This window comes from Furipterus horrens, unplaced genomic scaffold, assembly GCF_987537825.1.
Source record: "Furipterus horrens unplaced genomic scaffold, mFurHor1.1.pri manual_scaffold_1, whole genome shotgun sequence".
NCBI lineage: Eukaryota > Metazoa > Chordata > Mammalia > Chiroptera > Furipteridae > Furipterus > Furipterus horrens.
Genome location: NW_028327171.1, coordinates 178,487,599 through 178,559,687, shown reverse-complemented (window position 1 = coordinate 178,559,687; position 72,089 = coordinate 178,487,599).

The following is a 72,089-nucleotide window of genomic DNA, read 5'->3' as shown; positions in this document are numbered from 1 at the left end:
TACCACAAAATCACGCGATATAGCAAAAAATCCGCGATAAATAATTAAATATAATATTTTTTAAAATCCCGCGATTTTTTAGTAGTCCCTCTCTATATCGCAGCTCACTTATCACAGCCTCACTGTATTGCAGGATTTTTAAAAATATTATATTTAATTATTTATCGCGGATTTTTTGCTATATCGCGTGAGTTTGTGGTACTGTATACATATGTTGTTAAAGTTACATAGGTTTAAGAGTGTAGAATAAATGTAAGGTTTCTACTTCACTGGGGGGGTCTAGAATGTAATACCTACAATAAGTGAGGGAATACTCTACAAGAATAAACTCTGTTTCCTGTACTCACAACTGTATAGCTGCGTCGATTAAGACTACATTTCCCTGTCTCTTGATTAAAATTTTGTTTAATATAAGCAGAAATTTTGTATTTATCATTTTAAATATTTATTTAAAATAAGGGTGCATCTTTCTTCATCCATTTCTCTTTTTTGCTGGCAAAAATGTCTATATGTTTTTTGAGCTCTAACATCTGTTTTGGACCATGAGTGAGAAGCACATACTGAGTGTAGCCAAGCAGCAAGATATCCCTGCTTCAGATATGATGAAGCTCCCATGTAAGTTTCTATCTGCCTCCAAATTCCTTTTATGTGTAAGGAAAATTAGCTTTTATATTAAAGCCACTCTTGTTTTGGTGTTATAATTCACAGCCAAACCTAAACTGATACTCTATCCTGTACGTAATGATTAAAAACAAAGTACAAACTTTTTATTTTACTAAATTTCGTAACATATATGCGATAGTTCCTAAACTTTCTATACTGTTAATTCATAACTTTGTAAATGTCTTTACAAATCTGATACTGCTTAAGGTCATGTATATTTACAGCATATCTTTTATATCTGGTGGGATAAAATTTGCATAATATTCTTTCTAAGTATTTCTTCAGCTAGATTGTGAATCTTCCTTTTACAAATTTTAGAACCTACTTTACTAATTTTCAGAATAATAGATGGCTATATATTTTATATCAGGTGATCATGCTTTCACCTTAGAGGGAGATGACATTTTGATTAGGCTATACTGAATTTATACATTTAGTTAGAGTTAATTGACAGCTTCACAATTAAACATGTTCTCATTCAATAAATATGCTGCTTTATTTATTGTGATATCCTTTTTTTGCCCTTTAGTAAAGGGTTTTTTATGTAGATTTTACACAATTTTAATCAGGTTTCTTAGGTGTTCTTTAGGGTTAATTATTGTTGGCTGTGGGATACTTTTTCCATGATCCTTTTTAATTGTATTTGTATGGAGCATAAGCTAGCTCTCAGTTTTCGTGTGTTGAAAATATTCAGGACTCTTACTCTGTTTTCTTAGTTACTCTAGTAGTTTTTATTTATGTTCCAAATACAAATAATGCCTATCTTATTTCTTTCAATTTTTTATATTAAAATTCTTTTCTGGAGTTAAAACATTGATTATGATTTCCTATTGATACTTGCAATATGTTCTTTAGTAAGTATTTAATACAATGATCTCAATCTTAATACGTGCACCTGAAGTAGAAACCGTGATTTTTTTCTGTTTTACTGAGGAGGCAATAGAGGAGACTTCCAGGAGGAGGCATATAGTATATGGCACAGCAGGCCTGTGAAAGTAGAATTTTTACTACTGCACTTGAAGTTAGCATGAAAGTGGAAGTCAGTGTTCACCTTGTCACTTTAATGGTTTTGTGTGAAGGTTTCTTTGTACATCTGGGAATTATAGTAAAAACAAATGCCTAACTTTAATAAACTCCAATACATTTCTCTAAAAAAATATCTAAATAAGCATAAGAGCCCACAGATTTTTGCACATTTGATGAGTATAATGTATTATCTTTTGTCACATTATATTTTTTGATTCCCAGTGAATAGCTTTTTATATTCTGCTTAACTTTTTGAATTCTTCTTTCTGTGAATTTCCAGTTTATATTGTTGACTCTAAGTTGGAAGGAAATAGAAATGAACCAAGGCCAGTGAACAGCAAATAATATCACATAAGATAAGTCTTTGAAATTAGATACAGTTGAACTTTTCCTCAAAATATCTTTCATGGTGTTTTCAGGAAGAAATCATATTTTATTACAAGAGAAGACCAAAGTGCATAGCAATAAATCTAGGTTTCTTTCTAGATTTTAGATTAGCTTCCTAAAAACCTTGTGATTTCTCACAGGCAGAGAAGTATAACAATGAATAAATCACAGGAACAAATAAATAAAATATATGTTTTATTGCTTAGTACACAGAGTAAAGTAAATTTATAAAAGTTTCACTTTGTCAGTATAGAGTAGAAGATGCAAGAAAATGGTTCTTTCAGTTTAATCCTATTGAAGGATGCATAAATTGACATTTTGAGGCCTGAATCGACTGTCAGGTTATGCTTTGTTTGCTGACACAATGTTTAATGCCCAGTTTGCAATGAAGGCATTCTGTGCATGAAGCGTCCAGTTCAACCACAGATCACATCACTTCTCATATGTTAACACCTAGACTTTTCCATGCATTTATATTACGTGCCAAGTTTTTATGGACATTTGGTTTTGGAGACTGGAAATTGACTGAACAACTGGTTCTCTGCTGTGTAAACAAAATTCTCAATTGGCTTGAGGTATATTGAACTGCAAGATAGTGGTAAGAATTTGTGTTTTATGGGTTGTTTTATACCAGAGGCCTAGGGTTTGTGCCTGGCTTTTCCAGATCCAAAATGAATGATTTCACTCTATGACTCAGTTATTACATCTTTAAAGTGATCATTATAATTCTTCACAGATAATTATGAGAAAAGTTACATAAAAACTCTATTATAAACTATAAGATATTTTAAAATTGACAACTGTTGCTCATTCTAAAATAATTCCTGGAACCAAGTGCTAAATAATGGTGAAACTAAATTACACATAAATGAAAATACCTTTTCATTCCATAATATAAATTCTCTGACCAAAGTTCTATCATTTATAAAGAGTAATTCAGTCTTCATTCTGTGGATTACTGCATTAGTTTACTAGGGCTGCCATAAAAAAAAAATACCACAAATTGGGTGAGTTATACAACAGAAATGTATTTTCTCACAATTCTGGAGCTAGAAGTCCAAGACTAAAGCGATGGTATGTTTGCTTTCTCCTGAAATCATTCTCTTCTTGGTTTGTGGGTGGCTGTCTTCTCACTGTGTTCCCACATTGCCTTCTTTCCTTGTACGCACACCCTGGGTGTCTCTTCCTCTTCTAATAAGAACTCTAGTCCTGTAGAATTAGGGCCACATCTCTACAACCTCATTTAACTTTCATAACTTTTTTAAGGCCCTATGGCCAAATATAACCACAATTTGATTTAGGTCTTTAGCATATGGATTTCGGGAGAGGGGTACGATTCAGTTCATAATAGTAACTATAGTTTAATGTGTGTATAAGGAGTGCTAAGGAATCGAAAGAAAATGTAAACTCTGCCAAATTTCTGAGACTAAGGAGAAAGTTTGATGTATAAACACCAAAATATGCAACAATTTTGTTCTTCTAGGATTTTTTAAGCAACATTCCCAAACTAAATCAATGATTTTTCTTCCCAAATAATGGTTTTCTGAGGGAGAGAAATAATTTAATTCATCATCTGCAAAATAAGAAAGGTGCAATCATAAGCTCTAGCTTCACAACCAAAACCCCCTCTAATTCAGTCACACCATTTGCCAAACTCTTCACTCCCTTTCATAAATAACTCTTTGCTATTGTCTCTGCTGGGATGTTTCTCTCTCTGTTCCTGCTAGGCCAGCTCTGCTTTAACCGCAATACTTAACTCATATTGAACCTAAACTACTCTTTCTGGGACACTGTCTTGTTCATAACTCTATCAATATGTGTACCATAGTAATTTTTCTTTTTGACTATCTCTTCGTCCTGAGGCTACGATTGTCTTCCATTTGTTACTTTCTAATGGTCTGATATATTATACCTTACTCATGAAAGTGATCAATTAATGCTGTCAAACAAATGGATGACCTGTAATGAGTTGGAAATCCCTTTCATAAACATTAGATAGCTTGTCTCTTTAGGGCAGTTTTCTGTGAGGTTGGCCCAAAGTCATAATTTTGTACTAGGGAATTCTCGTTGGGCATCAGGAAGACCAGTGAAGAGTGATGAAAACTAAGCCCGACACAATGAGAAGGGAAAATGCTAGCCTGTGAGCATGATGAGTGTGTGTGGACTTCCCACACTGGTGGCCTACATCTCATGGGGTGTGCAGCTGCTTGCTGGTTTGGTGATGATGAACTTTAGCTTTACCTTGTCTAAGAAGCACTTTATCCACCCTTCCATTATAAATGATAGCTTTGCTGGATAGAGTAATCTTGGTTGTAGATCCTCGCATTTTATCACTTTGAATATTTCTTGCCACTCCCTCTGGCCTGATTTTAAGATTCTCTTTTTGTCTTTAACCTTTTGCATTTTAATTATGATGTATCTTGGTGTGGGCCTCTTTGGTTCATCTTGTTTGGGATTCTGCACTTCTTGGATTTGTATGTGTATTTCCTTCATCAGGTTAGGGAAGATTTCTGTCATTACTTTGTCTTTTTCTTTCTTTTAATTAAATTTATTGGGATTATAGTGGTTAATAAAATTATATAGGTTTTAAGCATACATGATTTGTACATTGACAGTGCGCCCCCTACCAAAGTCAAATAATCTTCTGTCATCATATATTTGGCTCCATTTACCCTTTATTAATCCCCCACCCCATTCCTTCTAGTAAACAGCATACTGTTGTCTGTGTCTATAAGTTTTAATTTTATGTTCCACAAATGAGTGAAATCATATGGTTCTTAACTTTTTCTAACTGACTTATTTTACTTAGCATAATATTCTTATGGTCCAGTATTTCATTTTTTTCTTATGGCTGTGTAGCATTCCACAGTATATATGTACCACATCTTCTTTATCCAATAACTTATCAAAGGACACTGGTTTTTGTCATGTCTTGGCCACTGTGAATAATGCTGCAACGAACAGAACTTTCATTCACTACTTGTGGGAATGTAACCTGGTATAGACACTATGGAAAACAGTATGGCTGTTCCTCAAAAATTTAAAAAAAGAGTCACCACAGAGCCCAGAAAACCTTGTTCTGGGTATTTACCTTAAAACATGAAAAACATTTGCAAAGATATATGCACCCCTATGTTAATTATTTTTTCAAATAGGTTTTCAATTTCTTGTTCTCTCTCTTCTTCTTCTGGCAAGGCATGCTAAGGCCAAATGTCGATTATTTGAGAAATTTTAGGAACATGTGAGCATGAGGTAAGAGAGGCTATTTGTATGGAAAAGCCACTTAAAACAGCTTGGGTTGGGTAGAGTCTCAGGGAATCGCCAGGGCAGGGCAAACAGTGCAAACCAGGTTGATGGAGTCTCAGATGTAGTACCTGCCTGCAGGTTTTGCGGAAGAAGGCTCAGAAAACGAACACTGGTCTCTGCTGGCCCTTCTCTCTGTGACAAAGCTGCCACTCCAGCTTTTGCCCTGATGCTAAACGATTCAATTCCTCTCTGTATGTCCCTGGTGCCTTTCAAGCTGCTGCCCCAGCTCTGGAGCTCAGAGAGAGTAAGTTTGAGTAAGCACGAGCCTTTTAAGAGGAGTAGCCCGGGACTCTAGAGCCCTGTATTTCACTTAGCCACAATTCTTGCTTGTTTTTACTGCCAGAAGTTATGGGGGATTCTCTTCCTGGCTCTGGAACCCTGAGCTAGGGGCCTGGTGTGGGGCTGGGAGCCCTCACTATTCAGGGGGAACCTCTGCAGCTGAGATAGCCATCCCAATTTTTATCTGCCACATGTGGGTGTGAGACTTGCCCATTTTGCATCTCTGCCCCACCTAGCAGTCTTGATGTGGCTTCTTTATATCCTTAAAGGACTTCCATCAACTAGATTTGAGGCACTTCTGAATAATGGTTGTTCTGTAGTTTAGTTGTGATTTTGATGTGGTTGTGGGAGAATGCCAGTACTGCATTTATCTCTGTTGCCATCTTGACTGGAAACCCAGGGCGTTAACTCTTAAAGGGGCAGGTACCCCCCTTTTTTTTAATGCACTCTATCTTTCTCTATTTAACTATATGTGATACATGACACTTTAAAATCCTTATTTAGCAAGGTAATATAAAGCACTTACTTGTTAAAATAGCTTCTCCTTAAATGAGATTGGTTACTGGATAAGAAAAATAAACATGCTATCGTTTCTGCCCCATGCTCTTGTAAAGAACATATTTCTTTTGTGATAAAAATTATAACTTAGTTTTCATGCAGCTTTTTATACCACCAAACTTTTTTCTTGGCTCCACTAATATGAAGATATTTTTCTTTTGGCAGTTTACAGAAATGGTGCTTCTGAGCATACATTTTTCCTTTCACTATTGAAAGGAAACCATGGGAACGCAGCTTCCAATTTCGTTTGACAGGATCCTGGTTAGCAGACCACATGTGGTGTGTTTTGTTTTGTTCTACAGTTGTTTCCACTGTGTCATGTAATTCATCACAAGGATTTTGAGAATGGAAAATGTCACAAACCAAATATACAGAATTAATGAGTAGTTTACTCCATTGCAAAGGGCAGATCATGAACAATCAGGCAGAACAAAAGCAACAAGAATCCCTTGGCATATGCTATTTCATGTAATGAAGCCCAGGTTTCTGTGTGTAATACGAAGTTGTCAGGGCACTGATAATCATTTTGCTTAATTCTTAAATCTGTGAAAGTCATAAATGTTTACCTCTGTATCTACTTTACATAACTTAAGAATCAAGAATAATCACATGTTTAAAGCAAGTAGGAAAACAATAGCAAATACATGATTAGTATTTTGAGATCAATTTTAAAATGAACTTGTTACTAGTACCCAGATATTTTCATTGACTACTCTGTGCCTGTGACAAACATATAAAATTGGAGTTCAGATTTGTTCCCATATACTTTTGGAAGCAATGACATTATGATTATGTTTGAAAAAAGTGAGGGGTTAAGTTATAGATATCTCTCACCTAGCTCATTTTGCTCAAAACATATAAACAAACAGAAGAAATAATAACTAAAGACCCTTGAATTCCAAAATCCTGTCTTTTCACTAATTGCATCATTTCATAATTCTTTTCCAGTTTCAGCACTCCTCTGTTACCAAGACAACAACGGGTTTGTCTAAGGTAAAGTCAGTTTACCCCTAATCTGTGTACTTTGAATTCAGAAATGTTTGCACTCCGAGGTCTCTTTCTATGCTCTTCAGAGCTTTTTGGTTTTCTTTTGGCATGAAGCTATGATGCCTAAACAATGAAAGATTTGAGCTTTAGCTATTTATTTTGTCATTAAAGATATCTTTTGAGCCTTTCTTCATGTCCAAAATCAACAAATTACATTAAAATCTAATTACTAAAGTCCTGCAGAAAATTATAAAATGATGAAATATTTTAAGACAAGAGGAGAACTGGACATCTATCTGTTGCAAAGATTAGGAAATTCAGGATGACATACAGGCCAAATATCTTCATTTTCCTCCCAGGTCCAACCCTAGTTTCCTGAGGAGACTGACTCCTCTGTCACTCAGATTTCCCTGTCCTCCAGCTTCCAGCTGGCTTTGGCCATGGTAACTGCAAGCAGGAAATAGGTAAGGATAAAGAGTGAGGTCCAGGCATTCATTCCCCTGACTCTCTCCTTAGGGTTGGGTACATTCCTTAGACAAAGATTACTGCTCCTTTCCAGGTCTCATGTTCTGCATGAATTTCTCTTCTTTCAGATTTTGATAACTTATCTTCTTAGGACAACCTCTGTCACTGCTAGACTCTGGTCCTTGCTGCCCCGTGTATTTCATCACACTTTGTTATCAGTTTCTTTTTAGTAAACCCTTCTTGAGTTATCTCATTTTGAGTATGCGATCTTTTTATAATTAAGACACTGACTGAAACATGAAAAATGGTCATAATGCCTAATTCTGAAGAGCAAAGTAAAAGAAAGAATGACAAGAACAGTCCAAAATTCAAACTCTTGTTCTCTTAAGAGGGAATCCAAAATACCTAGACCTACCTTCAACTGAACAAGTAAAAAAGGTGAACACTAAAAATGTGAAGGCCAACAAAAAAATTTATAAATGTGCAGAGTTCCTATTTTTCAGAACTTTCAGTTCCAGAGCTGTGTATTCTTCTGTTTCTGTTCAGAGGTGGATCCCATGCCTCTCAGCCCCCTGCACAGGTGCTATTCCAGGGCTTGCCCTTCGGTGCTTTTCTTTCTTTTTTTTTTTGTCTTTTTTATTTTTATTTTTTATTTTGGTTTTTCAATTACAGTTGTCCCCTTTTCCCCTAATTTCTCTCCCCCACCCAACCCACCCCCTCTCCCGCAATCATATCCCTCCCCGTTGTCCATGTCCATGAGTCTTTTATATGGGTTCTTTGACTAATCCCTTCCCTTACTTATCCCCCTTCTCTCCCTCTCCCCTCCCCCCTATTGACTGCTATTCTGCTCTTTGTTCTATTTAGTTCCTTTGTTTGTGTTGTTCTTTAGTTTCCTGTATTAGGTGATATCATATGGTATTTTTCTTTCTTTGCCTGGCTTATTTCACTAAGCATAATTCTCTCTAGTTCCATCCATGTTGTTGCAAATGGCAGGAGTTCCTTCTTTCTTTCTGCTGCATAGTATTCCATTGTGTAAATGTACCACAGTTTTTTGATCCACTCATCTACAGATGGGCACTTAGGTTGTTTCCAGCACTTAGCTATTGTAAACAGTGCTGCAATGAACATAGGGGTGCATAAGTTCTTTTGAACTGGTGTTTCAAGATTCTTCGGGTATAATCCTAGTAGTGGAGTCGCTGGTTCAAAAGGCAGTTCCATTTTTAATCTTTTGAGGTAATTCCATACTGTTTTCCATAGTGGCTGCACCAGTCTGCATTCCCACCAACAGTGCAGTAGGGTTCCCATTTCTCCACATCCTCGCCAGCACTTGTTGCTTGTTGATTTGTTGATGATGGCCATTCTGACAGGTGTAAGGTGGTATCTCATTGTGGTTTTTATTTGCATCTCCCTGATGGCTAATGATGTTGAGCATTTTTTCATGTGTCTATGGACCTTCTGTATGTCCTCTTCGGAGAAGTGTTTGTTCAGCTCCCTTGCCCATTTTTTAATTGGGTTGTTTGTTTTCTTGATGTTTAGTCGTATCAGCTCTTTATATATTTTGGAAATCAGTCCCCTGTCTGTGATGTCATTGGCAAATATGTTTTCCCATATGGTTGGTTTCCTTTTCATCTTGCTGATGTTTTCTTTTGCTGAGCAGAAACTCTTCAGTTTGATGTAATCCCATTTATTTATTTTTTCCTTTATTTCTGTTGCTTTAGGAGATGTATCCGTGAAGAAATTGTTACGTGAGATATCTGATATTTTCTTGCCTATGTTTTCCTCTAGGACTTTTATGGTGTCACGGCTTACATTTAAGTCTTTGATCCATCTTGAGTTTATTCTCGTGTGTGGTGTAAGTTGGTGGTCTAGTTTAATTTTTTTGCAGGTCCCTATCCAGTTCTCCCAGCACCATTTGTTAAAAAGGCTCTTCTCACTCCATTTTATGTTCCTTCCTCCTTTATCAAAGATTAGTTGACCATAGAGGCCTGGGTTTATTTCTGGACTCTCTATTCTGTTCCACTGATCTATATGTCTGTTCTTATGCCAGTACCATACTGTTTTGATTACAGTGGCTTTGTAGTAGTGTTTGATATCTGGTGTTGTGATTCCTCCTGCTGTGTTCTTCTGTCTCAAGATTGCTTTTGCTATTCGGGGTCTTTTTTGGTTCCATATGAATTTATGGAGTATTTGTTCTAGGTCTGTGAAATATGTCATTGGTATTTTAATAGGGATTGCATTGAATCTGTAAATTGCTTTGGGTAGTATGGCCATTTTGATGATGTTGATTCTTCCCATCCAAGAACATGGTATTTGCTTCCATTTATTTGTTTCTTCCTTAATTTCTTCCTTCAATGTTATGTAATTTTCAGAATACAGGTCTTTTATCTCTTTGGTTAAGTTTACTCCTAGGTACTTTATTTTTCTTGTTGCTATAGTAAATGGTATTTTCTTTTTTGTCTCTGTCTCTGCTATTTTATTGTTGGTGTACAGAAATGCCTTAGATTTCTGTATATTTATTTTGTACCCTGCGATTTTGCCAAATTCACTGATTATATCGAGTAGTCTTTTAGTGGAGTTTATAGGATTTTCTAGGTATACTATCATGTCATCTGCATATAATGAAAGTTTTACTTCCTCTTTCCCAATTTGGATGCCTTTTATTTCTTTTTCTTGTCTGATTGCTGTGGCTAGGACTTCCAACACAATGTTGAAAAGGAGTGGAGAGAGTGGACAACCTTGTCTAGTTCCTGAGTTCAGGGGGAATGCTTTCAGTTTTTGTCCATTGAGTATGATGTTGGCCTCAGGCTTCTCATATATAGCCTTAATTATGTTAAGATATGCTCCCTTTATTCCCATTTTGTTGAGTGTTTTCATCATAAATGGGTGTTGTACTTTATCAAATGCTTTTTCTGCATCTATTGAAATGATCATGTGATTTTTGTCTTTCATTCTGTTTAGGTGATGTATTATATTTATTGATTTGCGAATATTAAACCATCCTTGCATCCCTGGAATGAAGCCCACTTGATCATGATGTATGATCTTTTTGATGTATTGCTGGATCCTGTTTGCCAATATTTTATTGAGGATTTTAGCATCGATGTTCATCAGTGATATTGGCCTATAGTTTTCTTTCTTTGTTGTGTCTTGACCTGGTTTGGGGATTAGGATAATACTGGCTTCATAGAAAGAGTTTGGGATTTTCCCCTCTTCTTGGATTTTTTGGAACAGTTTGAGGAGGATAGGAGTTAGTTCTTCCCTGAATGTTTTGTAGAATTCGCCTGTGAAGCCATCCGGTCCAGGGCTTTTGTGTGCCGGGAGATTTTGGATTACTGTTTCAATTTCCTTCTTTGTTATTGGTCTGTTGAGACTTTCCACTTCTTCTTGATTCAGTTTTGGAAGGTTGTATGTTTCTAGAAATTTGTCCATTTCTTCTAGATTGTCAAATTTCTTGTCATACAGTTGTCTGAAGTAATTTCTAACTATCATTTGTATTTCTGAGGTATCAGTCGTGATTTCTCCTCTTTCATTTCTGATTTTGTTTATTTGTGTCTTCTCTATTTTTTTCTTGATTAGACTGGCTAGAGGCTTGTCGATTTTGTTGATTTTTTCGAAGAACCAGCTCCTAGTTTTGTTGATCTTTTGGATTGTTTGTTTAGTCTCTATGTCATTTAGTTCTGCTCTGATCTTGATGATTTCATTCCTTCTTCTTGCCCTAGGCTTTGGTTGTTGTTGAAGTTCTAGTTCTTGTAGCATTGTGGTTAGGTTTTTTATTTGAGATTCTTCTAGCCTTTTCAGATATGCCTGTATTGCTATAAACTTCCCTCTCAGGACTGCTTTTGCTGTGTCCCACAGGTTTTGGGTTGTTGTGTGCTCATTATCATTAATTTCTAGAAATTTCTTGATTTCTTCTTTGATGTCATTGTTAACCCATTCATTATTTAATAGCATGTTATTCAATCTCCATGAGTTTGGGTGTCTTTGATTTTTTTTTCTGAGGTTGATTTCTAGTTTCAAGGCATTGTGATCTGAAAAGATGCTTGATATGATTTCAATTTTCTTGAATTTGTTGAGGCTTGTTTTGTGACCTATCATGTGGTTTATCTTTGAAAATGTCCCATGTGCACTTGAAAAGAATGTATATTTTGCTTCTTTGGGGTGAAAAGTTCTATATATGTCAGTTAGATCCATGTGGTTTAGTGTGTTGTTCAATGCCTGTATATCCTTGGTGTTTCTTTGCTTTGATGATCTGTCTATTGTTGATAATGGAGTGTTGAAGTCCCCTACTATGAGTGTGTTGTTGTTGATATCCTTTTTGTGGTCTTCTAGTATTTGCTTTATGTATTTGGGTGCTCCTATGTTGGGTGCATATATGTTTATCAAAGTCATATCTTCTTGATGGATTGTTCCTTTAAGTATTATGAAGTGTCCTTCTTTGTCTCTTTTTATTGTCCTTGCTTTGAAATCCATTTTGTCTGATATGAGAACTGCTACCCCGGCTTTTTTTTCCGGTCCGTTTGCTTGGAATATTTTTTTATATCCCTTTACTTTCAGTCTGTGTAAATCTTTTGTTTTGAGGTGTGTTTCTTGTAGACAGCAAATATGTGGATCCTGTTTTCTTATCCATTCTGTTACCCTATGTCTTTTAATTGGAGCATTTAATCCATTTACATTTAAGGTTATTATTGACGTGTATTTATTCATTTCCCTTTGTACCTCTGTTCCTCTCCTCTCTTATTTTTTTCTTCTTTTTTTCTTAGAACAGTCCCTTTAGCATCTCTTGCAATGCTGGTTTGGTGGAGATGTATTCTTTCAGTCTTCCTTTGTCTGAGAAACTCCTTATTTCACCTTCTATTTTGAATGAGAGCCTTGCTGGGTAGAGTATTCTTGGTTGTAGGCCTTTGTTTTTCATTGCTTGAAATATTTTTGACCATTCCCTTCTGGCTTGTAATGTTTCTGTTGAGAAATAAGTTGATAGCCTTATCGGAGCTCCCTTGTATGTTATTTGCTGTTTTTCTCTTGCTGCTTTTAGGATTCTCTCTTTGTCTTGGAATGTTGCCATTTTAACTATGATGTGCCTTGGAGTGGGTTTTTGGGGGTTCCTCTTGATTGGAACTCTCATTGCTTCTTGGACTTGCATAGCTTTTTCTCTCATCAGGTTCGGAAAATTTTCTGTCACTATTTCTCCTATCAGATTTTCAATTCCATGTTCCTTTTCTTCTTCTTCTCGTATTCTGATGGTCCTTAAATTATTTTTCCTAATGCTATCCTGTAATTCCCTTACATCTTGTTCATATTTTTTAAATCGTTTTTCATTTTGCTGTATTGTCTGGGAGTTTTTCTCTACATTATCTTCTAACTCACTAATCCGATCCTCTGCTTCATTTAGTCTGCTTTTGACTGATTCTACTGTGTTTTTCAGTTCAGAGATTGTATTCTTAAGTTCTTCCTGGTTCTTGTTAACAATTTCTATGTCTTTTTTTATGCTGGTGTAGTTCTCTGCAAGTTCCCTGTAATTTTCTTGGAGCTGTTGGTAACTTCCTTGAAGGTTGTCATAGTTGATTTTAAGGATGTCGAGTATATTGAGCTTCTTTACCACCATTGTTTTGATTTCCATGTCTGACATTTGGGCTATGTCTATTTCATCTATCTCTCTTTCTGAGGATTCCTCTTTTCTTTTCATTGAGGGGTTATTTTTGCGTCTTACCATGTTGGATTCTTTTTGTTTTTATTTATTTATTTATTTATTTTGGGGGGTGTAGTCTGCTTTGACTTCCCTCCTTTGTGGTGTAATATTCTTTATCGAAGGTCTGGGAGTTTCAGTGGTGCTGTCTCTTTGATATCCTGAGCCTGATGTTCTTGAGTTACCCTTTATGTCGTTTGTTTATGCTGTTTGGTTATATTTCAGATGTTCTTTTATAGGATCTTCCTTCTGGCTAGTTGGTTGAGAATCACTCTATCCGCTTTGTCTTGAGTTCTTTTGTGGATATGCTGTTAAAGACATAAACACACAGCCCAGGCAGGAGACCCACACCCTCAAAAAGTATCCCCCACTCTATCCTGCTATCGTTAGCCAACTAACCCGTATTAATATAAATGTAAAGAGATTTGAGCTTTTATACTATAAGAAGAATAGATAAGAGTTGTTTTTGGGGAGGAAAAATATAATTTTTGATAGAGGGGGTGATAGATTAGTAATATTTGAGACTGTGCAAGCCAGTTAGTAATATTTACATTGTATGTTAATAAAAATAGAAGAAAAGGATAGAAAAATACATAATATAGTAAGAAAGTGGGATTGTATTGTTTTGCGGTTTGTATAGTAATTATATTATTTAGAGTGATAGGGGGGCTAAGCTAGACACACAAACGAATAAACAACGATTAAAGAGAAAGGCTGAGAAGGAGAGGTTATATGCAACACGTTAGAGATAAAGTTTGTTATTATTGGAAGAGGTGAAGGAAAAACACCCCCCAAAAAAATCCCCAAGAAAATAAAAGAAGAGAGAAAGAGAAGAAAATAAAAAATTTACCACAACCCCCCCAAAAAAACCCCAAAAGGTAAGAAAGAAAGGAACAAAGGAAGATAGAAAAGAAAGAATAAAGAAGAAAGAAAGAAAAAAGAGAGAGAAAAAAAATATTGAAAAAAATATATATATACACCCCCCAAACCCCCCCCCCAAAAAACCCCAGGAAAAGAATAAAGAAAGAAGGAAAGAAAAGAAATGATTAAGAACAATGAAAGAACAAGGGAGAAAAAATTTGGGAGAAAAAATTTGGAAAAAAAAATTTAAAAAAAGCGATGTTTTTACTCCGCTGCTTTTCTTGAGTGGATGCACTGCTTCTCATATTTTATGTCTCTGGTCTTTTACTGTTTTTGCTTTTGTTTTGTTGTGATATAGTGAGAAGGTAGGTTTTCTGAGACTCTGGAGATTAGTAGACAGCAATATTTTTCAGAGACACATGGGTAGTTACCCTGCTTGCCTCTGAGAGGAAAAAATACGTTTGTAATATTTAGTTTGGTTTAAAATCTAGGAAAGGTTAGTTTTTCTAAAGACTACCTTGAACAGAAATACATGTGTGGTTAGGTTAAGGTCTGGAATGGAAATAAAATCATAGTGTAAAAGAACAGTGGCTTAGCAGGAATTTTGAGTTGTACCACTAGATGTGTGCCTCACTGGGATACAGGGTGCAGAGAAAAGTCACATAAAAATATGCTTGCATCTTCTCTGTATGAACACTTTGGTTAAATTCTGTTTCCTTTGCCACAGAAATGAAAAACTTAAAGCTGGTCTGAGTTTTTGCTTTATTTAAGTCGATCCTTAACCCAGCCTTCAGTGCTGTTAAAATAGCCGCGCATCCTAAGGAACTTTTAAGAAAATCTATATGAAAAGTTATTGAGCCTTTGCACACCTGAAATGCCTTCACTCTTGATGGATATATTAACTGAACATTGTACTTTAAGTTTCTCTGTATTTGGAAGCCTATGTCTCCATTTTTTTTCTTAATGTGTAGTATTTTTGATGGGATACTGGTTTCTAGTCTGGTTCTCATTCTTTTGTAGAAATTAAAATATATATTTTTTGTTTTTAGTATGATCTAAAATTTTATGGGAAAGTATCAATATTTGTTCTTTTTACAATAACCCAGTTTAGTCCGAAGACTTGTCTTTCTTTAGTGCCGTGAAATAATCTCCTAGAATTTCTTTATTTTCTTCTATCCATTCTTTTTCTTTCTGGAAGTCCTGGAAGCTTAATTTTGAACTTTCTGGATTAATCTTCTATAAAAATTTCCTCATATTTTCTATCTCTTTGTCTTTTTGGTCTATGTTCTGAGAGATTTCTTTAACTTTTCTTTTAGCTGCCTGCTGACCTTTTAAATTTTAGATACCATACTTCTACTCTCCTCAGATTCTTTTTAAAAAATTAATTAATTAGTTAATTAATTTTTATTGTTTAAATTTTTTTGATTTATTTATTGTTATTCTATTACAGTTGTCCCACTTCCCCCCCATCTCTCCTCCCAACCCAGACCACCCCTTTTTCCACAGTCAATCCCCAACTCTTTGTACATGTCCATGGGTTATTTATACTAGTTCCTTTACTAAACCCTTCCCCTACTTAACCCCCTTCTCCCCCTTGCCCCCTCCCTTCTGGTAACTATTAGCCTGTTTCTTGTTTACTTGCCTCTGGTTCAATTTTGTTCATTTGTTTGTGCTGTTCATTAGTTTCCTGTATTAGGTGATATCATATGGTATTTGTCTTGCGTTGCTTGGCTTATTTTGCTAAGCGTTATTCTCTCTAGTTCCATCCATGTAATCGTGAATGGTAGGAGTTCCTTCTTTCTTTCTGTTGCATAGCATTCCATTGTGTAAATATACCACAGTTTTTTAATCCACTCATCCACTGATGGGCACTTAGGCTGTTTCCAGCACTTGGCTATTGTAAATAGTGTTGTGATGAACATAAGGGTGCATAGGTTCTTTTGAATTATTGTTTCAAAGATTCTTTCTGATTATATAATAGCTTCCTCTTCTTAGTATCTCATTCTTGATTTCTGGAAAAATTTTCTCTATCTTCCCTTAGAATATTAGTTATACTATATTCCCTTTCTTTCTCTCCCCTTTTATCTCCCTCCCTCTTTTATCGTCTTTCAGAATTAGTTTTTCATTTTACTTTTATTGGTTTTTATCTTGCCTGCTCTTGGTCCTTCTCATACACTAATGACTCCTTTTTGTCCACTCATATTTAAAGAAAAAAAAAAGGTAGGATTTACTCTCTGTATGTATGTTTCACATTCACTTTATTCCCTGATTTGAGATTCTGACTGTGAACTCCATGTACGTGACTTGAGTGAGGCATGAGAACAATTAGGCTTTGCTTTCAGATGTGGCTCCCAAATGCTTGAATAAGCAGAGCTTTACTTTGGGGTGCCAATAGTTGCATTATAATCATTAGAATTCCTCATGTGATTCTCTGCATTTCCTTAAAATTGAGCCCTTCATTATTTGCCTGGTGGTGGTGGCTGATGGGGAAATGCTAAGAAGTGGGAGAGCTTTCTTTTTCAGTGTCTTTCCTGATGTCTCTACACTGCCCCTACCCTGAGTCTCAGCTAGATGATTCCTCAGCATTCATATTTGCAGTTGCAGTTATTGCATTTGCAGTTATTGCATTATATTATTATTAATCTACTAATGCATTTCTCTCTTGCACTTGCATGTCAGCTCGTGAAGGGCAAGTGCCATAAGAAATTCATCTCTCTATCACCTATTTTTTCTGTCCCTGTAGTGTTAGAAAGAAGGAAGTTCAATGACATTAAAACCACTTTTCATGTTGTTCAAATAGAAATTTTACCATACCAATTAATATTTAGTAAGACTATAATTACATTTTGTTGCCTTATTTTTCTTGTACTACATATTCAATTTTCAGGATTTGGCATCTTAGATAAAACAAGTATTCCTTAATTATATATATCTTTACTGTATATGGTTTTCTTTGTCAAGTGAGTCAAATTTAAATGCCTCAATCAATGCATTCACTTGTGATCACCTTTTGAAGGAATCATATAAAATATCATCCTTCTCACTTTTCTTCTTCTTTTCCACAATGGAGGAAAATAAGTATAAACTATCTTTATAATGTAGAGACCTAGACATTGGAGCCTAATGAATCCTCAAGGGAACTGATTTCTTGCTGTGCTGTGGTACACAAAGGGGTGCACTGACCAGATTCCCTTTCAAAATAAGACTTACTGGGGGGTAGTGAGGAGGCTGCCTCTGATGCTCACTTTTTCAGGACCTGCCTGGGCTGCAGAGAGCTGCCTTGTTCTACCTGACTTCAAGTACTTCCTGGACAGCCCACATCCCTTGATCGAGCAAGACAGAGGTAGAAAGGCCCCCTTCATGACAGCCTGTCATGGGAATCTTATGGCAGTACTTGCTCCATACTGGAACTGGGTTAGCCAAGGTCTTGTAGCATCTGCATTGTAGTTTAGCTTTTTCCTCTGCCCAGTGCTGCTCTTTCCCCCCTTACTTTTGTAGATGTTAATCTCCAATAAACCATCTTTACTCCAAACTTTATTTCAGCACATACTTCTGGAGAACCCAAGCTGTGATATTTATGCTATGTAGACTATAATTTCTTTCTATTGTAAAATAATGAGGTTAGAGTTTACTTTTATTTTATAAATTTATTATCATAATCACAATCAAATTTTCATGTATTTTAGGTTTTAAAAAAATCAAGACATAGTTTTGTGTTTGTAGACATGATGAGCTCCTTGGCTTCTTGTCCCATTAACATTCTAACTAATCCCCATGTTTGGACTCTACCTATGTTTAGACCTCATTGCCCAATCCTACTCATGATCATCAGGACTATAAAGGATCACAGAAAGTTGGCTCTTTTGTTGCTTTCCTACCAAATAGTGAATTCATTCCACGTTTCTGTCAGCTTCCCCTTCACCAGCTGCTATTGTGATCTTTCCAGAACACCTGCTCTATTGGTCTGCCTTGTCTCTAAACTGAGGTCTCATTAAATGAAGCTAATAGGCTGACTGAATTAGTTGATTCTTTTCCATGATGCTGATTCATACTAAAATTTTTCATGTCCTAATGATACAAACTTTTTTGCTTCTTAGAATTCTCAAAACTTATACGCACACACAGAGAAATGTTTGCCAAAATTTAATGCAGAAGGAAGAGCTTGTAAAAGTCTGACAGAAAGCCTATATATCTCAAAAGAACTAATGAATTGCAAAGTGCCTGCAAAGAACCACTTCCCCTCCCCCCTCAGTTCCCTGAGCATGACTGTGATGGGGATTCTGTTTCTCTGTAATCCATCCCTGTCCTCATGCTTGAATTCCTGGCACTGATTTAGAATTCAAGAGATAAAGTAAAATCTTCCTTGTGTTATTTTTCTTTCTTTTGTACGTTTGTTTATGTCTCTTGATTTATTTTGTGGTGCGTGTGTTTTTAAACAGAAACAGAACAAAATACTCCAAGTTTTTAGCATAAGCCAGGTCTCATGAAAGGTAATTTGTTGTCAAATTCAACATTGTCTTTTATAAAAATAGTTTATATAACTGTAAGATTAAGAATTACAATGCAGCTGTAAATAGGTAAAATTATTTTTCTCTTTAATATATATTAAAAGAAAAGCAATGCAAATAAATTTTTCAATTTTGCAGCTAACTAATGTCTAGACATTTCTAATAAGAAGATAATGGGAGTATAAATATCCCATCATTGTAATACAGAAGCATTTTAAAGGAGATACTTCATTTACTAAATAAAATTTAGACCTAAACATTCTAATGGATCATAAAGTATGTATATAAAATGAGTGTATGCACTTGTATAAAAGTTGTATATAAAATGAATGTTCTACCTGCTGAACTAGAATATTTTGATTCTGAACCACTTCCCTTTCAATTTTTTTCTGTTCTACTAACATTAAAGTTTACCTTTCCTTCCATGAAATTTATTATTCCTCAATGACAGGGAAAATGCTAACCTGTTAGTTCCAGTAAAAGTGTACTCAACAGTACCTGCTGTTTCTTTTCAATAGCATGTCTACCTTTTTTATGTCATCCACAAAGAATCATCATTGGGAATCTGAGACTACTGATAAAAATAAAAATAAAAACAAAAACAAATAGAGTACTCCATCTAAAATTACAGCAAAGATAGAAACCTGGGGGGATCTTGGTTACATAAGTAGGTAAATTCCTGCAGATATTTACTTTTGAAGTTTTAGTTTAAGAAAGTTGGAGTTCTGGGATACTTTAAGTTTTTGTGTATTTCTATGAACAAAATGTAACACTTCCATAAGGTAGCAAATACTTATGTCAAATCATAAATGTTAATATGCTAGCTTTTGTCTTCATTGGCACTTTTAGAAACGGGTCAGTTATCCACTGCCCGGAGAAGGCTATGGTGAAGGTGTATGAGGGGGTATTTTAAAACATCCTCAAATGTATGAACGCTGGACACTTGGAAAAATGGTGGGCTAAGGGCTTCACAGGGCTGTAATCAAGGAAAGGGAGTTTAATTGGTTAGACATGTACTTTAGGAGGCTGGTTCATTTATGTTTCATTATATCCTCAACAATTCAGACAACTACTACTCATGAAAGTGGTGATACGAAGTTTTTGAACCAAGAAGAAATGATTATGTTTTTTACTTTTACTTCCATCATATAAATACAAATAAAACACAATTTATTTACATGTACATAAAGTTAGAAATATAGATATAATTTATTGAGTCATAAAGTCTTAAATTCAACATGGGAAATTCTTCTTCCTTTCTGACAGATGTTCAGTAGATATTTATTGAGCATTGACTTAGTGAAACATAAATAAGTCACATTCTTCTCCCTTTTAGAACAAAAAATCCAGTTGGGCTTGAAGCAGGATACGAAAGATTATCATTATTATTATTATTTTTGCTATATGGCTTTTGCTTTTAGACATTGTTGTTTAACTTGATTCATTCTGAATTTCCTGAGTTCCAGATGTGGGTTACTTAAGAAACTGACTGCATTAGTGTGAAAACATATCAGTCTGCTCTAGTCTAATGTTTTCACAAAAAGGTATTCACAGGACATCACCTCTGCGAAGAGGGACTTTTTGTGCCTTTCAAATTTTAATGTGCCAACAAGTCACTGAGGATCTTTGTAAAATGTTTATGCTAGTTTAGTTATTTAGAGTGGGGCTTCAGACACCCCATTTCTCATGTGCCCCTTGGATGCCAATGCTGTGCCTCAGGGGGCTTTTTGAATTGCAGGGCTCTTGAGGTTTTCCCTCTCTTGTCATTATAGTGAATCAATATTTTCAAATAAAAGTGTAAAGATAAAATTTTAATTCCATCACTGATTTCTCCAATCAGGCCAAATCAAACCCGACTCTAATATTCTAGTTGCATTATTGCTTACAAAGTTCTATGATTGATTTACAATTTGTGTGAACACCTTAAATTCACTTCCAAATGTTCTGGCTTTTTAAATATCTGAAGCACTAACAGTTTCCAATTCAGTTTTCTGCAAAAGGCGAATAGAATAGTTTCCTGTATCCATATTTTAAAAGAATACTTTTGTGGAATTTAAGAGCTTAGACACTTAATAAGGAGGTCTTTAATACATGGTTATTGATCGAGAAAAATGATTTTCAATATGAGAAATATTATGGATTAAAAATAAATTAATTCTTTTTTCTTCTCCAGACTTTTTCATTGGTGCCTAACTGGTCTTTAATAGGGTATTAATGTTACAGAACCCCTGGGCTGCTCCAATTGAAACCTAGCACCCACGGGCTGTTTAGTTAGGGGCCCAATTGCCCGCCATCAGAATGATAGCTCTCAATACCAGGGTTTAGTGAAAAGGAAAAGAATTATTTAACAGTTATATAAATTCAGATTATTTGTGGATTTCTGCCGTTAGGTCTTATTTTCCTTCAAACACCCACAAACACATATTTCTGCCTCCCCCTACCAAACCAGGCTAGTTTTAGAAAAGTTAGAGACACCATTTGCCTACCTCCTAAACACAGTTCAGCTTTACCGGTAGCTGCCAATCATTCAATTCTTATTGGGAAGGTCTTTCTGTGTTGTGGTGCCCACCAACTTCCCATCCAGAACCGCGTGAATTCGTGAATTCCCAGCCTCCTTGTAAGCTGCATAGAGTTTTCCCTTCTTAAAGCAGCATGGTGTACCCTCTTAAAACCGCATGGCATACCCTCCTTTGTAATCCACATGGAGAACTTCTCAAAACCGCATGGTCAGTCTCATTAAAATGTCTGCACTTATTTTGAAATTCCTGACCACGTCATGTGACACAGCCAGCACGGTCCCCAGTTCTGACCATTCACAGAACCTCACGCAGGCTCTGTGTGCTCTCCCCCCCACCCTCTGTCTAAGATCCCTCCCTTCTTCCTGGGCCTTGGATGCATTGAGTTCATTTGCATAACAAAGACACCAGCCACCAGCCTCAGGCATGTGAAAGCTGCTTCCTTCTCCCCATCCCCCAGCTGCAGCTCTGGGGGTTTTTGGACACCCCCCTTCTGTAACATTAATAATTTTATATTTACTCATGCTTTTGAATTGTTATACACATTGAAGTTAAATAACGCCTGCTTTTTAACTGGAGAATGAAATTTTTTTACTACTGCTGTTTCCATATAAACAGAGTTCCACTCGAATAACCCTTGTGCTTTCTCTCTGCACCATCACTCATTTCTCTTCAAGGGAAAATGATGATTTAGGATAAAAAACTAGTTGCAAGCCAAACCATTTCTTCTTGTTAGCTGGCTTTCAGCAGAGAGCACATAATCTGCTTTGTCCCTTTATGCCATGAAATTTGGAAAACCATGACCCCCTTTCTACCATAGAGTTGTGAGTGGATGGAAACTTGTCTACTTTTGGAGATCAGTATCAGACAGGTCACTCAGCCACAGATATTAGTTATGTCCTCCAACCTTGGCTGATTGGCAATAAAGTTAATAGCTTAATTTCTATATTTTTATTACTTTGACCCAATTGGTTCAGACTTGGATGAAAAGAGAAGAAAAATGATTTTTATCTTGTCATATGTAATATTTTACTATGTGCCTTTTATTTGTGTAAGGCAGATATAGATAAAAAACTTAATACAAGGCAAAATATATTACCATATGACAGTCAGAAATAAGAGATAACTTCTGGATAGGGAAAGAATTAATGAAAAGTTGAATTGACCCTTAAAACAGTTTTTAATAGTTTTAAAAGTTCATAATAAAATGTTATAATGTTCAAAGGAGGTTATTACATGAGCAAGTATAGGAATATAAAATTAAGCTCCAATTTAGGAAGTGATAGCCTGGTTCAGCTAGAAAGTAAATTATTCATGCAATGTGTGTGTGTGTGTGTGTGTGTGTGTGTGTGTGTGCGTGTGTGTGTTAATGGCAAATTCTTAGGAAAGAACAATTGTACTTAAATTCTGAGGTTCCTTGAAAGTCTGCTAAATTTTATTTTGAAAAATTGTTGAAGATCTGCGTAAAAAGATGACTTGATCTGAGCAGTATTTGGGTAAGCAGAACTTTGGGTAGGTATAAGTAAGGTGAGGGATAAAAAAGACCAATTAAATAAGAATTAGAACAGATGAAGAGTAATTGGAATCTGAGCCAGGGCTATGGAAGTGGGAATATAAAGGATGGAATAGTCGTAGGAGACATTGAAAGAAGCACAATCTTTATTGCTTAGCAATTGAATGAATGTGGAGAAATGGGGAAAATGATGACCATAAATAAATTTTTTGCCTAGTAATAGGTGGGATTGTAATGAAATTAAATACAAATGAGATTTTAGAAAGACTGTCAAATTTAATGGAAAAGATAAGTTTAGTTTTAGATATGCTGATTTTTTATTGCTTTTGAGGCATTTAGGGTAATCTGCAGAACAAAAACTGAATTTGAGGTGGTAATCAATTCACATTTTAGACCTTTGGATTTTGAGAATTATTGGTAGTGATGGGTGAAACTGTGGAGGTCATTACTCGTAAATGGAGAATATATTAACAAAATGTTATAAAGAATAGCTGTGGAAAAAGGTTTAGGAAATATATTTGAGTGATTGGAGTAAGAAGAGATACATTAGTATAGACTATAGAAATGAGCTTTGTATACTAATTAATGAAATTTGAAGATGGTGTTCACATTAACAGCCTTCTAAGTGTTACTCAAACTATGATTTACTATATATTAAGGGTTGGTGGAAAATACCACTTCTTAATATCTCAAACAAAAATGCTGAATTCATTGCTTAACATGCAGTGGGACACTATACTTGGAAGTTTAGTTTGTCCCATCAAAGCAACAGCTGATCTTATATGGGACTGTGGGGAGTGTGGCTTTAAGAGACAGGAAAACATTAAAAGAATAAGCATTTATTGATTGATTTTTAAAATTTTCAGTTTTGGAATTATAATGATTTGAGTGAAAATATTGCTGACTGATTTTTTAAAACATGTAATCACCATAGGTTACACAAGTAGTTTGCTTTTACAGGTATTGGAACTGATGTAAAAATGTAACTGATTGATTGAAGATAGTCTGAAATTGAATCTAGGTCAGATAGAGTTATTGTGAAATCATCAATATATTCTTCTGGAATTTTGAGAATAAGAAACTTAGTTCTGAAATTTAAAAACATCAAAATTTACTTTAGTTGCTCTGTATAAAATTTTGTTTCAAGGTTAATCTTTTTTGAGGAATTGAAGTTATTATGTTTGACTAAATTAAAATCTCTCCAGACTTCTTTCAAAAACTTTAGAGAGCAACAGAAAGAACAAAGAAACCACTCAAATATTTCTAGAAATTTCAAATCCTCATAAGTATAAAAACAAACCACAATCCCCATCAGAACTACTTTTAAGATCATTGAAGAGAGGTAGGGAGTACAGAAAACTTAAGTGGAAGAGAGAATAGGAAATTGAACTAAAATAACCCTTGAAAATGAAAATCAACTCAGAGTGCAAAATACTAAAAAGAGTTCAGAAAGATTAAAGTGATAAGTACAAGAAAGGAATTTAAAAGAGCATGTAGATAGAGAGACAGCAGCAGCATGGCCAAATAAGATGTCTCTTGTTAATGTTGCCTCTTGAACAACAGCAATTTGGCTTCCATCTACAGTAGCCCCTCTCTATATAGCGGTTCACTTACCAGAGCCTCACCATATCGCGGGATTTTTAAAAATATTATATTTAATTATTTATCGCAGATTTTTTGCTATATCGTGGGATTTTGCGGTACTGTATACATATGTTGTTAAAGTTACATAGGTTTAAGTGTGTAGAATACGTTTAAGAACATAAGTAGTGTCTATAGAAGTGTGGAAAAGATTAATAAGGGAGTGGGAAAGGTTAATAAGGGACTGGGAATGGTTTATAAGTGTGTGGGAAGGGTTTATAAAGCCTTAAAATATATATAAATACTAAAATAAATATAAGGGTCCTGCTTCGTGGATTTTCACCTATGGCGGCGGGGGGGAGTGTATTTCACCTATGTAATACCTGTGATAAGTGAGGGAATACTGTATAGACAAAAAAATTTTGTGGAAGCTGTGTTTCCAACACCATATGCCAAGGGACCAAGAGTGTCACCCATTCTTGTGTTGGGTAATTGGTATCAGTTCTGGCTGTGGACTCTGCAGTGGCCTATGAATTACCTCCAGTATCTCTGAGCCATGTCTAGGAATCCCTGGAAAACAGTTTAAATGATCACCCATGGTAGAATGAGTCTTTGTGGAAGTCTGAGTCTCCAGAAGAAAAGTTTCAGCACACTGTTGGAGCAAAACATATGAGTTTGAATTCATTTGAGAGGTAAAGAGGAACAGTCTGTCTTAAACACCAATAGTTCTTCTTCAAAGTAGCACAGCTTAGAGCCAAGAAAAATCTTCCTGGACCATGCTTTCTCCCGTTGGAGAAAGTGAGAGTATGTGAATGAATTCCCAGCTTCTCAAGCTGTGAAGAATATTGCCAAAGATACTCAATTCTCTCTTTCCCTATTCAAAGTACTGAATTGTTATCTGCATTAGTGGGGTGTGAGGGGTGTAGTTGAGAGAGTGGCAGATATGACTCTGAAAAGCCATTAAGAGGGTACATACCCTACTAACTGCATCAAGGATGTCATCAAGAAGTCCATCAAGGAGCCTGGGATGTCTCACTTACAGATCTCACCAACTGGCCCACCAAGTTTTCTGCATGCCTCACCCAAACACAGCCCCATCCTGTGGTCAGCTTCTGGTGGTGATGTTGAGAGTGAGCTTTGGCATACTGCAGGGGAGCATGCACAGAATCTAAGCCCAAATCTTCAGGCCAGGGGGAGACCATAAACATCAGCTTTAGCACCACCTTTGGAAAAACAAAAGGGAGGCTGTCAGCACTTAGCTTGATGCCTTGCAGTGAGTAGAACCGGCTCCATAAAAGAAGCCTTTGGCATGAGTTTGCAGGAACTGAACAGGGCTTCTAAGGACAGAAAATCATGGACATTACTTATTAATAGGGATGCCAAGAGTTGGAGCCAACTCAATGGCACATAACACACATATACAATCTTAAGAATTCCACCACAAAACATGGTGAGAATTGTGGGACAGATGTATCCAGAGGTCTGAGAAAGCATCAGAATGCCTACAAGGGTTGATGAAAGATATTTCTCTCCTCAGGCAGTTAGTAAAGATTGAAGGATGTGACCGCTATTTCGTATGTGAAAAGAGCAATAAAAAACCCCAAGGAACATGAAAAATCAAGGAAACAAGACGGTACCAAAGAATCACAACAACCTTCCAGTACCAATCCTAAAGACATGGAGACCTACAGTTTTCCAGTAAAGAATTCAAAATAGCTGTTTTAAGGAAACTCAATGAGCTCCAAGAAAATACAGAAAGATAATTCAGTGAAATCAAGAAAACAATAAACTAACAAAATGAAAAGTTTAACAAAAAAATAGAAATTATAAAAGAAGAAACAAATTCTGGAGTGGAATAAGACGATAAATCAAATGACAAATGCAATAGAAAGGATCAATAGCAGAATGAGTCAAACATTGGGAAAAAATCTCATTTGGAAGAAAGGAACTGAAACTATCTAGTCAGGAGAGCAAAGAAAAAAATGAAAGAGTAAGAAAGGCCTGTGTGATCATAGGAATAATGTCAAAGGAAGAAACAATAGAAATTATATTTTAAGCTAAATGTAGAAAAAATTGTGGAACACAGCTAAAGAGTGCTTATATAGGAATTTATAATACTGACTGCTTAGAATAAAAGATAGATCTCAAGGCAATAATATAAACTCCCATCTTAAATTACAGGAAGGAAAACAAATTAGACCCCAAAGTTAGCAAAAACAAGAAACAATAAAGATTAGAGTAGGTATCAATGAAATAGGAAACAAAATCAACAAGTTGAGGAAACATGTTTAAGAGGGTCATCAATTTGATAAACATTTGTTATAACTGATGAGAAAATAAATAAGATAAAATTACCCATATCATGAATGAGAGAGAGACCATCACTATGGAGTCTATGGTTTTCAAAAGGGAAATGAGATGCTACTATGAATCATTTTATACAAATAAATTTGACAATTTGTATAAAATAGACAAGTTTTTGAAGGATAGAAATTTCACTCAAGAAGAAACAAGTAGCCTGAAAAGTCTTATATCAATTAAAGATAATATGTAGTTTAAAAGCTTCATGCAAAAGAAACTCCAGGCCTAGATGTTCTCAATGGTAAATTGTACTAAGGATTTATGGAAGTGGAACTCCAATACTATACACACGTACCTCCAGAGAACAGAAGTGGAGGGAACATCTTCCAGCTCAGTTTTGAGGCCAACATTATCCCAATACAAAAACTCTACAAAAATTTTACCAGACAAAAAATGATGGATCATGCCCCTGGGTGCTGTGGCTCAGTGGATTGAGCATCGGCCTGCGAGCCAAGTGTCGCTGGTTCGATTCCCAGTCAGGGCACATGACTAGGTTGTATGTCAGGTCCCCAGTTGGGGGCGCCAGTGAGAGGCAACCACACAGTGATGTTAAAAAAAAAAAAATGATGAGTCACTATTTTTATTATAACAGATGTAAAAACTTTTAACAGAATTTTATCAAATTAAATTCAGTAATTTAGAAAAAATAGAATAACATCATGATCCAGTGGATTTTATGGTAAGAATGAAAAGTTGATTTAATATCAGGACATCATTCATATAATTCATCATACTAACAGACTAGAAAATATATAGTGGTTGAACAAAATCCAACCTATATTTGTGAATAAAACTCTAACTCATTTAGGAATAGTAAATAAACTTGCACAGTAGGATAAAACATTTTAATGAGAAGCAACAACTAACACCATAAAGGGGAAAATTGATTTTTAAAAAATCTCTAATGTGGAGACAATAGCAAATGTATCTTTCTCCTCACTTCCTTTCACTCTTTTACTGGAATTACTAATCAGTGCAATAAGGCGAGGAAATAAATACAAGGCATATAGCTTAAAAATAAGTAAAACTTAAAAAAATTTACAGAATACATAATTATGTAGAAAATACCAAGAAATGTATGAAAAATATATTAGAACTAATTTGTGAGTGTAGTGCATTTCCAAGACAGATAAATGTATGAAAATCACTCCCATGTTCATTGCAGCTTTGCTCAGAATAGTCAAGATATAGAAACAACCCAAATGTCTATGAATACAGGAATGGAAAAAGAAACTGTAGTATATACATACAATAGAATATTATTCATCCTAAAAAAAGAAATCTTACCATTTGCAATAACATGGATAGGTGGATAGACTTGGAAGGTATTATAAATCAGTCACAGAAGGACAAATAACTGCATAATTCTGTTTATATGAGGTATTAAAATAGTCAAATTATAGCAGCAAAAAATAGAATGGTGATTGTTAAGGAATGGGGAGAGAGGTAAATGGGAACTTGTTCAAGGGATGTAAAGTTATAGTTATAAAGACAAATAAGCTCTAGAGATCTTCTGTACAACATAGAGTATATAGTTATCAATATGGGATTGTATACTTCATTTTGTTAAGAGAGTAGATACTCACAAAACAAAGAACCCCACCCAAAACCCAAAACTAAATGGACACAGGGAAACTTTTGGAGGTGAGAGATATGTTAACTACTATGAATGTGGGGTTGGTATCACAGTTGCATGCATATGCCTAAACTCATCCAATTATATACATTAAGTAGGTGCAGTATTTTTTTTTTGTATATTATACCTCAGTGAAAACAAAAAAAATCAGTTTTTTTTATATACTAGCATTGAAAAATTGGAATTAAAATAAGTACTATTTCCAAAGAATCAAATAGAGATTAATTTGAAAATTATATGGAACATATCTACACTGAAAATTAAAGGACACTGCTGAGAGGTATTAGAGAAATTCTAAGTAAATACATAAATATAGTAGGGATATTAGGAAATTCAATATTATGAAAATATCAGTTTTACCCAAACTGATCTAAATTTTTCAGCAATTCCCTTTTAAAATTCCAGCAGTCTTCAATGCAGAAATTCACAGGCAGATTCTAAAATTCATATGAAATTCAAAGAGAATATAGTAGCTAAAATAATTTTGAAAAAGATCAAAGTTACCTGTTACATGCTATGATTTCAATACTTACTAAAAAGCTACATTAGTCATGATAAGCTTGTATTGACATAAAACTAGACATATTGGTCACACATATATGATTACAATGGCACCTCAGTACTTGTCATTCATTCGTTCTGGAAATTCTAACATGTGCTAAAACTGAGGTGTACCCAAATGAAGCATTTTCTCTTGCAGGAAGGTAACATGACTCATAAAAATTCTAGCACTTGCGAGGAGTTCATGCACTGAACATTTGATGAGTTCTGAAGCTGATGTGTACCATGGGATGACTGTAGTTGATTTTGACAAAGGTATCAAGGCAATTAACTGGGATTAAAAACAAACTTCCAACAAATGATGTTGGGTAGTCATAGCAATACAAACAGACAAAAGCCCAACTCTTACTACACTATATACAAAAATTAACTCAACACGAACAACAGATCTAAATTAAGAGATAAATCATTTAGAATAAACAGGAGAAAATTTTAGTGACACTGTATTTGACAAAGATCTCTTAAATAAGACACAAAAGTATAAAATACAAAAGGAAAATTACAGCGTTGTTTAGAATAGCCAAGATATAGGAACAACCCAAATGTCTATGAACACATGAATAGATAAAAAAATAAGTTGTATATAAAAAGTTGATTTTATAAAAATAAAAAAGGTATTCTTCGATAATCAATGTTACAAAAATGAATAAACAAGTCATTGAAAGAAAATGTTTGCAAACATTTATCTGACAAAGTACTTCTTTCTAGAATATATAAGGAACTCTTACAACTGAATAAAAGTAATGCATGCAACTCATTTCATAACAGGCAACATTTTGAACAGACACTATAGTAAAGAGGATGTATGGAATGAAAAAAACCCACCTAAAAAGATGCTTAAGATCATTAGTCATTACAGAAATGCAAATTAACACCATAATGAAATACTGCTATACTTTTAAGACAGTTGCCAAAATGAAAAGTTTGTACCATACTAAGTGTTGGTGAAGATGCAGAGCAACTGGAACTTACATACCCTGCTGGAAGAAATATGAAATATTTTAATCTTTATGGAAAAAGTTTACAGTTTTTTAAACATTTAAACATATGCTTTATGTGTGGCCCAGACCTTCTCTCCCAATTGTCTACCCAAGATAAATGAAACGTATGTCTACACAAAGACTGGGACACAGTTATTCATGGATGCTTTATTTTTAGTAGTCCAAACTGGAAGCAACCAAAATATATGTTAACAGATGAATGGATAAAAAAAATTGTGGTATATCCATTTGATGAATAACTCTTAACAATAAACAGAAGTATTGATTTATGCAAGAAAGATAAATCTCAAAATATTTTAATTATGATGTTTGAAACAAGCCAGAGAAAAAAAGTACATAATATATATTTTCATCTATATAAAATCCCAGAAAATGCGATTTATCTACAGTGACAGCAGATGAATGGTTACCTGGGGAAGGAAGTGGAGAGGGTTTACAGTTTTGGGTTTGATTGATATGTTTATTATCTTGATTTTGCACTGATGGTTTCACAAGTATTGATATGCCAAAACTTTTCAAATTGAATACATTTAATATACCTAGTTTATTTTGTTTCCATTATATTTTAAGAGTCGTACAATATGTATAATTTTTCCCATGAAAGAATTTTATTATTAAAAGATTTCTCCATGTTTTATTTATATTATATTGTGGAACTTTTTTAAAATTTAAATCTCACTTTATTTCTAGTCAAGTAAGAGGTATAAAGAATTTCACAAACTCATGTTAAACTGATTCAATTTTAATTTGTTGTTTTATTCATCCATAAACTATAGGTAAATTTAATTATAATTTCTATATAGTCATATAATTTCAATATATTTAGAGCATATTATTTTATGAAAAACTATTTTAGTTTATCAAGAAGTAGTTCTTTAAAATAAATGAACAACTAGGTTATAGCTTTCCTAAAAGAAATTTAGAAAGATTCCTGCCACCTTATTTATTTTTTCTCCAAAGAGACAGCAGCCAGTTTTAATTCATCAGAAAAAGATCCCTCACAATTGAGGAGCCTCAAAGCTCTGGGAACAGAAAAGAGAACTTTCAAAAGAAAACTATTTTTTAATCCTATCAACTAAATTAATTAAGCACTTAAGTTACAAACCTCCTTGACAGCTGATCAATCAACAAGATAAAAGGAAACTATTTTTAACACTTGAAGGCATTTTTTTCAGTTCTGTTGTCTCATAGATAATTTTATTTTGTACATAATGTGCACCAATATATATTTCAGTAAATACATCTTTGTTCATGAACAAGAAAACTGTTTTTCCCCTTTTAAAGGGTTTTAGAGAAAATTATATTTATATATATCTTTTAAGAGATATTGTTTACCTTCTTCCCATTCCCTCCTTCTCTCCCATCCTTCCTCTCTCCTCCCTTGCCTCTTTCCTTCTTTTTATTTTTCTCCTCTACTTTCTGTCCCTTCTCCTCCCTTTCCTTCCCTTATTTTCTTTTCATTTAATATAAGACCACAAAGTAGTCCTTATGTGTATGGAAAGGGGAAGCTACACAAAGACTACAATATTGCATATTTTGTGATTTTAAAAAAGAAAAGCTGCATTACATTGATGCTGGTAAACAACACTAAAACAAATGCTGCGGCCACATATTGCTGATAAGCTTTTTCCCCCTCTTTTTTGTCTGTTGAAATACCTTTTTTGATCTGCTTTTTCTGATGAGCATAAAGGTCTTTTTAAAGTAGCTTGCAGGCATAAAAACTCACACACACAAAATGATCATACTAGCACCTAGCTGAGTTCTACATAATGAGTGATAACTTTAGAAAAGAATCCAGTTCCCCCTTATCTGTGCATGGCATGTTCTATGACGCTTAGTGGATGCCTGAAACTGCATACAGTACCGAACCCTTTATATACTTTTTTTTTCTATACATAAATACCTTTTCACTGAAAAGAAAGCACTTTACTGCTTTTCTTTTACACATCTGAATTGCCAGCATCACAGCTCTTGGATTTTGGGGCCATTATTAGGTAAATAAAGGTTACTGGAACACAGACTGCCATACTTCTATAGTAGATCTGATAACCAAGGCAGCTACCAGGTGAGTGGCTAACTGGAATATGGCCTATGCGAGTTGAGACGCAGAATTAAGGGATGATTCACGTACAGGCACTTAAGCGACGGAGCGGGGAAGTGCGAGGTTTCATGACCCTACTATGAACGGCGTGCAGTTTAAAAGTTATGAATTGTTTAGTTCTGGAAACTTCCATTTAGTCTTTTCAGACCACGGTTGATTGTGAGTAACTGAAAGCTCAAAAAGTTAAACCGCAGATGGGGGGCGGGAGGGACTCTATATGTCTCTAGAAATTTCTTAATCTGTTTTCTGAGAAGCTGAAATTCTGGATTCTTCAGTTTAAAAAAAAATAGAGAATTACTAATCTTATCTCTTCTGAGTGGGTCACACACGCTGAGGATTTTGATTATTAGGACCTGGAGTTTATAGGAGCTCTGATGTCATTAAATGACCTCTCCTCAATTTACTAGATATCGATACATTCGGCCCACATGCTGTAAACTGTTCGTGTTTTGCTGTGTGAATGGCATGGTCATCTGCTTTAACCTTTAGGAAACATCGGAAAGAACATTGATCCTACATGGCTCTCTGAATTTGCTCAGGGTCCATCTGGCATAATTTGCAAATTGATAGGTTTCCACATACTGGCTATTCTACTTGTGAAAGCCAATCTCTAGATGATTTTACAGTCTGCAGATGGGAAATCCAATTATTGCCACCTGTTCTTATCTACAGCACAATTCTTAATGAAATATTTCTCTGAATACTTGAAAAAATTTAAAACTTTTATTTGAAGGTTATTTGCTTTAATGTACCCTTGTTTTTATCCAGAGAGAACTAGTCCACTAACAACGTACCAATAAGTATGCTCCCATTTATGTCATTAAGTAATCAGATACCATTTAAGTTTTTCTTTTTAAAATAATTGCAGCAGCATATCTTCAGCGTATTTAAAACTTTGCTAGGAAACCGTCTTTATTAAAATGGACTCCATTTAAAAAATTTTCTAGAACAACTGATCATTTATTCAGGATTGCAGTTAAATAAATATTGTAATGACATTTGGAGGGTGAAAGTGCAACTTACAGCAAAATTGCCAATATATCTGCTATCAATATAATTCATTTAACATTTTCCTCTGTATACACCAGAATGTTTCAATATATTTTTAAAAATGTAGAACATGGTATTTAACAGTAGTATTCAAAAGCTCAGGACATCAAATAGATGAGTGAAACAGCTTTCCCTGCCAAGGACTTCCCCCACTCACTCCATGTCTTACCTGCGGGGCCACTCGAGGCACCACTACGATACTCCTAATATTCAGTGGACTGTTAGTTTCAAATTACAGTACTAGATCCCAGTGAAAAGTGGAGATTTTTTTCACCATGTTGTGTAGTGACAATTAAGGGAGTGTTTTAGAATATGATATCTACAAGTCGCCTTTTATTATCCTTGTTGAGTATCAGAAATGGTCTGAAAAATAGAGAAGCCCTGGGAAAGTGGCACAGAGATTAGGTTTTGGACAGGAGCCTAGGATGGCAATAGAGACTTAACTGTGATTTGCAGTATCACAGCCTCTGGCGACAAGAAACAGCCCGCATTTATGGGGGAAGCAGATAGCAAGGTTGAAATCATAGGGGCCCCCACTCCAGCCACTCAGGCTTGGATGGAGTGAGCTATTTCAGATATTAGAGTAATTTATAGAGTTAACATATTTAATCAGACAATACTCACATTTATGCTTGCCTGCCATATGAGGAATAAAGGTGCTTTAGATGTCCTAATGATTAAAGAAAAGTTTTCCTTCTGATAATTCACAGTAGTGGAAAAATACCTCAGTTTGTGATTTAAAGCCTTTAGTTTTGCAATAATTAAAGCATTTATCACTAAAGTAGTGAAAAAATCCAGTAACTGTAACTTTTCCTTGATTCATCACACATATATATATATATATATATATATATATATATTTATTTTCTTGAGTTCCCATTTCTGTTAATGGCCAGGATCACAGTTTTATTCCATGGTTTGCTTTCAGACTGTGATTTAAAGTAAATTAACAAAGTTAACTAAAAAAGCAGTTGCTATTTTGATGTAATTTGAATATTTAAAATTTCTTGGTAAGTTACTTTGGAGATCTAAGTGCATAAGGATTCCTTTACTCCTAGCTAACAGAATGCCTGCTCCCTCTTTTATTTATTTATTTTTTGCTCCTAGAGAGAACAGAGAAATAGTGCCTTCTATTCCCATCACACATTCCCTCATATCATCCCTGTGCTGAGAACGGTGTTAACTGTGCCAGACATGCAAGGGAGACAAGGCGGGCTTAAGAAGATCTTGATTTCTGCTCAGGTCCTCTTCAGAGGGCTTCAGACTATTTGGCATCCAAAACACACCTTATAATATTGTAGTTGTATTACTGCTTGTGAATACTTAGGCAGCTGAAAACTATGCCTTTGAGGAAATGTAATGAACACCCTAGTAAGTCACCTGCAGTTCTAGTCAATTAAGTTTCCTGAAATCTTTCTGTACTCTTGTCTCCATCATGAATCATATATTACACTGTCACAAAACCATGTAGTGCAGTTACAAATCTCTGAATAACCTCTGAACAAAACTGCAGGGTTCCTTGTTATGAATCACAAAAATAATTTCTTGCTCAAGGATAGTACTCCTTGTGATGTAAGACATGCTGTTAAATAATATTGAAACTATGGGGTGAATAATGATGGGGAAGATCCACTATTTGATATTTTTTGCAGGATTTTATTTTGTTTGTTTATTTGTAAGGATTATAGTTTTAATATTATTCTAAATTAAAGTATTGTCATGTAAAAATTAAAAAATATATATTTATATGGTAACTATCATATTTAAGAGTGGTATATTATCAAAACTTTAAATTAAAAAAATGAACTCCATCTTTGTAACAATTTAAAAATACACAAGTTGTATACTTACTAAGAATATCAGGTATTTATATTATCACATATCAACACATTATGTTATAATAAAAAATGGTCACAAAATTTCCTGTTCATTTACTCACTCATATTAATTCAGTAAATATTTATAATATATGATGGAGGTAGTATTAAAAATTAAGACAAAGTATTGATAAATTCATAGCAGTGAATTTTGAAGGAGAAAAACATAATGAATATGGCAATCAACTATTATTTAACTGAAGACAAATTGTTCTTTTATGAATATAAGAAAGTAACTATTTTATACCTCTATTTTCTTAAGATGTGAGTTATTTTTATATAAATTTAAGTTGCTCATATCATTATTTACAATCATTAAGATATGGAAGCAGCCCAAGTGTCCATCAGTAGATAAAACAACTATGGGACACATTTACACAGTGGAGTACTACTCAGATATAAAAAAGAAAAAAATTTTACCTTTTGTGACAGTATGGATGGACCTAGAGAATATTCGTCGGCAGCCGTCCGTCTCGAGAGACGATGGTGTAGCTTCTTAAGAGTCTATCTGCACCGCCGAGAATGGCTGTGCAGTCCGACTCGGGAGTGACACCGTATCTGTCTCCTCCCGTGTTGAATCAACATCTTGCGATGATGCTGGAGTGTCCTCTCCAGTGAAGCTGAAGCTACAGAGCCTGGGCAGGGTGATATGGAGGGTCTGCTGTTGCCCATGCAGCAGACCCCCCCTCTCTTCGCAGCTGAAGGGTCCAAGGGAAAGACGGAGTCAATACAGCTTGGCTTCAGGTGCGCCAAGCTTCAGGAGTTGCCGGTATTGACTACAATGTCAAACCGCCTTAGGGACTCTGGCTCCGGATTTTCTGTCGGGGTTTACTCCCTTAGCCTTTCCCCTGAAGAGGTATGCCGCAAGGCAGCGGAGGTTTTTTGGAGTCAGAGTTTTCCTTCTCTGATGTGCCCTGACTGGAAGATCGAACCAGCGACACTTAGCTCGCAGGCCGACGCTCAATCCACTGAGCCAAACCAGCCAGGGTCAGAGAATATTACGCTAAATGAAATGTACCAGTCAGAGACAAATAGCATATGATTTTACTCATATGTGAAATCTAATGGAAAAACTAAACTAACAAACAAAATAGAGACAGATTCATAGATGGAGAACAGGATGACAATTAAGGGGAAGAAGTTAGGGAGTAAAGGGACCAAGCAAAAAGAAAAAAGGATTCATGGACATGGATAACAGTGTGGTGATTGTGTGTGGGGGATATAAAAGAACTAAATGGTAATAGAAAAATCCAATAAAAATTAAAAAAATTACTCATATCTGTAAATGAAAATTTTATTAATGATTCTGAAAAAGTATGATAGAAGAAAAAAAGAAAGTAGTGCCAGTGATGATAGCAAACTGGCTTTCAATCTTTAAGGGATTTTATAGTGTATAACATTAAGAGTGGATATGAAAGACTATTAGACCAAAGAGGGATATTGTCTAGTCTATTGGTGAGTGCTAGTGAAGATAGGTGGGCAGATAAACTTCTATAATTTTGGAACCCCATCCATGTTCATCACTTTGGATACCCCTTGCCAGTCCCCTTTACCTTGCAAAGTTTCTTTTGAGATATCAGCTGGCAGTTTTATGGGAACTCTCCTGTAGCTAACTCCCTGCTTTTCTCATGCTACACTTAAGAGTCTCTCTTTATCTTTAACCTTTCACATTTAATTATGATGTGTCTTGGTGTGGTCCTGTTTGGATTCATCTTGCTTGGGACTCTCTGCTTCCTGGACTTGTATGTCTATTTCCTTCACCAAATTAGGGGGGTTTTCTTTCATTATTTTTTTCAAATAAGTTTTTGATTTCTTGCTCTTCCTCTTCTCCTTCTGGCACCCTAAGGTTTGGATTTTGGTACATTTAAAGATGTCCTAGAGGTTCCTTAGGCTATCCTTGTTTTTTTGAATTCTTTTTCCCTCCTGCTGTTCTGATTGAATGCTTTTCTCTTTCTTGTGTTCTAAATTATTGATTTGATTCTTGGCTTTATCCTGCCCACTGTTGGTTCCCTGTAGATTTTTCTTTTTTCTGCAATCTTAATTTCTGCAATCTTAATTTCTGCTTGGGTCTTTGGTCATCACCAAGTTGTAATTATATGAAATGCTAAAGGGAAGAAGAAAAAGAAAATCAAAACAATGGACATTAAAATGACAATAAACTCACAACTATAAATAATTCAGTCCAAATAGCTAAGCAAACAAGCAGAATAGGAACAAAATTGCAGATATGGAGACCATTTGGAGGGTTATCAGTTGGGAAGGGGAAAAAGGAGAATGGGGGAAAAGGTACAGGGATTAAGAAGCAGAAAATTGGTAGGTACAAAATAGACGGGGAGATGTTAAGAACAGTATAGAAAATTGAGTAGCCAATGAACTTATATGCATGACCCATGGATATTAACTAAAGGGAATTGCTGGAGGGAATGGGGGTACTATGTGAACAATGGGAAAAATTGGGACAACTGTAGTAGCATAATCAATAAAATATATTTTAAAAAAGAAAAAGAAAATAATCTAATTGCTTGTTGAAATATGAAATCAGAATGGAAAGATATCCTGAATATTCTCCTAATTTAGTAAGGTCATACCTGTAAAGTTCTAAAGACAAGAGTTTCTGCTTTTTAAAATCTAATTGAAGAAATTAGATTTTAAAGTTTTCTTTATAATCTACTTCTCAATTCACAAGTGTTACTTTCCAGTAAATTTAACCTTGATCATTTCATGCTGAAGATTAACCCTTTCTTTTTCAATCTTAATAAAAATAGAAAATAGTTACTCAGTGACCTATAGTTAGATAATTTTAGATTTGAAATAAACCATTTTATCCCCTAGGTTACTGAATAGATAAAATAGGTCAATTTTCTAAATTTGCACAATGAATTATGAACAGAGAGATTATTAAAAGCGGGTGAGCTACTTTATTAATATAGTTTTAAACATTCTTTCTCAGAGCCTTTCTGATGAATGAGTTGAGTCAGGCAATATTTAGCATCTGAAAAGCAAGGTAAAAGAAAGGAACAACTCTTGAACTTATCCTAAGTATTCCAGGTGGTCAATTATAGGAACTAAAAAAAAATCCATTATTATATAAAACAAAACTACCTGGCATATACAATATACCACCTCCCTTGACTAGAGGAGTAGCTGCTTATTTGAGTATTTAGTAGCAGGATAACAGGAGACTCCTTTTCAGCATTTGGTTGTAGCTGAAATTTTTAACAAAAAAAGCATACTAGGTAGTTCTTGAGAACTTGCTTCTAATAATTGTATAGTTTTAAAACAATACTTTTAGAAATGCATTTGAAAATGATTTACATAGCAATGACAGTGGTCTATATACACTATGGATTCTATTGATGAATGTCCTATGACTCAATTATAGCAGAAAAAACGACTAGTTTGAAATTATTCCATGTTCTTGGATCAACATTGTGATAAAAATGAGCAAATAATATTTAAAAACAGCATAAAAATATTATTCTTTAATTTTTATGTTCTCAGTAAAGTATAAATAAAGTGGTTTAGGAGGGCACTGAGGTGTTGTTTTCCTATGGACAGGTAGTTTAAGCAACTGAAAGATTCCTTGGATAGTCCTCTTTATAATTCCACCTTAAAGCAATTTTGATCAACCAAACAAACATTATTCTTTCATCTTAGTTTTTGTTTGAAAACTGTCAGGTAAACTTTCAAAGGTCAAGATAAGCTTCTTCTTTGTTCACTATCTTGAACCTGAAAAACTAAACAGAGAGCCAGCCATTCCACATGAAAAAGCCTGAAACTTCATGAATTGTTCATAACTAAAGTCCAAATATCACTATTGCAGTATAAGCTTGAGAGTGTGTTAAAACATTCTAAGGCATTTTGAGAATTCTTTGAGTTATGTGGAATAGGCTTGCTTATGTTGCAGGAAAAAGAGCCCTGGACATTAATGCCTTCATAGGACACAGATTTCTCTCTCCTGTAAAGTCTCATAATGGTTGACTGGCCCTTCTTTATTGCGCAGCCAGGCCATCTGGAATCTATGGCCTCTAAAATCACCATAGTTATAAGATTTTCAGGAGGGTTTCAATCTCCAGGTCTGGAAACTGTTTACTTTACTCCTGCCATCATCCCATTGGCCTGAACTCAATCCCTGCCTCAACCTTCTCAGGAAGGAAGTTGGGAAATATGGTCTTTCTATATGTTCACTTCCCAAATGGTGTCACAAATCACTATTTATTAAACATTTTGTGCATTTGTGTGAATATAGTCAGTACTTTGACTTAGAATACAATGTGTTACAGTAATCACAATATGTGTGTGTATTCTGTGTATTTAAAAATATTATTTATTGAGTTGTTTTTTCAGCACTACAGCCAGTCTGTATATTAAATCAGGCTCTTTCTCTTAAATGTCAGGTTTCTCTTAAATGTTGCAAACACTCAGTTGCATTTAATTCATGGTTGAACTGAAAGATGGATACTATAAGAATCAATTTCCTGGGTTATTATTTAAAGCATAATTAATATCTACATACCAAATATGCAGCTAGTAAGAATGCCATACTCTTATAATGATATGCTAACTCTAACACTGGTCCATTCTGATAAATTATGAGTAGACCTCCATTTTCCACATAAAAATAATTTCTAATTATAAGTTCTAGTGATTAACTTTCAAATATGTAATTTCTGTTCATGTGAAATATGTCTCTCAAAAATACGATGATTGCCCTCTGGAAAAAAGTGTGATTCTCACATTTAAAAGCTATTCTTTAAGGGTAGATTACTCGCTTACATAACTTGTGAATAATTTATTTCCTTACTTCATACCTAGTTCCAAGAAAAACTCTCTATAAGGACTGTATAGTTAGGACAAGTCCAAAAATCTCTTATTCAGTATGTTTGGGGACAGATGTGATCAGGAATTCAGAATTCTTTTGGGGGAGTTATATTTATAGAGAATGTTTCCTATCCACTGTTTTGCCTTTTATTCGCATGTCAAACCCTCGTTGTTTGGGGCATTGTAAGTGTAAGTATTTTTATTCTTCTGTGAATAAGCAGGCAAGGATATGGTTTGTGCTGATTTGGGAATACATTTATGGATAGAATGAAACCATCACATTGCAGATTGTTTTGCTAGAATACTATGAGTTGCTTTTTCCATGTTATTTCTGCTATTTTGATGTGTCACACAATGCAATGCAAATGCAGCACAAGATTCTATTCAATTATACTCTTAACTGAAGCTGCATGAAATGCAGTGACATAATAATAATAGGAACTCTAAATGGCATTCTTCTTTTGGGATTTGCGATCAGTAGGTGGACCTAAAATATACCATGTGGGCCTAATTATTAATCTGAAAAATGTCCAAAGTGGGTGCTGTGGTTTCTTAGCTCCTGAGTCCCATGGTTGTGAGAAAGTCTCCCTCTTCATTTTCCTGTTTCTTCATGGTTGCATGCTTTGACAGGCTTCATGGGAATCGCCAATGCAGCAGATGGGATATGCACAGTTCCCTCAAGCATAAAACAACATTTCTGTACTTGTTGTCAGGACTTTAAATTGCACAATGCTCTATCGGATTATTTTCAAACCCTGGCTTTACTGTAGGACGTCAAATGGAACCATTGGCATAAAAACTTGAGAGCACAAGCTGAATTAGAGAAGAAAAATCTTGAGTTGAAAGTAAACATTATGTAAATGTCACTTATGCTGCTGTTTTTCTGTTTTTGTTTCTTATCATTGATATTGTTTTCTCATGACCTCTAATAATATTAGGCAGTGCTTGCGGTGTGCCTATGTGGTAAACTAAAAAAATAAATAAATATAAGGGCTTTATTTTTCTTTTTGTAAATACACTGAAATGCAAATATTTACCTTGTAATCTTAGAGTTCATGGGATTCATGGAGATAACAACAAGAAGTAATTAAAACTGATGTAAATAAAATTGATACTTAATCTACTTATTATAGTAATTTATACACAAATTTATTATGCATTATTTCTTATTCAATATTGAAATAGGGGCAGGGCTAGGTGGGTGGATATTTGATGAGTTTTGGATTCACAGGAAGCAGTCCACACAGCTTTGAGAGAAAGATGTAAACCAGCTGGGCTTAAACAGGTTGTTTAATTTAGATTTTCTGCTTTGCTCTCGATCTCTAGCCTTTAATTTCTCAGTCTCTCAAAGTACTATGAAATGGAGTAATATGTTAAACATGTAGGGCAAATAGAAGTTTTGTTCCAGTAAAGAAAGTATTTCCAGGGGAAAAGAAAGTTGTGAAGAAAATATTTTTGCAATGAGAACAGCATGTAATGGGAATGGGAGAAGTAATCATTTGAGTTCTCATTCCCACATGTGCTTTAATCCTGGTCTGTTAGCCGTCGTCCAACTGCAAAGCCACACTTCATCAAAGGACTTGGTTTTCTGAGTCATCACCCTCTTACTGTAGCATTTAGGAATCACCACAGTAAAACACATGCCTTTATGAGTCTTTATTGGGTTCTTCACATTACCAGAACTAGTTTCAAACTTTTTAAATTTCACAAGGGATGTGATGGAAGAAAAATTTTTCAGTTTAATTGATCATATGGGTTTCATGGATGTGGTTTTGACTTCTAATGGGGATTGTCCATAAACCATTTGGTGAATGGTCATTAGGTCAATTTACTAGAAGACCTAAGAAGATATGGAAAGAATAGTACTTCAAGTCTTCTTAAAAAAATCACATAAATTTAACATGTGACATTGTGTAAATTTAAGTTGTACATCATGTTGCTTTGATATATTTATATATTGTAATATGGTTGCCATTGTAATGATACTTCTTATATACTTTCAATACAAAATTATTGTTTGTGTTCAATAAACTGTATATTAAACCTTTATAGCTATTTTAGTACTCACTGTGCACAATATTAAGCACCATCAATATTATCCCCCTTCCTCCCATTCCCTGATAACCACTCTTTTACATGTTTGACTTTTTTTTTTTTTCCACCTATAAGTAATGCCAAAAAGTACTTGTCTTTCTCTATGCCAAGGTCCATCCATGTTGTTGCAAATGACAGTATTCCCTTATTTCCCATGGCTGAATAATATTGATATATATTTGGCTATGATATTCATTCATTTGTTGATGGACATTTAGGTTGTTTTTGTATTTTGGCTATTGTGAATAGTGCTACAATAAACATGGGTATGCAAATCTTGTCAAATTCCTGTTTTCATTTTCTTTGGGTATATTTCCCGAAGTGGAATTGATGGATTGTTTGGCAGATCTCTTTTTAACTTTGAGGAACCTCCCTACTGTTTTTCATGGTGATTGGACTAATTCATATTCTCATCAACAGTGTATAAGGGTTTCTGTTTGACCACATCCTTGCCACTGCCTGTTGTCTCTTGTCTTCTTGATGATAGCCATTCTAACAGGTGTGAGTTGAGATGGCATTATGATTTTTACTTGCATTTCCTTATGATTAGTGATGAGCATTTTCTTGTGTGCATGTTCACCATTTTGATGTCTTCTTTGGAAAAATGTCTATTTAATTCTGCTCATTTTAAATCATATTGTTTGTTCTTTTGTTATTAATTTGTTAGCTCTATATATTTCAGATATTAGCCCCTTATTTGATATTTGGTTTTTAAAAAGTTTTTATCCCATTCTTTAGTCTGCCTTTTCATTTTGTTAATTTTTTTTTTAATGTGCAGAAGCTTTTGTTTGCAGTAGTCCCATTTGTTAAATCTTGCTTTTGTTGTTTGTGTTTTTGGTGTTATGTCCAAAAAATCATTGCCAAGGCCAGTATTGATGAGCTTCTTCTCTATGTTTTCTTCTAGGAGTTTTATGGTATCAGGCCTTATATTTAAATCTTTGGTGCATTTCAAGTTATTTTTGTAAGTGGTGTGAGAGAGGAGTCCAATGATATTGTTCTGCATGTGTTTCTCCAGTTTTCCCAGCACCATTTGTAGAGACTCTTCTTTCTTCATTGGATGTACTTGGCTCCATTGTTGAATATTAATTGACTCTATCTGCCAGGATTTAATTATGGGCTCTTTATTGTGTTCCAATGGCCTATCTGTTTATTTTATTTTATTTTTTGTGCCAGTACCATACTGTGTTTTATAACTATATCTTTGTAGTATTTTTTTAAATTAAGAAGTATTATACCTCTAATTTTATTCTTTATTCTCAAGATTGCTTTGGCTATTAGAGTTTTTTTCTACTTTCACACACATTTTAACATTTTTTCTATTTCTATGAAGAATGCCTTTTGGTACTTTGTTGGGGATGACATTAAATCTTAGGTTGCTTTGAGTAGTATGGTCTCTTTAACAATAATACTTTTGATCCATGACTACAGAATGACTTTCCATTTGTTTGTGTCTTCCCCAATTTCATTCAGCAAAGGTCTTATAGTTTTCATTGTATAGATCTTTTGCTTCCTTGATTAGATTTATTTCTACATATTTTATTGTTTTTGATGCTATTGTGAATTGGGTAGTTTTCTTTATTTCTTTTGTGCTGCTATACCATTGTGTAAAGGAAAGTCATGATTTTTTGATTTTGTAAACTGTCACTTTACTGAAATCATTGATTTCAGCAACATGCTGGGTGCTTTTTGGAAGAGATTAGCATTGTACTCAGTAGATTGAGTAAAAAATATTGCCTTCACCAATGTGGGTGGGCGTCATTCAATTTGTTGAATGCTCCTCGAATGGGAAAAGGGTGAATTCTGTCTCTCCCATCTTGAGCTGAAGCATCCATTTATCTTCTCTTGCCATTAAGAATGCTGGTTCTTGGGCTTTCAGATTCTGGGACTTACACCAATGACTCCTCCTCCTCCACCCCCACATTTCTCAAGCTTTAGCCTGGGATTGAGAGTTACACCTGGCTACGCTGATTCTTAGGTCTTTGGACTCAAATTATACCATCAGCTTTCCTGTTTCTCCACCAGCAGATAGCAGACTATAGGACTTTTCAGCCTCCAAAAGAATGTGAGCCCATTCCTACCATATGTCTCTTCTTTTGTATATTTACATATTCTATTGATTCTGTTTCTCTGGAGAACCTGAACTAACACAGACGGGGATGTTGAACTGATGTTGTGGTAATGATGACATGTTTGTTCACACTCTAAAACATGGAGGAGAAGACAAACATCATTAAAGCTTTGGTCTGGGCACTGAGAAGATTTAATAGCAAGAAGTGAAGAGGTACACAGGTGACTATAACTTTCTGCTATGAAGAAATCTAGGCTTTTATTTTTCCCCAATGGTTCACATACTGGATGGTCTTAGATAACACACATCTCACCTTGTAATTACTCATAATTAAGTTACATTGTAATTAAAACATATAACAATATACATCCTGAAACAGACCACATGGGAGAGTGGAAGCAGTACATATAGTCACCATGCTTTTAATAGGAAAATGGAAAAGTCATCTCTTCTTTTATAGTGGATTAAATGATTCTTTGTCATTTTGTATTTTTAAAAAATATATCATTTATTTTATATTTTCGCTCCTCTATCCTTTTATTATCAAAATATATTTGTCATATAGCATTGTGTATATTTAAGGTACACATGTTAATTTGATACATTTATATATGACAAGGTCTGTCCAAATATATCCAGCCATGTAACATCAAAAATAGAGACATTTATCGAAGAAGATACAAAATACAAGAAACATTGTACACAGAACAATGACACATCAGCCTTCTTCAAAGTAGGCACCTTGGGACCTCACACAGTTCTCCCATGTCTCTGCAAAAATCCTTTGATGGAGTCACCATCAGCTGCCCCATTGTACTTTGCTGAATCTCATTAATTGCCTGAAATCTCTTCTTCTTCAAAGGTGATTTTAGTTTCGGGAAAAGCCAGAAGGTGCAGGGCACCTAATCTGGGCTGCAGGGAGGCTGAGTCACCAAAAAACTGCAAGAGGCATGATGCTTGTACAGGGGCATTGTTGTGATGAAGATGTCAATCACCAGCTGTCCCTTGTAGCAGCCATTTTTGTTGTATTGCATTTCTCAACAGATGAAGAATATTGAGGCAGTACTCCTTACTAATTGTTTGGCCTGGAGGGGCGTACTCACGATGGACAACACCTTCTCAATCAAAAGACACAGCTAACATGGTCTTGATCTTGCTGTGACTATGCTGCACCTTCTTCAGATGTGGAGAATGAGGTGACTTCCATTGGGATGGCTGGGCTTTTGTTTCCAGATAATTCAAAAAAGGAAATGGAAAAATACTAAAAAATTGTTTGTGTTGAAAAGACCTATCGAGTATGAAAATATGATTATAAAAAAAGACACATCTGATGAGATTTCAGAACTCTAGGTCTAAAAGCTGGACTTTTTCCAGACAGACCACATCATATTGTAATATGATTGCCTTTGTAGCAATAATAAGTACCCCATCACATTATATAATTATCATTTTTTAGTGGTTAAAATAACTAAGTTCTAGTCTTTTAGCAAGTTTAATGATCATAATACAATATTATTTTCTATATGCAGTATACAGTTCCTTGGATCTCTAGGGCTCTTTCATTACTCATTACAAATTTGCATCCTTAAACAACATCTGTCCTATGCCCCATCTTTCTTCCTGTGATAACCATTATTTTACTCTCTGCTTTTACAAACTTGATTTTTTTTAGTTATATAAGTGATATTATATCATAAAAAAGAAGTACTTTATGTCACTATCTGACATATCTCACTTAGCATAATGTGCTCAGGGTCCATTCATGTTGTTTCAGATGGCAGGATGTTCTTCTTTCTCAAGGCTAAAAACTACACACACACACACACACACACACACACACACACACACACCACAAACACACACACACACACCTCCTTTTCTTATCCATTTATCTGTTCATGGGAAGTTAGGTTGTTTACATTGCTTGGGTATTGTGTATAATGTTGCAATAAACATGGAAGCGCATATATCTTTTTGAAATCCTGTTTTTTAATCCTTACCTGAGAGAGTGAGCGAAAGGAACATCAATGTGAGAGAGAAACATCGATTGGTTGCCTCCTGTACACTCCGTGACTGGGGCTTGAATCTGCAACTTTTTTGTATACAGGACAATGCTCCAAGCAACTGAGCCACTCAGCCAGGGCTAAAAATCCTGTTTTTATTTCCTCTGGTTATATACTCAGAAGTGGACTTCTTGGATCATATGGTAAATATATTTTTGAGTTATTGAGGAACCTCCATATTCTTAAAGTTGCTGAAAATGAAAAACAATATTTGAACTGTGATATAAGCCCAAGACTCATCTTTGATAACAGTTGAAAACTGAACTTGCTTTCTGTGTTCTTTGAAACACTAGCATTCTCAGGGTAGTTCATTTTTAGGAAATTAATAGGATTAAAATATTGAAAATCACATCACTTTAGATCCCGAGCATATGTAGTTCTTATTTTCTGATTTATGTATGTGGACAAAATATTCAGTGATTTGCATTTACTATTCATTTCTGTAATAACTGAAATAGAATTCCACTATTTCTAGGTCCCAGCTTACTAATGTTTTTATATTAGACAATACTATGTGCATTTTATGGCTAGCTTTTAATTTTGGATTTTGATTTATTATGTCCAGCTTTCTTGATGAATGAAAGCTATTTATTGTGTTACAGAATTAAAGTGGCTAAAATGTAGTGGCAGACGTAAATGAGAAAAAAGGAAACAGCATTATTCTTTAGATACCTACTAATATTACAAAAATTAACCCAGGCATATTTATTTCCATTATATTATATACTTTTCACAATATGTCTCTTTTGCAGATAATACTATAGAGACTCAAAGAGGTCAGTTATCTAAGTCCATCAAGTCTATAAGCAGCAAGAATTGAAATTTGAACCCAAGTTTTGAGGTTTCAGATACAGTATGTGTGTATTATATATATATATATATATATATATATATATATATATATATATATATACCTGCCAGAATTTATATCCAAAATTATTGTATATGATAAAGGCTGTTACTAATACATATATTGGCCTGTTTATTTTACCAAATTTTTGTGAAGATGAACTATATAAAAAAAGCATAAGAGAGTTTCTTATAAAGAGGCAGTGATAAGTTAAATGCAAAATTTTTATTATAACTTGTAAAGTTACATTTGTGGACAGCTGCATTCTATATTTCAAGTCAAATTTGGTGGTAATATCTCTGGTAATGAAGTTTAAGAATGTAGTCTTTCCATTAGGTATTGCATGTTTTTTAAAGCAGCTGCACAAGGATTCTCATCTGAGCAGAAAGGTAATAACAGAGTTCATATAAGGTAGGGAGAAATGCTTTCAGGACTGAAAAACCATTATGTGGAACAATACAGGAAAGATAATAGTATCTGGAAACTTACTGTTCAGTATCATAATTAGTTTTCAGGTAATATGAAGTAGAAAATGATATAGATTCCAGATGACAGTAACGAAAGACTCCATGCTTAACTTGGCAGCTTGGAGCCACAGTGATATACTAGTAAGAATGGAAACAGAACTACATGATTTTGGATAGCATTTGTTAAAGCATAGCTCAAATCAGAAAAATTCCTAAATTATTATCCTTTTTGTAATCCTTCATTGTCTCACAATTTAAGCACATCCTCTTTCAAAGCCTTCAATTATGGGCTACAGACCAACTCTTTGACATTTCTCTTTAATGGTTAAGAAATTTATGTTGCTAAAATTTCTGTAATTATTTGAACATATATTGTGCTTATGTGTTCTTCATATCTTTTTACATAAAATACCTCTTTAACTTTTTTCTTTTGCCCATTTCATTCAAGGTTCATTTCGAAATCAAAATCTATCTTTTGTAGAGTCTTTTCTGATCCATCTCTAACTGAATATGCTTTCGTTTTTCTAAGCTTCTCTAGTACTTTATCTACAGTGAGAAACTGCATGCAATAATTATAAGTAAAGACTTAGAAAGTAAAACTTTAAAGTCAATGCTAAGGAATTAGTACAGAAATTAATGACACCCAAAGAAGGAGAAATAATTCTCATTTCTAAAAGGCTTGATCATAATCTGATTGATTGTATTAAGGTACTTAAAGAATAAATAATACAATCACATTAAATTAGACCTGGATGTGATAATTAAGAGAAGTCTTAGACAAACTTTGGCAGTCACATCCAAAGGAAGTTTGAGGAAGAAGAAGCTTTTGGTTCAACATTTGCATATTTTAGCAAGCCAGCATATTTCTAGGGTGTTTAAGCATCTATGAAGCTAAAGGACTTCAAGTAGTATAAGGACGCTCTTGGAAAAATCATCTCAATAGTGTGATTCTTGCCACCAAATATGTACATGTGTCTACATTCTCTCTTTCTTTCTCCTGCAGTCCTGCTATAATAGAGGCAGTGTCTGTTCTCTTTGCTAAATTAAATATTAGCACCTGTGCTCTGGAGCCCCCCCTTTCTATATTCTCGTGCACTATACCCTATCCATTATTTCCCAATCCCTGTATCCCCATGTGTTCAGCTGCAGAAGTCATAAAAGTAAACATCACCCTTGAATTTTCAGTTTCACATCATCAAAGGATTAAAGAGCAAAGGGTTTATTTAAGAGTTTCAAGGAACACCAGAAGAGGAACAGAAAAATGACACAGGGTAGAGAAAGCAGCCAATAAGGATGACATTTAAGTCTACTACCAAATCTTGGTCAGGAAATGGTATAAATATATGCCTCAGAATTACTTCACCTACAGAGGTTACCTCCAAGAAAATGGTGTGAGTCATTTTGTGGATTTGCTCTCCAGTGAAAATAATAAACAAAAATCCAACTCCTTTAAGTCTCTGGAAATGATCCCAAAGGTATATAGAAACATTTACTTAAGAAAAAGTACTAAAATTTAGTAAGAACAGGGAGAATGTATTTGAACTGAGGCTCACCTTCTTCTCCCCACCCCTTCAGTTGAGACAGAAACTCTAGACTGTTGCAGTTAACACAGGACCCTCTTTTCACCCAGTCCCCAGTCAGAAGGTTTTCTTCCTAGAGGAGGCAAAATGTCTCATCTTGCCACCAGCTGCATGTAGTTAAACCTGTTGTTGACCTGGGCACGTACAGCTGAGAGTGCTTTCTTCTGCTTACCTGCACTCACGGTACAGAGACTTCCCATGGACCTGTGGAACCACTGAGAGTACTGGGGCCCCAACTGTCCTTGCTTGAGCTCATCAAATTCCATGCAGGGAGAGGTGCCCTGAGAATATGTGAAACTACTTCTCCCCCAGCTAAGCATTCAGACCCTAACGTGGAGCATGTCACTCATAAAGAAGGGAACAATTCTCCCTACATCCAGCTCCAGAGCTATGGCTCAGAAAATTTTCCCGGGGAGAAAAGCAGACCCTAATCCTCTCTGTGCTTCTGAGCCGGTTGCATTGTGATCTGGAGTGAAGGGAGTTCATCCAAGGCCTCAGTGCATCTGCTCACATCACGATTATAAATGTTGATTAAATTTTTTATTTCAGAACATGTTTTGGGTTGGTGAAGGAGATTCTGTAATCACACAAGTGCTGAATAAATCTCTTGCTGAACAAAGACAGCAGGAGGAAGCAAATAAAACCAAAGATCAAGGGAAGAAAGGACCAAACAGAAAAACTAGAAAGAAAACCCACGGGCTCAAAAACTCTAAATGGAGGATCTGATACACAAGACAGTAATCAATCACGACATAATGGAGACAGCAACGAAGAAAGCAAAGACAAGGCCAGCAGTTAAAAAAAAAAAAAAAAAAAAAAAAGCCATCCCGTGAAGAGAGACTGAAAAAATCTCAGAAGGAGTCTATGCTAGATAATGAGGCTGGCGGAGCTGGGATATAAAGAAGATCTGAGAAGTTTGTAATGGTTTTCATTTGAAATATTTAGAGTGCTGAAAGTTTTAAATTTTTATAAGCAGAAGGTTTGAACTTATTTTTGAGGGAGAAAATCCCTTTATCTTTGTTTAAAAGTAATTAAACTTTGCTTAATTGTACTTGTGCAATATTAACAGCTACATTATACAGTAAATGTGAAGGAAAATTAATTTAGGAAACGGAGAATTACGTTTCCAGACATTGGTTGTAGCATATTTTCAGTTACTGTGTGTATCTTAATGTGTAATTGGTAGTAGAAAAAAGTTACATTTTTAAAACTGCTACTTCTATAAAACGTTTCTTCTTTTCCCAGATACCGTCGGTTTCGTGCATAGTTTTTACAAATCGTGGATTTACCACTGTCTTTTTGCTGTGGTTTTTGTAGAAGTTATACATTTTTGTAGTAGATAAAATGTTGCTTCTATATAATTACTCAGTCCCTTCCTTATTATCAAATTAATCTCAGTCTATGTTGTGCTATGTTATCCTGCTGCTTTGTAGCAATGTATGGTCTATATGCTTTTTTGTATGACAACTAGATATCTGACATTGAATTTGAACAGACAGTTCTACAAGGTACAAAACTCATGTTAATTGTAGAAGGTAATTTCATTTTGCATCTGGGAATTCAGCAAAGTCACATGACTTTTTCTGCAGAGAGCAGAATGGGTGTATGCGTAAATGAATCTGGCTCTAAGGTTCAGCCATTTAAGATCCTTTACAGGAAATAGTAGCTGAAACTGAACACTAAATGATGAAAGTTTATTTTTGAGACATTTCTGAATTTTTAAAAAGGTCACACTCATTAAAAAAGTCACTAAGTAGTATTTTTTAGATTGGAAAACAATCCATGATGCTTATGCAGTAAATAAAAGCAAATACTGTATTGGAAACTAACCTATTTGAAAAGATGACTATATTAGAAGATAATTTTTGTTTCTGTATAGTATATGTGACACTATTGCAAAAAACTAATGTGAAAACATTGGTTGCTCTGAGGCAGTAGACAAAGTAAAGGAGTAGTTTTTGATGGTATATTCACATTAATGGACTAAACCAAAGTGAACCAAGGTTAACACAAAAAACTTAAGTATATCTAAGGTCATCTGATTAGATCAGTTGGTGGTATTTAGTAGCTAAAAGGCACTTGTTTTGAAGCTATGAATATGGGGGAAAAGTTTTTAATACTTAAATGATTGCATGTGGAATGCATTGTATGTTTTGACCTCTCAGATAATTTTGTTTTCATTTGTAGATGAAAAGTTGAATTATTTCAATAATTGGAGTTTTACTTTTGAGAGGTCTTACACCGGAACCTAAGACCAAGTGTTTTGAGGGAACTCTTGCTGTTATATCTGTTTGGTCCTTAGTACAATTAAAATTGGGACAGATTATTCTATAATAGTTAAGTCATTAAGTGTCAATGTGTGAACTTGTTTAGATTAAAGAATTCTTCTATCAAAAAGGAGAAGAAGAAGTAACCTGCTTGTGTTCCTTCAAGGTCCTGAGTAGTATGATTTTAACATGTTGGCTTTTTTTGTGTGTGTCAGGTGAAATGGAAGCTGTGCATATGTCACAGAATTGAATGCTAAATAGGTAAGGGTCCTGTTATTTTTAAAAAATGTAAAAAAGCCCCAAGCCATAAAAACAATTTCTACTTCAGTTGAATGTGACTATTGATTTTAGAGGAATTGAAAACTATATTTTATGTCCTGTTACCAAAATAGAATTTGCTAAAGTTAAGGACAAAACTTCACAGGAGTAATACAAATTTAAATTTTAGAAACCAGTTTAAACTTCAAAAGTGAGATTCATAAAAGGAATTATTCATAATGGAGAATTGCATAATTTTAAAAGTCTACATGTAACACATACCCTAGAGCCAACTGTTACATTACTAACATTAAATGAAACAGTTAAAATTTAAAAGTACCAAGATAATCTTATATCTGTGACATGCTTAAGTTTAAAAACACAAGAGAAGGACCAAATAAAAACTGTTTTTTTTGTAGCTTGAGTAATACTTTACTTCACTATCATATTCATTACATAAGAATGAAGTTAAAGGAGAACATCAATCTAAATGGCAGAAAAATGTGGTTGTATTTCAAGTATTTAGATATGTTGACATTTAGGATAATGTTCAGATATTTCTGCAAAAAATGAGGATTTTGAAAGAGTTGAAAGTTCTGGTTAATTCCTTTGGTGATCTGTTCAAAGTTGCAGTGATTTTAACTAGTGTTAAATAAACTTCTCATATGATACAGGTGATGAAAAACCAAAAAATTAATCAGAATTACCCACTTTTGTATTTATTCTTCATGTTTTCAACTAGAACAATAGAGCAGAAAAGGGAGTTAATTTATACAAAACCATGATTAACTTTCTTTTTAAATTAACTTTCTGGTTAATATATCTGATTCACACATGCAAATTTAAAATGTCCCTGACTGACTCCACCAAAAACAAACCTATAAACAAAAATTAACTCTGCAATCTGGAATTTGGTATGCCAAGGTCTACTATCAGGTGTTTAAAATTTACTGTCATAACAAAATGTACATATATAAGAATATCATAGAATATTTGGAAATTAGAAATATACAAAATAGCAATAGTTATTTTTTTCCATTCTTATTTTCACAGATGGATTTTCATAATTATACTCATAGATTTAAACATTTTATTTATATTCTTAAACTCAGTATTTTTTCTGTTGCTCCACAGATTTGTAATTATTACTAATAAAGACTTGATAATATTTTATAAAGTGAATGTTTAGTAATTTACTTATCAATTTTCCTATTATTGTATTTAATCTGAATCCTCCAACTGATTGGTATATATGTACTTCTAATTAGTATATGTGTGTACATATATAATTGTAGCAGATTCTTAAATTAATTGCCTTAGATTGCTCATGTCTTTCTGTACTTATATCTTTGTATAATTGCTCCTGTACATGGGATTCTGAATTTGGCCATGTGACTTTGGCAAATGAGACATCAGTAAATATGTCGCAAGCAGGGGCTTGAAAAATGCTTGCTTATTGGGGCTTGTTTTTTTAGAGGGTGCCACTATGTGGAGAAGTTTAGGCTAGTCTACTGGAGACACATGTCCCAGACAGCAGCCAGCAGTAGCATCCAAACATGTGTGTGAGAGCATCTTAGACCATCCATGTGCAGTTAATCCATCAGATTGGTGCAGCTTCATGACCCTGGTATAGACAGAAGAACTACCTACTTAAGCATAAAACAAATTGGTAACCCATAGTTACAGATACATAAAGTTGTTGCTTCTGTCATTACATTTTGGAGATAGAAGTAGAAAACTGACAAAAACGATAGTCTGACCTCATCTTTCAGGCCAGTTTGTAGAGGGGAAACCTCAGGATTATTGTGTGTGCTGCACAGAGGAGTTGGTGTGGTCCTGGCCCATAGCAGCAGATACCGGCAATTGATGTGGTAGCCTCAGGAAGCCAGACATAGTTCCAAACACCAAGTGTATAGCAGTTGACAGAGAACGTTAGCCAGTCACAAAACCAAGGCTATGTAAATGTACTCAAAAGGATCAGAAGTAAAAAAGTTTGTGCAGGGAAAAGTTGGTGATGACCCCTCAAAGCAATGGATAAAATAGAAGAGAAGTCTTTTTCTGGAACACTGGTGCTTTAGCTTGTAGAAAGCTTCAGGTACTAAATGATTATGGCTTGTTACTTTTTAGGGGGTTGAGCAATGATAATGAGATTACAGCATCACAAACTAAAACATTTGTTATTTTTGAAACATAATATGTAATTCTCATTTATTATGACCTCTTTCTTTTTAATTAAAAGTTTTCAAACATATAAAACTAACCTAGTAAATCTCTGTGCCTACCATGTTGTTTCACATTGACTTCATATCTGTCCTTATTTTTTCTGAAGTAATATCATAGGTACAGTTACCCTCTATTTCATTGATCACACAAACTACAAGCAAAAGTGGTAAAATAATTAACCACTTGAGGAGAGTGACTGGAAGTATGGGAGTTCCTGAAAGGGCTGAAAGGCCAGGAATTCAGAGCAGCTCCTATTAATCATAACTGGTGCTGAATTATCTTATTTATAGCTATGAATTTACCAGTGATACTGGCTGAAGGTAAGCCTTTATTATAGATATACTCTTTTAGTCTGGTTGCCTTTTACTTTGTTGATGGTATATTTGATGTATATGTTTTGATTTTGGTGTATAGGAACTTTTATATTTAATGACATTGAATGTCTCCATCTATTCCTTTATAAACAGTGCTTTTTGTATATTGGTTAATAAATCCTTTCTTCAGGAAAATATTTTCTTCTACAATATATGGTAGTGCTCTTCATTTTTATATTTTCAATCCATGAAGTATTTACTTATTTTTGTATGAGGTAAAAGTTTAATTTTTATCCTTTACTTTTTAGATATGCTAACTCTGCCACTTATCCATATGTCCTTAGCCAGGTTGCAAACTTTACTATACCAGTGTCCTCATCAATGAAATGAGATTAATAATAGTCTTTCCCTCATCAATTATTAAAGAGATTAAGTAAAATAATACATGCCAAATGTCTATAACAGTTTCTGCTACAAAATTTCCATCCTTTACTACTAATAGACTTAGTCACTAGTTGAGTAGCATTTATTGAATAGCTCATACTTCACCTACTGATTTGATGTGCCTTATGTACATATATAGGGGTTTCATTTCCAAGCTTGCTCTTTCTTGGTATATTTATCTCTCTTTTCACTAATATTTAAACTTCTTATTGCCAAAATTTTATAGCATTTCTTGATACCCAATTGAGTGTTACTCTTTTATATAAGTTGTTGGTCAAATTGTTGATTTCTATGAAAATTACTGTTAGAATTTTGATGAAAGTTGCACTGAGTCTACAATATTTTCAGAAAAAATTGTCATCTTTATGATGTCGATTCTTCTTATAAATAAAACATCACTCTATTTAGGTATTCTTTGATTTGTTATTTTCAAATCTATTTGCGTGAATTATACCAGGAGGATATGGATCTTGAAATCCTGGTATTGGCTTCTCATTCTCCACACTCCAGAAACCAAAGGGCCAGGGGGGACAGTTGTCATAATTAGAATTGTAGGCATATCTACTTCTTGCTTAAGATTCTTCCATGATCTCCCACAACTCATCAATTTTTCAAACTCTTCAATGTGATACAGTAACTTTCACAATTACCAAATTTATATCTCTAGTCCAGGATTTTAAACTAACATCCCAGGCTTGTATATCCACTTGTATAACCACCTGCCTGCTTGCTATTTCCACTGAATGTCTAAGATATTGGAAAATGGACTTGTCACTTTGCACACACAATCACCTCACTGACTCATATAGTTTTATTAACAAATGTCACCCCAATACATTTAATAAAATAAATTAAAAAATAATAACATTTATTTTTCTTCCAAAAAAAGCTCATTAAATGGCATCATCATTCACTCGATTGTTCAGGTTAGAAGTCTTAAAGTTGTTCTTGGTCTTCTGTTACTCTCACATTCAAGATCAACTTATCAACTTGATGTTACTTTCTTTGAAATATATCTGGAATCCAACCTTTTCTGCCTACTTCCACAGTTTAGGTCTAAATGTGCTCATTTTATGACATACAGTATTCCCTCACTTATCACGGGTATTACGTTCTAGAACCCCCCCGCCCCCCGCCCCTGTGATAGGTGAAAATCCACAAAGTAGGAACCTTACATTTATTTTAGTATTTATATATATTTTACAGCTTTATAAACCCTTCCCACACACTTATAAACTGTTCCCAGTCCCTTATTAACCTTTCCCACTCCCTTATTAACATTTTCCACACTTTTATAAACACTACTTATGTTCTTAAACATATTCTACACTCTTAAACCTACGTAACTTTAACAACATACATATATAGTACTGCAAAATCCTGTGAAATAGCAAAAAATTTGTGATAAATAATTAAATATAATATTTTTAAAAAATCCTGTGATACAGTAAGGCTGCAATAAGTGAACTGTGATAAAGAGAGGGACTACTGTATACATGTTTGTACTGCTTTTGCTTCTCTTTTTAATGGAAGAAAAATCAATATTCTATGTGACAACCTTCTCACACAGATCTTGACACTTGCTTTATTTTTGCATCACAAATTCATAAATTTTGATAATCACAAACTGAACTTTGCAAGAAGTAAAATGAACCTTATATTTCAATGTTTATTTAAGAGAGTTGTATTCTTACTTTAATTGCTATTGCTGTTTTCTGTTATTTAATTATCAAAGAAAGAAAGGATTCTCCAGACCAAAAGTTTGCCAAAAGTTATAATGCTTGATCTTGTTTTCAGTTTACCTGGGGGATAATTGAAAACACTCATTGTAGAAAAATATCAACAACACACATTAACATGCATTGCTCTTACTCCAAGCCAAGAATTCAGTTATCTAGTGTAGTTATATTAGTCTCATGTACTAAAAAAACTATCTCTTTTGATAGATTTTTATGGCACTTACTTGAGGAAAGGTACATCATAATCTAATGTACAAAATGCACTGATGGCACTGAGCCTACTACTCGCTTGTCATTCCATGTGAAAGCTTTGTGTTTGATCTCTGTCCAGTGTGGCTCAGTTGGTAGGAGTGTTGTCTGGTAGCTGAAGAGTTGTGGGTTTGATTCCTGGTCAAGACACATACTTAGTCTGTGAGTTCAGTCCCCATTCTGGGTGCATAAAATTCTTGGTTCAGGCCCTGTGGGAGGAAACCAATTGATGTTTCTCTCTCACATTGATGTTTCTCTCTCTAAAAGCAATGAAAAAAATGTTCTCAGGTGAGGTTAAAAACATTTTTTTTTTAAGTTTTGTGTTTCAGATCTACACTTTAACAGACTCATCTATGCTACCTCCATCCCATCTCCTCCTGCACACTTTCTTACTACTCTGTTCAGGGAGAATCTGTCTCAGAATGGATTCTATCTTCTAGAAATAGAAGATATAACTAATTGTAAACGGGATAGGTGATCAATTCTCAAATTGCTTGAAAGAAATGAAAGAGATGCCCAATTTTATCATTTACAGATTCTGTTTTTATCTCCCCAGGAAAATTTGGAGTACTGAAGAAAATATATTTCCAACATTGATTCTGGTGTCTGGCTGGTACCTTTGTTCAGTTTCTGTCTAAATATAATGATTTATCACAATCCAATTTCCTCTCAGATTATTGCTATAAATTGATTGTTGGTTCTAGTTTTTAAGGTGGTGAGAGGCCTTTGTTTTTTAAGGTCCATTGTATTTTACATTGTTCAACAATCCTGCTTCAGTGACAACTCCTGAAGAATTTATATTTTGAAGTAGAAGTAGTTCTTATTGTTATTTGACAATACTTTTTTGAAAACTGACTTTTCTTTATACTGCTTCAATTTTATATTTCTTTTTTATGATTCCCCCAAGGGCCTAATTATTAATTCCTGCTAAGGCCTATACTGAGCACTAATAGTGTTTAAAATTTGGTGAGTTCTCTGTTAATGTTTTTTCCCAATTGGCTGGTAAGAAACTGTTTACTTTCTCAATTGTATCTTCCTACTTTCCCTGTGTGGAATAAAACATATTTATGTTTTTTATTTTCTTAAGTAACGTATAAAATTTTGACCTTTAAAATATAATACTCTTTATTTTTGTTAACATTGTCCAATTAAAATTTGTGAAGATCAGCATAGAACTAGAGATATATTCTCGATATAATTTTACCTACTAGATGCTAAAGTATGCATCGCAACAATAGAAATTTCAATGACAATGAATGCAATCCTAATTCTTATTTTCAGTTTTTGCAGTCAGACTCATGGTGATCTACACAAGGGACATGGGACTAAGAAACACACGGACTAAAAGAGCCGGAAAATTCCAGTGTGATCTGGTACTGGATAAGTAAGGAGTTCCTAAATGTGAGAGTTCTATGCTGTTGGCATACATGTCATGTTTTCTTGTTGAAAATGTGCAGGGGAAGGAGAAATAAATTGTTCTATACAATGGCCTGGCTCTGTGAGCATGGGTTTCTCACGGAAGGAACACTAAGAATAGGAACAAGTCTAGAAAGCTTCCACTGTCCCAAGCAGTTTTTTCCCACAGAGAACCACTTTTATCTGCCACTTTCCCACAAAGAACCACGTTTTGACTGCTACATTGCACATCTTGCTCAGAAGTGTGGTAACTTTATTATTTCATGATTTCTTTTCACATATTTGACCTGCCTGCCAAAACTGCTGTAGGAATGAGAAATACTCTATGCACATTCAGGCTCTCATTGCACCTCTCACGGGTGAGGGGCCTCCTTCTGAGTGAAGTCACGGCTAATACGCTCTGTCTTAAAAATAACAGAGGAATCACCTATTCTCGTCCATGAACTTCTGGTACTGCACAAAGCAAACTGAAGAAAAAATGTAACCCTTTGTTTTAAAATTTAATATCTTTTACAGCCTGCTGTCTGAGGCAGTTTTTCTAAGAATCTGCTGACATTTTAAAATTCTACTTTGAAAATTTACCGTCCATTTCAAATATCCAACTACTCCAAATTTTATATACAGTTATCCCCTCTACACACTATCAGTGTGGAAGTTCTTTCTTCTTTCTTTCTTTCCTATGACACTCTAAGTCACTTCAGTAACCAGTTCCCTTAAGAGAAAACCAGTAAATCTTGTTGCTTACACAGCAGCCCCAAATCTTACCATAGTGCTTGTCAAAGGATGAGAGATATTTTTAGTGTAAGCTCCTGCAAGTTTCACAGGCTTACTAGATTGTGCTTTCTAGCTACTAGGAAAGGGAAGAAAGCTGCAGAAGCCCCTAGAGAACCTTCTGGCAGAAAGTAGATAACAAAATAAAATCACTGTTTTATTTTATTAAGGACCTTTGTGAAGGTTCATTTGAAACAATTTAGTCTGTCTAATATAATTAAGTCACTAAGCAGCATCAGATAGTAGCCAGTTACAGTCTTGGATTAATAATGTTTAATTCATTTATAATCACTCTAATACATGTCTAGGAAGCATACACAGAATTTTATAAAGTGCAATATGATGAGTAAGGACAGTTGAATGATGAATCATAAAATAGATTAAATTGTAGTTATCTAAGCTGCTATTGGAAATTTATGGCTGCCAGGTGGCAACCAGAGATTTTATTTAAAAATAAATTAAATAAGTTCAATAAAGCTATCCAGAGAGAAAATCTGGAGCTGGATATGAGGATTATTTCATTTTAGCCATCACCAGAAATGAGCATTTTGAGATAGGAACACTGAAAACTGTTTAGGCAGGGTCACTGTGGAAGCAATATTGTGTCCATCAAAACCCACTCTGGTAAACTTCCACCCACTCAGCTCTTAATAATCAATATTCCTTGACTAGATTGAACAGAGTGCAATGAAGTAGAGTAAGAGAGAGAGAAAGATTAGGGTCAGATTTGGTAGATTTTTGCTGCAGTATAGATCTAAAGTGTTTAGGGTTTGAAATGGGATAGTTAAAGGGGTTCAGAAACATTATGGATCAATACATGATATAAACCTTAATTGCAGACTGATTTCTATATCTGCACTTGAAATTTAAAGATGTTTTCCCCTCTGAAATTTGGGTGGGGAGGCTTTGCCTGAGTGGAGTAGACTCTTACAGCTTTCGTATGAGAGAGAAGACAGATTAGGTCATGGCAACTTTTAGTTGTATCCAGGGTTAAGTCTCAAGGTAATGCTAGCATCTGGAAATTTGTAATCTCTACATTTCAGAAGCTATATAGAGAGAACAACTTCTGTATTGCTGAACTCACTAATATACTCAGCAAGAATGAAGTTGTTAATAAATACCATCTATTTGTCTAGAATCTGCATGCTTGTTATTTAAATTGTTTAAATGTGTTTTGTAGTAGGAAATTGTTATAAGCATAGCATAGATGTTACATATTTTTTCAGATGGCATACTTTTTATTTACCTATACAGGATACCCTTTATCTATGGGGTATGTATTTCAAGACCCCCAGTGGATACCTGAAACCACAGATAGTACTGAACCTTATATGTACTATGTTTTCACCTATACATTCATACCCTTGCTCAAGCCTTTGTATAGGTTCAGTGCTTTCTGGTGCAACACATTGCCATCAGTTGGGACATATTTTCTGTTCGTGTCTTCTACCCACAAATTTAATGCCCTTCTTGTCTTAATTAAGCTCCTATCACACACTGCAGCTATAACTTTTGATGTAACTAGAACAAATATCTTTTTTGTTTTTCATAACGTCACAGACAGGAGACTCATTCTTACCACAGATTTTAGCAAGCACTGAGTACAATATTTTTCCTTGTTGAGAACTTTCACCTTTTCATTTAAAGAAGGAAGCACTTCACAGCTTCTCTTTGGCATATCTTAATTGCAAGCATTTTGGGCTTTGGGGCCATTTTAAATAAAATGAGGGTTACTTGATCACAAACACTGTGATACTGGGACAGCTGATCTGATAACCTGATAACTGAGAAGGCTACTGAGTGACTGCCAGGTGGGGCATGTGTACAGTGCGGAGACACTGGACAAAAGGATGATTCACATCCCAGCTGCAACGGAGCAGGGTGGTGAGATTTCATCACAATACGCAGAAGCAGAAGCAATTGTAGCTCAAAAATTGTTTACTTTTTATATTTTCCATTTAATATTTTCAGGCGATGGTTGACTGTGGGTGACTTAAACCACAGAAAGTGAAACTATGGATGAGACCACTGTACAATTTTTTGTCGCTGGAACTCTGAGATGTAAACTCTGAGTTTAGCTACAAGGGCCTGCTACTTTGTAGCATGTCAAAAGAGAAGGGAATATAGAACAAAACCCTGAAAATGATTCCATTGTTTTAAGTAAAAGAAATCTGGAAGGTGCTGCTATTTCTGGTTATGTGAAAATTGAAAAGAGTCAGACTTCTGTGAAGAAATAATACTGGGGAGTTGATATATTTGGTAAAAAATGAAGATTAACTATGTAAAGAATATGTTACAAATTTCATTTATTTATTTAACAAATATTAATATGCTGTGTGCAAGGTACTGCTTTAGTGCTGGGGATAGGGCAGTTAACAGAAAAAGGCTCTGCCCTTGTTTAGAGTGAAACAGAACAGATGGCACATTGCCAAGTAGTGCCCTAATTGGTGGAGGACAGACGCAGAGCCAAAAATGCCGGTGTATGTAAGGAAACTGAAAATTATTTGGAGGCTGCCTAACCTTTGGGAAGCATATGGGTACATCACTTATATTTGCTAGGTTCCAGTGTTTGTGACATCATACAAGGATCCATTTATATGGATCGATGGGAGAAATATTCTCAGGACACTCATAGGAATATCTTGCTACTCCTAAGAAAATATTTTTTTTCTTATAAACACTATAAATTTCATTTCTTTTTTAGCATTGGCTGCTAAGAATTACAGTAATAAATTTGAGACCATCCAATGGGAAACAGATGTTTGTTTTTGTACTATCTTTAGTTTCTTAGAATCTATTTTTAGAAAGAAATAGGATATTAAATAAACAAAAAGCAATCATGGTTTTGTTTGTAAATGCAATTGCAGTTTTTCAAAGTACTGGTAACATATCAGTCTTTCAGTGGAGAGCAAGACCTAAGCCTACCACTAGAGAGAAGTTTTCTCTGCGTTTTATGAAAGCCCCACTTTATTAAGATCAGTTTCCAAATCCCGGGAGAATGTATGTTCTTACCGTTGAATAAAATCACTTTAAAGCACCATCTGTCAATGTAGACAGATGACAATGGCAAAACCTATGAGGGGTGTGGAGATAACAGTATTGAAGGACAGGAATCTTGAGGGAGAATTTCAATGGAAGCACACAGGAGCACTGGAAAAGCAGAAGTGAAAAATCAGCAATTGATCATTCCAAACGTCCCCAAACTGCAGGTATTCCTTGTGCCACAAACCAAGACACCTCTTTTCTGCTTGGTGGAAAGACACAATCTTGCTTATAAATATATTTGCACGAAGGGAACAAATGGAGATTGACAACGCAGAGAAGTGATGTGATTGCTCTGAGATACAGATGTTATCGTTCATCCAACAAATAGCATCTCAAGTATCTATGGCTGGCATTAGCATTTTATTTAGAAACAAATAAAAAATCCAGTAGATTTTAAAAATATATTGAGTTTATTTTATGTACTTAAGAGTTTCAGTGGTAGAAAATAGAGTTAAAAAGAATCTTTCCTTAAGACTTTGAAATCTACTCCAAGGTCAGCATGAACAGAGACAATTAAATAAAATATTCCATATTTTACATATTTGATATTCATTGTGTTTGAGTTTAAAAAAATAAAGAAAATCCTTTCCTATATATTTTGTTCAATTTTTTTAAAAAAGAGACTTAAACAGCCACTGCAGTTGTCAATAGCTGTAACACCATTGGCTGAAGCCTCTATCCCACAGGTTTATTATATGCTTTGCACATAAGAAATCTGTTCAATAAATAATTGTAGTTTGGATTCTTCTAGGGTGGAACCTGCCAGCAGCAGTAGCTGGTGGCTTAGCTAGTGGCTGTCCTGCCATTTCTCTCTTCTGCAGAGGACAGAAGAGCTATCCTGCTCCCTCTGGCAATTTCCCAGCATCTTATAAGCAGCTCCTTGGCCAGTTCTGAGCTATGTTTCCTTCCAGCCAACATAAGATTTAGAAAATGATTGTACTGATCCTCTTTTGTAGAGTATCAAATGATAAATGGAATGATTAGATCTTTTAAATTGCTTACTGCAGCAAAACAGGAATTAAATGTGTAGTAAAAAATATAAATTAATTTCTCCATGGAGCTAGATATAGTAATTTTTAAAAAATCTAGATTTTTTTATCTCATTGGAAAAGGAAAAGAGAAATGATATCCTAATTATTTCTGTGTTTAAAAAATTCCCCCCCCTTAGACTGCTAGTAAGTGTGTCACTCCATACACTCTGTGTAACAAGACTGTAATATTTTGTTTAAAAAGCATTAATGATGGTTCCAGTGAATGTCTCCCACTCAAATTCCACCATGATAGTAATTCAAGCAAATACTGATTTCTGAGTGATGTGCATTGAAACAAAGCCAAAGGTATGGTTAGAAAGCTGTTTGTATTTCCTGCACCTGGAGTTGGAGAGCTGGGTGCTGGATAGCACCTTATACTTTAGTTGCATGAGAGAAGAGGGTCTCATTTAATAATAAATAACTGAGTTACTTGTAGTGGGTGTGTCACATTTATACTCAGTCTCTTGATCTGAGGTTGAACAATTGGTATAATGCTGGCTCCTTTGGAAGAGTTTCCAAAGGCAACATTTTTCTGCTTCTGGTTTTAATTTAAGACAAAAAATCAATCAAAATGTATTCCACAAGAAAATACCTTTTTTTTTTCTGTAAAGCTTTTTATCATTTACCTAATGAAACAATAAATATTTATTAGATGCCTATTATATGTTTTCATGTTAATGTGGCCTCTTTCAAAGAGAGAAAGAATTCTTGTTATCAAAGACATGTTTTTCTTTTAATTTTAGGAGAAAAGAGAAATAAAAATGAAGACATAAATAACAATGAAAAGCTTAAATGATGAAGGTCAAATGATTGATTCTCATAAGGATTACGGGTGTATGTGTGTATGTGTATAAAAGGGAATTATCTTTAGCTAATGTTTCCAATAAAGTTATAAAGCAGTGGAATTTAAGTTTAAAATAATTCCAGAATATAATTTTCAAGTTTTGAATGTGGAGGGAGTGTAGAGAGAGGTGTTAGTTAATGGAGGAATGGAATAAGAAGAACAAGAAACAATGTTGGAAGCATATTGTAGAGGCCACTTGAATTTTAACTTCTAGATAGTTAATTTTATTATACTAATCACACAAAACAACATTATAAATATAATGTAGGATTTAAAAAGAAAATCAAAAGAAAAAAAACTTGTGTCTCCATCTCTCAAGCAAATGATCTATTTTCATTTTTCTGTGTTCTTTCTCACTGAAAATTTTTGAACAGTGGACTGACATGATGGAAATGTGTTGTAGGCCTTTGAGGAAGATTAATCTATTAATAGTGCAAGGTGGAGAGATGAAGAAAAATTTCTGAAACTTAGAAACTTAGATGAGAATTATAATTCTACTGAAGTAATCCAGGTGAGAATTGATAAGGGCCTGAACAAAAATGGAAAGAAATGGGAAGTTGTAAGAGGCATTGAAATGGAAAAATCACTGATTGGATATGGGGCATTAGAGAATGGTAATCATTAAGGACAACTGGAACCTGAGTTAACAGCAACAATTTCAGATATAGAAAGATGAAACAAAATATTTTGAGTAGGTGTCTGGCTTTGGAAAATCACTTATATACATTTTGTAACATATTCTATTTGAAAATATATGGTTACGCAAAATGATGCTAATGTGTTTAAAAATGGAAAGTTGGGATATATATGCATAAATTTCACTCAGAGAGCTTTCCCAAATTCCAATCCTTCTTAATCATATAGAAAATGATGATAGTAGAAGTGTTACATGTGAATTAAATCTGGTATGTTAAGGAAGTAGAGGAGATTATTAATAACTTTGTTGAGAAGAAAAAAAGTAGTCATGAGGGAAGGAGTGGTTGGTGAGGTAGATTGAGAACACACATGATGATTCTCAAAATTAGAGAGGAGAGCAAGAAAAAGAGAATGGGAAAAAAAATTTAGAGTAAGTAGTATAGGGAGCACAAAGAAAATGGAGACTCAGAAAAGGGCATTATATTTTATAATTAAGAGGTCCTTGATGGCACTTGATAAATCAGTAAACAATTAATATTTGTTAAACTATTGTCCAGGAAGCTGTTTGTGTAAACAACTGCAACCAATTTTTATGTTGATTTTGTATCTTGTAAATTACTGAATTGTTTATTAGTTTCAACAGTTTTTGTTAGAGTTCTTAGTATTTTCTATTTACCACATCATATTTCTTCTTTTCTGATTTGAATGCCTTTCCTTTCTTTTCTTTCCTAGCAGCTCTGGTTAGGGCTTTCAGCACTATATTGAATATGAGTGGTGTAGGTATGCACCCTTGTCTGTTCCAGCTCTCAGAAGAAAAGCTTCTAACCTTTCACTGTTTAGTATGATGTTAACTGTAGGTTTGTGATATAAGGTCTTTATTATGTTGATATATTCCTAAATTTGTGTATAACTTTTATCAAGAATGAGTGTTAAATTTTGTCTACTATATTTTATGCTTCTGCTGAAAGGATCACATGATTTTTACTTTAATTTTTCGTTAACATGACATATCATGTCTATTGATTTGTATATATTGAAACATCCTTGCATCCCTGAGATGTAAGGTGCATGATTCTTTCAATGTGCTACTGAATTTGGTTTGCTGATATTTTGTTGAAATTTTTTGCATCTATATGCATCAGGGATTGACAAGTAGTTTTCTTCTCTTGCAGGGCCTTTATCTAGCTTTGCTATCAGAGTAATGCTGACCTCATTGAATGAGTTTGGGAGCGTTCTCTCTCTTTCAAATTTTTGGAACAGTTTGAAAAAGATTTGCATTAATTATTCTTTAAATGTCTGATAGAATTTACCAACAAACCTATCTGATCTTGGGCTTTTCTTTGTTGGGAAGTTTTTTATTATTACTTCAATCTTTTTAATTGTTACCTGTTCAAATTTTCTATTCATGACTCAATCTTGTTAGGTTGTATGGTTCTAAGAATTAATATTTTTTTAGGCTATCCAATTTTTTGTAGTTGTGCATAGTAGCCTCTAACAATGCTTTGTGTCTCTTTAATATCAATTACATTGCCTTCTCTGTTATTTTTAATTGGATTTATATCATTTCTCTTATGTTCTTGGTTAGTCTATCTAAAGGTGTGTCAATTGGGTTTATCTTTTTAAAAAACCAGCTTTTAGTTCCACTGATTTTTTAAAATTCTGTTTCTAGATTTATTTAATTTATTCCTGCTCTTATTTTTATTACATCCTTCTGTCTAACTTTGGTTTTACTTTGATGTTCTTTTCAAAATTTCTTGAGATGTAAAGTTAGTTTTCTTTAGATCTTTTTTTTTTTTCTTAATGTAGCATTTGTTGCCCTCCACTCCCCTTTTAGATATGCTTTTGTTGCATGCCATACGTTTTGGTATATTGCAGTTTTATTTACATTTGTCTAAAGATACTTTCTGCTTTCCTTTTTGATTCCCTCTTTGACCAAATGGTTGTTCTGAATTGTGTTGATTAACTTCTTTATGTTTGTAAATTTTCCAGTTTTCCTCCTGTTAATGATTTCTTAGAAAGGTACTTGTTATGATTCTAATAATTATTTTCTAAACATCTCAGTGTTGACTTAAGTACAGGGGTTATAATGGCAAGTAAGAGAGACAAAGTCTCTCACATAAAGAAGAAAACACAGAAAAAGTAAAACAATTTTAATATCTTGACGTTCCCTAGGAAGTCCCAAGGGAGGAAATAATAGAGGACAAGATGTAAGGTAATCAGGAAGGTTCTTGAGAATTTAACATTATAGATGAAGGATGAGAAGATGCTTGATCTGCAAAGATTAGAGGGAAGAGAGAAAAAGAATAACCATTCCAGGGACAGAAAACTCTAGGTACAGAGGCCCAGGTTTGAGAAAGGAACACTTCCTCTACTTTTGTTATTAGCAGGTTCTTTATAATTTATTCATATTGTAATAGTGCTCTATAATGAAATTAAAGGAAACTGTCACATGATCTTGTTTATATATTAGTATATATTTATACATACTATATTTTTATATACTATATTATACATAATATATAATATAATTATGTATACTTATATATTATGTATACTTATTATATATATAAGTAGTATAGATTTATAATAACTTTTAACCACTTAAATACTTTTAATATTCTTTTTCAAAATATAAATTGTATTCTGAGAATTGAAGTCTTCAATTCCATTTATGTTTTTAACGTACTGATTTTCCAAAAAATGTTAAAAAATAAGTGAAATAGTTTTGACTCATGCAAGAGATTTTATTTTAGTTAAAATGTGCATTTAAAAATTTCATCATTATTTTTGACATGAAAATATAAATACAGAAGCTGCATACTTGCTTAGTTTTTCTCCCATAAGGGACTGTATATAGATATCTCCATATACCCTAAAAGAGATGAATACTATTTTTAAAGTATTTATACTTTTTATATAAAGGAAGTGATTATATTAATCCATTGATCTCTTGCATGTTAACCTTACATTGGCTTTTGAAAGGAAATAAAAATAGAGGCATTCATTGCTAAGAATAAACTTCTTACCTGAAGTTGAGGGAAAAATAAAAGCCCTGACAAACCTGACAAAGACATAGCTTCTCATTTTTGGAGGAAAAACATATCTGTTACCGAGGAAACCAGGGCTCATTCATGTGGCACCTTGGTGTATGACCCAACAATTAGTGTTGGGAAAAACAAGTCTTTATTTACAATAATCTAACCTTGTGGGGACTGGGAGCACTTCTGCTCAGAGACCTATTTTCCCACTAGACCCAACACTTCCCTTGCTCCCCAAAAGACTATAAACCAAAACAAAGCCCAATAGTTCCCATCCCTTATCTGTCAGTTCTCTCCTTCTGGATCTGGGGTATGTTGTACTCAGCCTTCGTATAACAGTCCAGGGAAGCATCTGCTGTGTTACACTGGATCATGGTGAAGTCCAAGAAAGGCACAAGTCCTAAGAGTGTCCTCTCCACATGTTCTGAGTTCCAAGAATCCAGATAGAGTCTGGGACTGCAAGGCAGAGTCCTTTGTGATTTCAGAGTCAACCACAGCAGGCATGACCAAAGCAGCAGCATGCCTACTTTCTTACTAGCCCAGGCCGCATGGCCTGCATCCTGACTACAAACTACATGGCTGCTTTCTGCTTCTTACATGGCCACAACAACCTGCTTCTACATCATTGCACCCCTTCATTATGCTTCTCCAATATGCTTCTCTCAAGGCTTCCCACCATTCCTTTTAAATCCTGAGAGTCACTTACACCTTTTGCCCTGGGCTGCAGCACAGCTATTATCTAGTTACCAACTTGCCATAGACATGTAAAGCACCTTAAATGCTGTATTATCTCCTCCCCCCAATTTCTCTCCATGACTTCCCCCAAACCATGGACTGTGGGGAAGAACTGTATTTCGTTTCATATCCACATATCCAAGGGCAAAAAATGCTAAAAATCTCACAGGCAGAGAGTGCTAAAGAGAACCTTGTTAGACCTACTGAGGTTGACTCATTTAATTCATCATGTATTCTTGCTCTGTCTCCTTCATCTAGTATTTTAGGGCTGTGGATGCTTTTATTAATTTTTAGCTGTTCAATTTATCACTTTTAAGTTGGACTTATAGGAAAGTATTCCTTGTGTAGAAGCCTTTTATTGAGCAATGTTTGAACATTAAAGCTTGAAGAGGAAAATAGTTGTATCCTTAGTTCATTTGTGTTCAATCTTCTTTGCTTCTCTTCCTTGCCCATATTAAGAAAAACACATACATGAGAAAAATACATTGAAATGTATATTCCTTTTTTTCAATGCTTTGAGGACAAGCTGAACTGTCTTCTTTTGTTTTAACAAAGTATTTGTTAAATCATTCATCCTTCTATCGTTTAGTCCAATTCCATAAGAGTCTTCTCAGCATTGCCAGTTGGAGGTAATATTTTTCTTTGTATTTTTGTGATACATATTTTTATATAATTATGTCACAAATTAATTTTTATATTATATCCTCTCCTCCAAATGCTCTTCCCAATTTAATTATAATCAATACATTAGAGAGTACACTGCACTTACACTGATATTTCTGTTACAGTTGAATGAGTACCAGAGGGGAAAAAAAGGCAGGGCCCTCACCATTGCAATCTATCAAAGAACTTAATACAGAAGGCTAAAAGCAAAGGGAGACATGTCTCACCCACTAACTCAGTAGACCTGGGCCTGGTCTGATAATATTGCCAGGTGTTACAACATCACAAGAAAACACTGTGCTAACATGGGAGGAGAGCAGTCCTTGAAAGTCTATGTATTCTTTTGACTCTCTGAGAAGAAAGGCCTTTGAAACTGTGCTTTCATTCCAAGGCCAGAAAGGTGGGAGAAGGTCCACAGTGCCCAAAGGAAAAAAACAAAACAAAACAGAAGAAGGCTTATACATAACTTTGGGTAACTGCCCAAAACAAGATGAACAAATGGAGTCTGGAGCAAGGTAAGGATTTGGGGTAAAAGACCCCCACACATACCTAAGTTTGGGTACTCATGTCTTCCCCGAGAAAAGCTGGGGCCACCATTATCAATCAATCGAAATGGAACTTCTTCATCCCCATCCCATCAACTATATATGTGCTCAGAACAAAGGATTCTCTCTCTTGGCCCTCATGGCACTCTTGGCCTTCTGGCTGCAGGGCTTCGGGCCACCTTAGGGTAGGCTTGCCACCCCAGCCTTTGGTCACCCTTGCTTTTGCTCTCCCATTCACTAATAAACTTTGCATGCATGCTACTAAGCTCGCTGATCTGTAATTCTTTACTGAATCAGAGAGAAGAACCAGAGTTTCTCTGATAACATTTCCAGTGGAACCTACCACAATGCCTTGCATGTAGTGGACACTCAATGACTATTGTACTACATATTTTTCCTACTATACCTAACAAAAGAGCCTTTTTATTGTTCTTAGCAATTTTAGAATATTAAATTTATTAGAAATTTTAGATTTTTATACTATTCTTAGGTGTTTCTTGCCAATTTCCTATAACAATCCTTGGTTGTGTCTAATTTATCCTTTTTCTTTATTAATATTTATTTTTATTAGTTCTTCAATTATATTCTAATTAATAACAACCTTATCAGAGTCAGTTAATACTTATTGGCAGATTTTTATTTCTTAAAATTGTTTAATCTCTTATTAGTTATCTTTATTCTTAGAGACATAAATCAGAAATTTTCATCTTTATTGATTAAATGAACACATATTTATTAAGTGCCTACTAGGTGTCTGGCATATATATTGATTGCACAGTTGTGAGTAAGATGCTCACCGTATCTATGGGGGAGGTACATGCTATGCATTGAGCTGATAAGTTCTATAATGGTGGCAGGTGCAAGGTGTTGCAGATGTGCTTGCAGAAGGCACAGAACTGTTTTAGGGCATTAGAAGTAAAAATCATGAGTAGTAATTAGCTTGAGAAAAATAGAGAAAGGCGTTCTACACTAAAAAAAAAGTGCTCTGCTTTTATTTTCTTGTTTGTTTTGACGTCTTGCTCTGATCGGGTTGTTGGTTTTGACCTTGGTTATTATGAATGCTTTCAGATCAGTTGGTCACATTTTCTTAGTGCAGCTTTCCATCATTTTTTTTTTTTTCCATTAAGCGTTTTTTCCTCTGGGTCAAAATTAATTGGTAAGAATCTGCTCCTTCTGTGGTTTTCTCAGTTCCTTAAGAATGATTTTTTTTTTCTGTAAAGTATGTTAAACATAAAATGCCCATGTCACATATTCCCAAAGATAGAAAGATTTTTAATACTACTGATCTCTTAGTTCTAGTTTCAGGACACACATAATAGAGTTATATAAATTTGTACTTCTCCCTAAACTATTTCTCTTCCGTGGTGAATAACAATACTATCAGATACTTTGCCCAAAGGTAAGGTAAACTGTTTGAAAGTAGTTTGGTGAAAATCAGATAGATAAAATAGATGTTTTACTTTCCTTAACCTGTAACATGCTACTCCCACCTCCACGCCTATCATCTTTTAAAATTTTAATTTATTGTAGTAATATCACAACATAATACCTACTCTTAGCAAAGTGTATGATGTGCTCTTGTCAAATATAGTATAATGTTGTACAGCAGATCTCTAAAGTTTATTCATCTTGCTTGACAATTCATGCCCATTGCCATCATCCTCTTTTGATGAGTTTTTAAAAATAGCCCTCTGTCTCCCACCTCCAGATTCATTTTCTAACAGTTATCACCCCACATGCTACTTGAAAGATGCTTCCAAAACATATATGATCATATCACTTTTCAATAGAAAATCACTCAGTAGTTTGCTTTCACCATCTGGATGCATAGTAAGCAAAGATTCCTGTCTGCTTTTCTTAATTAATTATATTACAACTAGTGGTAGAACACAGTTTCAACATTCATCATTCACTTATTCAATAAAACCTAAATTAATAACAAAATCTGGCTATTAGTGGCCTTCATCAAACTAAATAATGACCAGGTAAGTGAACAGATCTTGTCAAGATAGTGTCTCATATCCATATGAGCAATTTTATGAATGTATTTTCAACTAGAGGCAACAAACACACTTTGGAGAACAGCCCCACCAGCCAGAAGTGTGCAGGTGCCATGGCTCCCATTTGCCAATTGGGAATTTAGGGATTAGAGAGTTCATAGAGGTCAGAAGATATCTATTGTACTACCTTAGGAAAAATATGTTCTTTAATATAAATATTAGTCATCATCCTTAAATGGTATTTTAGTGTCCTGCATTCAATCTTGAACCTTTTTACTATATATTAATTTCAGTTTAGAAATAGTTTTTGAGAATGCAAAAATGAATAAAGCATTTATTTATTTTTTCAGCAGGACTTATAGTCAAACTGAGAATACCTAAGGGGATAATTTTAAAATGGTACAATAAATTCAGTAGAAGTATGTATAGGGTATTATGGTCAAATTGCTAAGATGACTAGACAAAACAATTATAAAGACTATTTTCTACATAAACCATTTGGAGTTCAAAAGGAATAAAAGATAATTCAGAAATGGAAATGAACAAATACTCAAAAATTGTTTGTGTCAAAAACACCTATTGAGTATGAGAAGATGATTGTAAAAAGACACATCTGTTGATATTTCAGAACATTAGGTCTAAATGTAAATGATTTAAGCTTATAGAGGAGAAAGTAATACAACCAAGTGAATGAAACTGGACTGGAAAATGCCAAGTTCCAAGGGAAATTGAATTTGGATCTAGAATTTTGTTCACAACTACAAAGAACAGAACATAAGATTTAACAACAGTGAAGAGAAGCTAAATATGATCTGAAAAATGGAGTCAAGAGTAATTCAAAGTGAATTCACTGAACCTTGATGCTTGAAGCACTTGCTCGAGCAAGAAGAGTTTAGGGTTAAATAAAATATAACTAAATTTCCCAATCACAGTGTTTGATTTTATAGAAAATGATAATCACAATATTATAATGGTTATTTTATCAGCTTTAAAATTGTGGAAGTTTTG